This window comes from Alosa alosa, chromosome 15 (genome assembly GCF_017589495.1).
Source record: "Alosa alosa isolate M-15738 ecotype Scorff River chromosome 15, AALO_Geno_1.1, whole genome shotgun sequence".
Classification (NCBI taxonomy): domain Eukaryota; kingdom Metazoa; phylum Chordata; class Actinopteri; order Clupeiformes; family Clupeidae; genus Alosa; species Alosa alosa.
The window spans coordinates 21,207,033-21,279,121 of NC_063203.1; the positions used below are offsets into that span (position 1 = coordinate 21,207,033).

A 72,089-nucleotide genomic window follows, 5' to 3' on the forward strand; every position below is an offset into this window, starting at 1 on the left:
CTATCCAACCGATTGTGGCTGCCAAACCCTTCTGTAGTTGAGAAGTTAACTTTGTTTAAGAGTGTAATTGTTGTGAAAAACGTTGTTATCCTTGCTCGCTAAAGCTAACTGTGGTTAGCTGCCTGTCTTGTGATGCACAGCCGTAGATATATATACATCTAGTCAGTATATATATCTATGACGCACAGCTAGGAGACAGCGCGGGAGACAGTTTGTAGTTTAATGTTTTTCACTGGCAGCAGAGGCATAGTAAGTCATATTTTAACGATATAACAGATCTAAAGTCCTTACGGAGACAACATACACACTGATTTTATTAAAAGGATATCATTTTTTATGATTCCCGAAACCACATTAATTCACGCATACTGTAGAGATTTTTTCTTAGAAACCGGAATATGCAAAAATACTTGAATAAAAATCTATGAATACTTGAAAACTGTGCAGACCAATCCAATTGTCCAGGTGGGTTTATACAATGATGGACATATGAGCAATGGTGCCTATTCATTCACCTGACCTGACCTTCGATCGGTTTTGTTTAGAGCAAAAAGCTTGTGTACTTGGCCACTAGGATTCATGGTAGGCTATTTCATTGGTCTGATTGGTTAGGTCTATCCAATAGACCTTACCAATGTGAAGAGGCGTTTTCCACTCTGTATCCGTTGAAACCCGCCCCATAATCACATCCCAATGCTCACACTCCAGACTCAAATTCTGAATAGAATTTTGAGGATGGCTATGTCAGGCTATAGGGTAATGATGCAGGGAAACTTTGGAGTGTAGTGTGTGTAGCATAGTAGCACAAATTGGTCTGTTGTGCTGGCCTAATTTCTGTGAATAAAACATGGGAACGAAATCATTAAAAGAGCACATGATTTACGAAAATGAGGACAGGATTTGAGCACAGGTTTTTAGTATAAAATTAACATACGCTTTAGTAAAATGAGAGCACATTTTAGTAAATCTGTCTCTTGATATATCACAAACATTTTGCAATGACACCTCCCGGGCTCCGTAGTTAAAGGTGTACAAAAATACAAGTGTGCAAATACAATATACAACTTAATAGAAACTAAATCTTCATCTGAAAATTTGACGCTAACATTAACTACAGTAAAATATCACAAATACTATTGCCTGATTAGATAACATTGATTTACTGCCTTTCAAACTTGAATGCACAGTGGGTTTTTTCCACTTAATCCAAAAACTGCATAGTACTTAAGGACCAATACAAATTTCTCATCTCTCAATCCATATATCAGTGGGCTTAGGCAACGCGGGGCCAAGATAAAACTAATGAAATTGAAATATCGCACATTGACGAACAGTTTCAAATCAATCCTGAGAATAGCAGTCTCAACAAAAGGACAACAGAACTGAATTAAACACAACAGCAACTGCACTGCATGAAGGATCACAGTTTTGCGACCCTTAGTGGTAGATTTACTGTTCCCAGAAGCAGCTTTTTTTGCGACTTTGACTATTCTGAAGTATGTGATTACTATGACCGCTGACATCCAGAGAAAGTACAATGTCGCCACGACCGACCTCGAGTTCGCCTGCCACTTCTTTGGCAGCAGCAGCTCCACTTCACAGATCATGCTGGAAGAGAGGACGCTCGGTGGAGCCCACTCCAGGAACAGGAGGAGGACGAGGAATGGCGGGACTGCGCTCAGCCACCAGATGACGACGAGACCTACCAGCTGCGTCCGCTCGCTGGAGATGTTGGCGTGCCGTAGGGGCATGCAGATGGCCACGTAGCGCTCCAGACACATGGCAACCAGCGTCACAGGGGTGCCAAACTGGAGCCAGATCATGACCATACAGAGGATGACGCAGGGAACGCACGGTATCGTGAACTGGTAGTAGCTCTGAATCACTGCCAGGTCGGTCAGCACCATGAGGAAGGAGTCCATGAAGAGCGTCTGGGCAAAGAGCACGTAACGCGTGTCTGTTCTGAAGGCCTCCTTCTTCAGGAAGGTGAAGATCATGAGAGAGTTGACATAGAGGAAAATCCCAACCAGTACCTGCACAAGCAGAATCTTCTCATTCAAAGGCCTGGAGAATAGATTGGTTGGTTTGCTGGTGATGTTACAGCAGATCAGAGAAAGGTTTTCAACCATATCTAAAAGAAAAAGTATATATATTTGTATGTAAGCAATAGTGATGTTAGACATTTATGACGATGTTATAATAGAAATAAAAGCCATTTAATGTTGAAATATTTTCACAGAAATGGACATATCTGTTCCTTATCTGATCTGTTCCTTATCTGACTTTCGTTGCTAGCCCATTAAAAATACTGCTGTTAATCAAATGTACTAATCAAGAAGCCATAGGATAAGCAGAATTAAGACAACATATTAACAGCAGTTGCATGTCCAGTCAACTATAATTATTGTAGATAGTTTGTGTAATGAAAGTGGCAGTGAAAATAATATTTAAATCCTCAGTGTAATGCATGATCCTATCACCTGTGCTGTATCTGGGTCTTGCCTTCTAGTTGAGCAATAGGCTCCAATGAAGTATTTCCTCAAATGCCCGCCCTTATATATTGTATGTGACAGTCCATTTCTAAATATGTCACTGCCTATCTGTAAACCTAAATAGACTAAGAGAGACTATTTAATTTGATCATTTAAAATAAATAATGGACTTGAAGAAGCTACCTTATATATTTCATTCCTATTAAGGACCTTGGTTATATTTAGAGTTTGAAAGCCAAGGACTGACGGACCATGTTTGTAATGCACGGCCTTGGTATCAATTTTAAATACATACATGCACCACACAAAAAAAATAGATGAAGAAAACAAATCAGCAGATAATGAAGGGATGTCTTGTCTGACATACTACTCAGAGCCCTGTTCACTGTTTTACCTCCTGTTGGCAGTGGGCCTATGCTGTGTATATTCATGTTCCTGTGGGCAGTGGGCCTATGCTGTGTGTATTCATGTTCCTGTGGGCAGTGGGCCTATGCTGTGTATATTCCTGTTCCTGTGGGCAGTGGGCTTATGCTGTGTGTATTCATGTTCCTGTGGGCAGTGGGCCTATACTGTGTGTATTCATGTTCCTGTGGGCAGTGGCCCTATGCTGTGTGTATTCATGTTCCTGTGGGCAGTGGGCCTATGCTGTGTGTATTCATGTTCCTGTGTTGAGTTGCACTGCAGTTCACATCATGCTCAGTCCATGTATGAGCTTTGACACTACTTTCGTAGCCACTATCTACTGCAACTGATTCAACATATTTTAGTCATTAGGGTTTGATGTACAATAAATGCAGTTTCTACCACTCCAGGGTTGTTTGTGTACAATATGGTAGCAGTACTGCAATGAGGGAAAAGGTCTCCCTGCTGTTGGGAGAGACAGGGCCAGGGGCATAATGACCTGGCAGTAGAGTGAGAGGCTTATGCTTTATTAATGAGCAAGTAACTAGTCAACTTTATTTTAAAAAACATATACCTTTTTTATATATAAACAATATCATATTATAAAACCATATCAAGGAAACCCAATGAGAGATGTTCTCTCTATAGCAAGTTGTCTTTCACATGGATGGGCTTGTCAGAATTGATTCAGTTTTTTCAGTGATTCTGGTTCTATTGACAAATTATGTCATTTTATTTGAGTATTAAGTATGCTTTTGATTTCATCAAAAATAGTTTTTGATTCAAAGTCAAAGCAAGCACAAGATCAGAAATGTGAGAATAGTGTGGGTATTATATTACTCTGAACATGCATGTTGTGCTACTATATTTTCAATGTAAAAAATATACTGCAAGGAGGGAATTAATATAGAACACAATTTACAAAATCACAATTCAACGATGAACAACATAAGGATGTTTTTTTTTTATTTACAGCAAAGATATTCTAAGTACTTGACTGCTTGTGTACTTCACTGACACATGTGGTGGCCAGACATTATCATTTATGGATGAGTATGATATGTTTTGAGAAGGCAAATTATATATATCTTTTCTAACTGTATTCTTTGCCATTGCAACAGTTTGAAAAGTTCTTGTTATTGATATCTGCAAACATTTAGTAAATCAAGAATCTTAAACAGTGGTGTGGTGAAAGGCTACTACACAGTTTCCACCTTCTGTCTCTTTGTTGATCTGGTCTTCGGCTTATGCCCATTAACAGGAGCGACTCTCTTGTTACAGCCGAACAGGGCATAATATCGCAGCACCAAGGTGAAACTCTCATCCCTGAGACCGTACACCAGCGGGATGAGGCAACGGGGCGCCAGAATGAACATGATGTAGTCAAAGTATCGAACGGTTTCAAACACCTTCAGGTCAATCCTCAGCACGGCCGCCTCCACCAGTGGGCACCAGAGCTGAATGAGGGAGAGGACAAGCTGTAGAGCGTGCAGAAGCACCGTCTTCAGCCCCTTGTTCATGGACTTGCGGTCCTCTCCTGAGGCGGCGCGCGCCACCCCCATGATCTTGACGTAGCTGAAGCAGATGAGCAGCGACATGAGCAGGAAGTAGAGCTGCAGCACGGCATCACTCAGGTGCTTTTGCCAGGCGTACGCGTTCAGCATCACGAGGCTGCAGACCAGCGACGAGGAGTAAAAGCTCAGAGGCATGGCGGCGAACAAGCTCAGTAGCATGACCACCACGTGGACCGAGGCCATCGCCTGGATGACCAGGATGGCGTGGGCGGCGCGCTGCGGCGTGGACAGCTCGGCGTGGCGCAGTGGCATGCAGATGGACACGTATCGCTCCACGCTCATGGCCGTGAGCGTCAGCGGCGTGGCCAAGTTCAGGTTCACCAGCAGGGCGCAGACTACGATGCACAGGCCCGTTGGCATGATGATGCGAGCCACAGTGAGCAGCAGAAGCATGTCGGTGAAGATGAGAAAGGCGCAGTCGCAGATTAGTGTGTGCGCAAAGAGAATGTAGCGAGTGTTTGTGCGGAAGGCCTCCTTTTGGAAGAAAGTGAAGATCATTAGGAAATTCACATAGAGGAACAGAGCAATCAGCACCTGGATTAGAAGGGCTTTCTCATTCATTGGCTGTCTACCCAGAGCAGCAGGGAGAGAGATGTTACCTTGACTTGTATTTTGCATGTTAGTTTCTTCTGTGTAGACTGAAATAGAAAGACAAATAAAGTATTGGCACAATTCTTGAACTGATTTCAAACTGATTTCAAATAAACATACATAAAGTTTCTCTCAAGACAGCAAAAGTACAGTATCAAGGTATGCAGTTATTTAACTTAAACATATAAAATATGAGGAAAGCTAATGTTTCAACATCCCATGTGTCTTGATATAGTATAACGTACATTAACTCCTCTGACTGAATACATCTTATAATTCCCCTTCAGTTTTCAATAGCGAGTGTCACAAATACAGGAAACAAAATATGTAAATGCACACTGATATTTGAAGGCTACAGTACACTAAAATTCACAAACATTCTTACAAACTGTTGAAGTACATCATATCACAATAAATATCCAATATGCCTATAAGAGAGTCACATTTTTAAACATACAAAGACAAAGTCACAGCACGCAAAATCTAAAATAAAGCCTTGCAATCTGTCTCCCTGTGCAACCTCAAATAAGCACACACCATATGAATTTCCTGTATGTGCAATGAGTCAGTTCATAGCAGCTCTCAGCCCTCCATAGTGTAGAAAGGAGGAAGGTAAAGGCTTATATCAGCCTCAGTTGTGGGAATTGATCTCCAAAGATTGTGAGGTGGATACCAAACAGTGACCACTCAAATGTACACATCCAATGTCACTTCTGTATCTTCATTATATTGAATCATGCTTTTTTTGTTGAGATTGTCCCCTTGTGGCTGATGATGGGGTTTGAAACATATGGGTTTTAGGAAAGCCATCTCTTTGGCAAAATGTGGGCAAAGGGGATTCCCTTATTGTGGCAATTACTGTTGCATTAAAATTATAAATTGACTGAGCAAGTGGTAAAGATACATATTACAGACCTGCACACTTTGATTTTTAATATTTTGTGAGTATTTAACCCCCCCCCCCCCCCCCCCCCCCCTTAAACACAACACAAATGGGTACTCAGTACATTGAAAGTATAAGTATATACCTGTGTATCTTGTTTCTGCATCACAGTGCACTGATGTTGAATGACAGGAAATGTGTTTCATTGTTTCATTCATGTAGATTTTGACGGAAAAGCTACAGACTACTCTTTACGTGGCTTCACTTTTTTTTTGAACACTTTGACCTGACCTGGCCAAGACCTATACGTTTATTGATTTGAGGTGTATTTCTTATCAGCATCTTGTCTGAAAGAAAACAGGAAGGATAGGTAACACTACATAATAAGGTGCCATAATAAATAGCAAACTAGTAATTACCTAACCCTTTGTTAATATTTGTTAATTGTTACTAAAATATCTATTTGGCACAAGTTAATAGTTTTTTCATCATTAATTCAATATTAGTTGTTTGCATAAAATCTGTATGTTAATATTTTAACAAATATATTAACTAATATTGTATTAATATGTGTTAATAGTTAACTAAATGTCTTTTTGGCACTAATTAACAGTTATTTCTTACATCATATAAATGTTAACTGTTTATTTACAAACTATATACTAATATAAAAGTTAATGACATATTATTATTTATCTAGCTTTTCTGATTAGCTTTGTGGAGAATTTATGGAATTTATGGTTTATGGCTTTATGGTATTATGGGGTAGCCTGGCGGGCCATCCTATATCATTGAAATGTATAGTCTGGAATCGAACCATTCACCTCGCTTAATCCAAGGGGCGGGCAGAGAATTGTCTTTCAAACTGCCTAGGCATGCAATAGGCCAGCGCTACGACCACATCCGTATCTGGTCGGCAAAACGGCAAATACATCCTTCTTTGAAAGGAATGACTTAAATGCATTGTGTTGCTCAACTTTCAAAGAAAAGCACAAGTCCAACTCCTCCAAAGTTGACGCCAACGCCGATTCAAACAACCACTCTTCGTTCGCCATAGCCACCTTCCTTGTTGTTCACAGTCGCAGGACTGTCGTTATCCTGTTAAGCCCGCCTTAAGACTCTCTAACAAAATAGAGCGCTGTGATTGAATAACATCCACGGTGTTAGCCAATAGAAATCCCTATGGTTTGATACTAGACGTACAGGCTGAGCAAATTAATTTGCCGCCGCTAGGGTGCGTCTAGATTTCTAGGCTAATTGTGGGGTGTATAAGGCACCCTACTGCCAGTGGTTGGTTGTGTGAGAGTTTGCATATCTCTTCTTCCACTTCACCCTTATTGGATACCTTTGTGGTTGGCTGTCCTGTAATTGGTGACCCTCTGTCTAGTGTTTGAAAGTAGTGTACTCTTTGCCTTTGGAAGTACTATTTGGTTGCTGCTTGAATTTAGTGAAATTCAGGGGAGGGGTGTAACAGAGTTAGAAATATAGTTTAGTGTTTGTATGTGATTTTCGCCGTAATTAAGCAGCTTTTTTGAGATTGGTGTTTTAGAGCCCCCTTTGGAGAAACGGTATACTGCAGCTCTGCTGCGTTTTGTCCTTGCATTGTTGCCATAGCTGATCAGAAGCGGTATGCTTTGCATTGGGTAGATTGACTGTATAAAGCACTCTCCACCAGGGTAGGAATTTCACGGCGGCTACGACGGCCCTTGCGTTGGCCGTGAGGCCCCTTTGAAAATCAGAGGTTTACAGGCCACGGTGGCCTTGGTGCCCCCTTCTTTCAATATTCTGCTTTATGGCCCTACTAATAGCAATTTTATTTAGCCTGTGGCCTGTCAAAATAATCTTAGCATTTACAGCCAAATTTATTTAGTCTTTTACGAAGTGGAGAAAGTGACAGCGCAAGAAAGAAATTGCGTCCAAATTCACCCATTCTCAGTTGTTGAACACAGACATCACAAGTATCACATGAAAGAGCTTTTTCTCCTATTCATCGATAACAGAACATCTGAAAAGTAAATAATACATGAAGGTTTTACATTCTACTGTCCCATGGTCTCCCTACCCATTCATCTCGGTGGAATACTTTACGAACCCTTCTTTTAACACATGACAAACCATATATCAGAATAAACAGGAGACCTTACCGAACACAAAAGGTGTAAAGCAGGCCCCTGTACAGTTAGCCGTTCCAGAGTAATCCAGTTTTGAATTTGCAGTAAAGTTCGACATACATGGATGTCTCCAAATTTGGGCTTTAAGTTTTACAATGTGTTTAAATTGTTCCACATGATTTCATAACGGGCCAAATACAAAATAAATGTTTCAAATATCGCCTAGATATTGGTAAATCAGAGTACAGCTGACTAAGAATTTGTGAAAGTAGCCTTAATGATCACAAAATGCTAAGCATGCATCTAGGCTATTTGAGTTTCTTAAAGCTGAGCTGTGATTAAATTGTTCAATACATGATTTCATAACAGGCCAAATATAAAATAAATGTTATATATAGCCTAGATAGTCAGATGATTTACAGTTCTATGTAATATGTCATGTTTTCATTTCATGTTTTTGTAATGTTTCATACAGTGATGCAGGTCTACTGCATAGGCTAAACTTTGATCATTTTTATAGCCTACTACTGTATAGTTAACTTTGGCCTTGGTGCCCTGACATGTGGCCTTTGTGCCCCCCACCAAATATGCCCAACTGAAGGCCAAGTGGCCTTGCCCCCAGAATGGTGAAATTCCAAGCCTGCTCTCCACTTTAATTTTGTAACTGTAAAATGTTGTTTACGTTGAAAACTTTGATATACCACCTGTATTATATTACTTTACATGTATTGTTAGGATTTGGTAGCAATTCTAGCAACTTAGAGAACGTTTATTAATGTTTGCATTATGACCACGAGTTCATACACGAGTCTAACGTGACTAGCTGTAAACTCCGCTAGCAACTTTCCATGCATTCAGTGTAGTTTAGCTTAGTGCTCATGGAAAGTGCAAATCAGTCTAGCAGGAAATGAATGTGCATTATGTTTATGCATTACCTCCGTATGGTCTACGTCCGTGAGTGTTTAGAGAGTCTCAGAATATTAATAAACTCGTTCTGTGCACCTGAACATTCCATGTCCCACGTCTCCCTTGCTAGTAGGGCTGACAGTGATGGTATAGAAATCATGCATGTAATATAGCCCATTCAACTACTTCTTTTTATTTTGCTTGTGCAGATGCTGTTTTATGTATGCCAGTGCCACTGGTTAGCACTCTGGACTTGTAACCGGAGGGTTGCCGGTTCGAGCCCCGACCAGTGGGCCGCGGCTAAAGTGCCCTTGAGCAAGGCACCTAACCCCTCACTGCTCCCCGAGCGCCGCCGTTGAAGCGGGCAGCTCACTGCGCCGGGATTAGTGTGTGCTTCACCTCACTGTGTGTTCACTGTGTCCTGTTTGTGTTTCACTAATTCACCGATTGGGTTAAATGCAGAGACCAAATTTCCCTCACGGGATCAAAAAAGTATATATACTTATCAAAGTCAAAGTCAAAGTCTGCTTTATTGTCAATTTCTTCACATGTCAAGACATACAAAGAGATCGAAATGCGTTTCCTACTATCCCACGGTGGAGACAAGACATATTTTACCAATTAGGTCCACAGACAAACATAACATTCAAGTAAACAATATAAAAAGTAAAAATAAGAAGGCACATACAATGAAGAAATAAGAGCAGCAAAATTTGGTAGAAATTGTGCAATTGTGCATACAGTAGACAGTCAATATAATAGTGCAAAAGTCAGGCCAATAAATGGCTGAGGTAGTTTTGTTTGACCTAAGTATGCAAGTGGCATAGTGGTGCAAGTTAGTAAGAGCAGCAGAAGTGTGTTCAGAAGTGTTCAGGACAACAGGACAACAACAACAAGTTGCAAGTGTGCAAGTGTACAAGTGGAGTAGTGCAAGTGGGGTAGTGCAAGGCAGCCATTTTGGGTCTAAAAGTCCAGGATGTTATGTAGCTGAGGGTGGAGGGGGGAGAGAGTTCAGGATCCTAACAGCCTGGTGTATGAAGCTGTTGGTGAGTCTGGTGGTGCTTGGGAGCGAGGCTTCTGTACCTCTTCCCAGAGGGCAGTAGATCAAACAAATTGTGGCCCGGGGTGACTTGCATCACTCACAATTTTGGTAAGCCTTTGGCGGGTGAGGTGGGAGGTGTAAATGTCCTTCAGGGAGGGGAATGAAGCACCAATAATCCTTCCAGCTGTGTTCACTATGCGCTGCAGGGCTTTCCTGTTGTATTCAGTGCAGCTTCCGCCCCACACAGCGATGCAGCTGGAGAGGATGCTCTCAATGGTGCCTCGGTAGAATGTGGTCATGATGGCTGGTGGAGCACTTGCTCGCCTGAGTTTCCGCGAGGAAGTACAGGCGGCTGAGCTTTCTTAAGCCAGTGATGCAGTGTTGGTGGTCCAGGAGAGGTCTTCACTGATGTGCACCCCCAGGAATTTGGTGCTGCTCACTCTCTCCACCACAGCACCGTCGATGGTCAGTGGCAGGTGTTGGGTGTGACCTCTACGGAAGTCAACAACAATCTCCTTGGTCTTGCTGACGTTCAGCAGGAGGTTGTTGTCCCTGCACCACATGGTCAGAAGGTCGACCTCCAACCTGTATTGAGTCTCGTCGCCCTTGGTGATGAGACCCACCAGAGTTGTGTCGTCAGCAGATTTCACTATGTGGTTGTTGCTGTAGGTTGCAGTGCAGTCATGCATCAGCAGGGTGAAGAGCAGCGGACTGAGCACGCAGCCTTGGGGGGCCCCCGTGCTCAGTGTGATGCTGCTTGAGATATTGTTGCAAACACATACTACTTGAGGCCTCTGACAGAGGAAGTCCAGTAGCCAGTTGCAGAGGTAGGTACTGAGTCCCAGTTTGTCAAGTTTGCAGAAGAGTTGTTGTGGTATTATGGTGTTGAATGCAGAACTGAAGTCTATAAACAGCAATCTCACATATGAGTCTCTTTTTTCCAGGTGGGTGAGGGCTGGGTGGAGGGCAGAGCAGATTGCATCCTCTGTGGACCGTTTGGCTCGGTATGCAAACTGGAAGGGGTCCAGGGTGGGGGGGAGAATGGATTTGATGTGTGACATGACAAGCCGCTCAAAGCACTTCATGATGATGGGTGTCAGTGCCACGGGGCGGTAGTCATTGAAGCAGGATGGAGCAGTTTTCTTCGGCACAGGTATGATGGTGGCAGCTTTGAAACATGATGGGACGATGGCTTGCTTCAGGGAAGTGTTAAAGATGTCTGTGAAGACATCCTTAAGCTCCTCAGCGCAGTCCTTCAGCGCACGACCTTGGATGTTGTCTGGGCCTGCTGCCTTACGGGTGTTGATAGCAGCAAGTGTCCTCTTCACGCTGTCGGCAGAGAGGCACAGGGGCTGCTCGTGTGGAGGGGGAGGGGTCTTCTGTGGGCAAGTGCTGTTTTGTGCTTCAAAGCGAGCAATTGATGATGAAAAAACTATTAACTTGTGCCAAATAGATATGTTAGTAACAATTAACAAATATTAACAAAGGGTTAGGTAATTACTAGTTTGCTATTTATTATGGCACCTTATTATGGAGTGTTACCAAAGGATACATTTTTAAACAAAACATACATGTATCAGACATGTAGAATTGACATAGGATAACATTAGATAGATAGCTATATAGATAGATAGATATATATATATATAGATAGATAGATAGCTATATAGATAGATAGATATATAGATAGATAGATAGATAGATAGATTGATAGATAGATAGATACTTTATTGATCCCCAGGGGAAATTCATTGTAGAGAAAACAAACCATTATTCTTTTTTCCCCTCATAACAATAATCAAAACAGTGTCACCATTTGGAATGAAGTTCTACCAGATATTTATAATCCAAACTTGTTTGTATAAGTATAAGTATATATACTCTTTTGATCCCCTGAGGGAAATTTGGTCTCTGCATTTATCCCAATCTGTGAATTAGTGAAACACACACAGCACACAGTGAACACACAGTGAGGTAAAGCACACAAACATGGCGCAATGAGCTGCCTGCTACAGTGGCACGCGGGGAGCTGTGAGGGGTTAGGTGCCTTGCTCAAGGGCACTTCAGCCATGGATGTGGGCATGGGAGAGCGGTGCTCAACCACTTCCCCCATCCACATTTGTCCTACTGGTCGGGGATCGAACCGGCAACCCTTCTTTTACAATCCCGAGGCCCTAACCAGTAGGCCACGGCTGCCCCAAAATAAAAATGAACGGAAAGGCTAATTCTCACACTGTATTGCTTTAATGGACAGGACTGTGGAGACTGGAAGTGAAGTTGGATGAAGATGGGAGTGTGGGGGATTGGATCGGGAAATCACCTTAGGGGTTTAAGTGAACCCTGGTCCTTGAATGCTCTCCGCAAAATTAAATCACGCTTGTCAATTTGTCTCTATCTCCTACTCTTGCAACTTTTTATGAGTGTGTGTGTCTGTTTTTGTCTATGTGTGTTTCTGTGAGTGTGTGTGTGTGTGTGTGTGTGTGTGTGTGTGTGTGTGTGTGTGTGTGTGTGTGTGTTCGCTTGTGAGTATTTGTGGGTAATGGTATGTGTGTGTGTGTGTGTGTTTATCTGTGTGTGTGTGTGCCTGGTTGCCTGCATGTGTGTGTGTTCTTGTGTGTGTGTGTGTGTGTGCGTGTGAGTGTGTGGGTGTGTTTATGTTTGCATGAGTGAGTGTGTGTGTTTATGTGTGTGCGTGTGTGTGTGCATGCCTGTGTGTATGCCTGTGTGTGTGTGTGTGTGTGTGTGGACATGGGTTGTGTTGACAAGGACCCTGGAGACCAACATACAAAAATAATTTGGTCATCCTTGGCCCTACGGTTCTCGAGATATTCACATAAAACTGTGTCCGGCCTACGAAAACGAAAAACAATGGTTCAGTGTCATGGCCACCAAGTTTTGTGCAGCTCTGTCTTTTAGTGTCCCGGGAATTGTTGACACAAATTCTGGGGGGGTAAAAATCCAGAAGAAAAAAAGAATGCATAAGAATGCAAGCACATCTATATATTACAACCATAGACTGTAAAAAATATTTGTGTGCTTGCATTCTTACAATAAAAAGTGTAACAGACCAGCTTCGGTCCAGCTTCAGTCACCCACCGTATGTATTTTACAGTGAGCTTGAAAGTGTAAGTGTAAGAAAGTGTAACATTTGAAGACCAGCTTCGGTCCAGCTTCGGTCACACAGCTAAGGTGCATCAGTATATTCCTGGCATGGTTAGATGCTGAGATAAGGTAAAAGAAAAAATAACTGCACACACTGCCTACTTTGCTCCTAAAATGTGACCAGTGGTCGAAACGCTGTGCCATTAAATCACCTTGGAAGCAAAGAAGACAGTGTGCAGATATTTTTTCCTTTTCCCTTTCTTTTGCACTGGTCAGTATCTGGCTCCTGTTGTATGCCAGTCAACTTTCTTCCCCAACAGTCTAAAAGTACAGATGTGACCAAACCTGTAACGAGGGGGTGGGGTAACTTGAGACATTTCTGTCATAAATCAAATGGCCAAAATGACACTTACTTGGATATTTCATGCAATGCACAACTAAATAAAAATAACTATTTGTGTTTTGTCTCATTTTGTTTCAGTATTAGAAAATGAGTATACTTTTTTTTAAAATACAGTTCCATTTTTACAATACATTTACAAAACATTCATGTTTAGGAAGCTGCTTTCAGTCTATAACTGGCTGATCTGGTGTCATACAACAAGCTGTCATGTCTGGTACTGACAATACTATTTCCTGTTCTCTGGAGAATATAACAGTTAAAAACTAAAAAGTGTACAAACGAAGGTGGAAGAACAGGATGGACATGGACATTTAATCACATGACTGTACAAATTAACATTATGGTATGCTTAAATGCAACTCATGTTTCATGCATGCATGAAATATCTTTGAGGTTTACTATAGCTGTGATTTATGATTGAACCTATCAGGCAGTAACCTGACCCTAGCCAGATGAATTTCGCTCGGCCTAGCTCCACTCATCCATCTGGAACCGATCCATTGAAGTGTTGAAGTGTCAGGTTAGTCAGGCAGTGAGCATCTGAACAATTGCTTTGTAAAACACATCTAAGTCTGCAATCTCTGTGACGCTTTCCTGTGATTTTTCTTGTCTTTTGTCACAGGAGTGATTTTGTTATAGCAGCCAAAGAACGCGTAGTGTTTCAGGGCCGCCAGAAAGCTCTCGTCTCTCAGTCCATACACCAGGGGCACCAGGCACCTCGGCGCCAGTATAAACATCACATAGTCAAAATATCGGAGGTTTACAAACATGTGCAGGTCGATCTGGAGCACGGCCAACTCCACAAAGGGGCACCACAGCTGGATGAGTGAGAGCAACAGCTGGAGAGCGTGCAGCACGACCGTCCGGAGGCCCTTGTTCATGGAGCTGCGGTCGGCCCCGGAGGCGACGCGCGCCACCCCCATGATCTTGACGTAGCAGAAGCAGATGGCCAGCGACATGAGCAGGAAGTAGAACTGCGAGACGGCGTTGGTGAGGTTCTTCTGCCAGGCGTGCGTCTGCAGCATCTCCAGGCTGCACACACGACGCGAGAGGTAAAAGTCCAGCGGCATGACGACCGCCAGGCTGATCATCGTGACCAGCATGAGCACCGAGGCCATCGCCTGGACGACCAGGATGGCGTGGGCAGCGCACTGCGGCGTGGACAGCTCGGCGTGGCGCAGTGGCATGCAGATGGACACGTATCGCTCCACGCTCATGGCCGTGAGCGTCAGCGGCGTGGCCACGTTCAGGTTGACCACCACAGCACAGATCAGCATGCACAGGCTGGTCGGCATGATGATGCGGAGGTAGCTGAGCAGGAGCAGCACATCAGAGATGACGAGGAAGGTGCAGTCGCAGATCAGGGTGTGGGCGAAGAAGATGTAGCGCGTGACGGAGTGGAAGGCTTCCTTTTTGAAGAAGGTGACGATCATGAGGAGGTCAATGTAGAGGAACAGGCTTATCAGCACCTGAACGATGATCGCCTGGTCATTCAGTGGTCGCATCACCTGCACAGGAGGGAGTGAGAAGCCACCCTCACTTGTATTTTGCATTCTCTTCCCTGGTTTGTCTGAGAATCAGATATTAGAAATGTAATTCAACAAGTACTGTCAAAGACAGTCAGCAATTAGGTAAAGGACACTTAGAGTACTCAGACACTTGGAGTACTCAAAGAACAAAATAAAATTAAAAAATCAGTTGGATATATTCAACCTTTGTTCATTATCACAGAGCTTGACAAAATATGATTTCATAATTATACATGTATTCATTATGCACATTATCACTACAATCGTATTCCACTGGCCACAATATCACAATACATCATAATACAAAATAAAGTAAATTATCCTGTCAGTTACAATTGGCAAAACAACACTTATTCAGTCTTGCACCTGACCAAGGGTCCTTGGCGTGCCATCCAGTGATACCTGTCTAGAGAGGTGGCGAGAGTGCCGCTTATATAAAGTATTATAGACCATAATCAGCATGAGGGGAATTCTCCAAGGGACGAACAGAAGAGTTTTGGTTCTGACAAATTTGGAAATTTCGCCATGGTGACAGAAAAACACATTGTATTCCTTTCATATTGTGACATTCTTTTTTATTAGTTTATTTAGGGTCTATTTGGCTATTAATGCAATAATGGAATAATAAATCTCTTTACGGGTCCAACAGCTTTCAGAGCAGCTCGTTTTCCTCCATAGACAGTAAAATAAAATAAAAAAAATTGTTTGAACTCATTTGTTTCCCACAAATCACCTACAAGTTTGCTGCAAATATTTAATTTTTCTAAAGGATGGCCTCCAGCTTTTAGGTCTTCATATTGTAGCTTCAAGCCAGACTGAAGTAAATGAATGAATAATTTGATTATCAGGCGTCTACTGGAGTGAAATTATACAAGATTTATTGAGATTAAGATGAATTGTTATTTCAAGGGGGTATGATGCCATACTGTATACACACGCTCACACTGTCTGCTTTTTGAATCGTGTTGCACTGACTAGAAAAAGTTGATCCTATTGATGATCATGTTGGAGGACCAAGAAATGGTGATCCTCTGTCTATCTAGTCTGAAAATTGTAAATAAAACAGTCCAATACTTTTTTAAGCTACAAAAAATGTATTTTTGTGAAGTCTTTACTTTACATGAAAATACATGAGATACAGTAACAGAAATACAGTATGTGCATTGTGCTCTGTGCAGCAGTCTGACTCGAACAGGGTAAACAATGACAATGACTTTGTATTTTCATGTTTAAAACAGGATGAAATGCCTGAGAAATGCTGGAAAGATGAAAAGGCCTCATTATCTGGCTCCTGCCTTATATAGAGTATTAATGGCCAAAAGTACGTGCTTGGGCAAGTGCAAAGTTTTAACTCTAGCTAAAGCTAATTAAATTCTAGGCAAAGTCAATTTGCTAATTTATCACCATGGTCAGGGTCAGGTCAATGCTCCCACATGCCATACAAATGCTAGTTCATGAACACTTAGCTTTTCAAGTAAGTATATATACTCTTTTGATCCTGTGTGCATTTATCCCAATCCATGAATTAGTGAAACACACAGCACACCGTGAGGTGAAGCACAGACTAATCCCGGCGCACTGAGCTGCCTGTAACAACAGCCACGCTCGGGGAGCAGTGAGGGGTTAGGTGCCTTGCTCAAGGGCACTTCAGCCATGGCCTACTGGTCGGGGTTCGAACCGGCAACCCTCCGGTTACAAGTCCGAAGCGCTAACCAGAAGGCCACGGCTGCCCCTTTTGACAGACTTTGCCCTTTTCCTTAAATTAGGGCCTAAAAACTACAGTAAAACTACAGTACAAGTGTACTACGGCATCTCGAAGTATGTTAGGTCAGAGTACTAAACATCTGCGGGTGAATCTGTGAAGCATCACCTCTGATACAAGGGCCCTATATGTATTGTGTGGAATCCTTTCTTATCTAATAATGGATGACACATGTATAGGTAGTAGAAAGCCATAAACTTGGTAATGTGGCAACAAACACATACACAGAGCGACATCATCTTTACAGTCGTATATCATTTCAAGCTTTTGATCATTAAAGCTGACTTGTTGGTAGGATTATTTCTTTCTGTCACAGTCTTTTATTAACTTACAAATACAAACAAGACAAACTGTTGTTAATAGTTTTACATGGATGGTTGCATGGCTAAAGCCAGTTAGTTCCTGGCCTCTCTTTACCATGCTGGTATATCCAGATCACACCATGCTGTTGAACCTTAGCTTTGTAAAATCACAATAACATAAATACAGTATAATGGTTGCTACTTTCTATATTTCTGTTAATCCACTAATTTTTACTCTGTCACAACCCGACAGTTTGTAACCAAGTGTAATACGGGGTAAATGTATGTCCAAATATCAATGTTAATCAATGTTCTGAAGAACATGTCATAAGAAATTCAACTAAATCGTGGTAATACTTAGTTTTAGGCGACACATGACCTTTTTATTTTCTTGAGTAGCATCTGTCAGTGATTCTCTGTGATTTTTTAACTTTTTAACTGAAGTTATTTTACTTCAGAGGACTGATGTCCACAATTAGCCTAAGCAAAAGCATTTGGAAGAAATGACCCTTGAACCTGGCAGTGTTATTGTCATGCTTTGGCAAACACTTGCCCATGTAGGTTAAGGAGGTGCTTGTGAGGTGACATTGCTCCTTAGATGTTAATTAGGCCTTTGGAGAGTAATTATCCAGCTTGCCGTTCCATAATTATCTCTCATCACCTCAAAGACTAATTAGTGGTACCAATTCTGTTTGTTTGCAAACCCATAGATGGATGGGAAAACATCACAGAGGATGTTTTCCTACACGCAGAACTCACGCAATATGTTTGTTGACTGACCTGTATCTCTAAAGGATAAACGTTGCAAATGATGTCCATTTTAATAATCACAATGGGTTGTTGTGGAAAACAACAGACTGTTATTCTATTCTTAACAATGGCGACACCTTTTCAAGATGTCTGCTTGTAAAACATGTATCATGCACAAACTAAGGCCCAATGCATGAGGCCCTACTTATTATCTTATGTGAGAATTGAAGAAAATGTACTATTGCAATTCATGTCTGTACAGTCATACATAAAATAATACTATAGCCAATAATACAAAGTTGTAGTATTTTTGTGTTCACAGACTGTTCGTGTCACTGTCTATTTATGTTAAAAATTCTTTGATTGGATTTCTCAATGATTTGATGGCCAGTTGAAGTGGGCTAAGAAACTCAATTCCAATTGCCACTGTTGTGGCCTTAGGCAAGGAGCACCTCCTAAGGGACTGTCCCTACAATGTAAGGCGGTTTGGACAAAAGTGTCAGCTAAATCCATGAATACATGATTCATGTTTCTAACATACTACTTCAATGACTAGGCAAAAATGATCAAAGAACAATCAATACCAAGCCTCAGATTCATTTTACACATTGTTTTCACTCATCCACACACCACTGACAACTCTAAAACTCTTTGCGCATATGAGTTCATGAGAGTGCATTGCATTACTCTATGCAAGAACACACCACACATACACAGGCACACAGACACAGACAAACACCATACATGCATGCGAACACATACACACACACACACACACACACACACACACACACACACACACACACATACACATACATACACATTTACCAGTTTGTTTGTTAATCTTGGATACATATGTATTTACCATGTACTATATTCCAAGCATTCTCTATGTAAAAAGTTCTGCTTTGGCAATGCAACACTATTTGTCATGCTAATAAAGCTCACTTGAATTGAATTGAGTTGAGTGAGGTTCATATCTAAAGTGATGTTACTGTGTGATTTACAAGAAGCCTAAGGTCTGATGCCAGTGTCTGTGTTAGTTTGAGTGTCTCTCTAAGGTCCATTGCCAGGGCAGAGGAGGACATCCCGACTTCTCAGGTAGATCAGATAAGTAGTGATATCACCTGTGTTAAGTGCACAGGTAGGTTTCTGGAACCGGGATGTCCGACTCTGTGCCAGGGCTTATGCTGGCATAGTGTGTTAATTGTGGTTTGTGGGCTATTTGCACGTTATCTTATGTCTACTTCCACTTACCAAATCATATTACTGTAATATGAGGCCTGCATCCATGCTCCCACAGGTGTGGAATTGCATCATCTTTAGGTAGGCCTACATGCCACACAGCTTGTCAATATTTCCTAGAAAACAAGCAACATTAAAACAAAGAATATCATTAACTAAAAAAGCCAACATGGTGCTTTTGCAAACAGTCATTAGCTCATAGTGTGAATAATTTATTAACTTGTTAATGAGGAAAACATGGATGAATTTGACAACAAACATTCTGTACACTAATTAAACATGTAATTAGCAGAACATATTGCACTTGTGTCCCCCGTGTCCTAGCAAGAGCCCCTGAACAACAGAACACAAACACAGATTTCGTCAGAGACACAAAGGAATTCTTATTGAGTCTGAAAAGCACAGTCAGAGGTCAGGGTCACAGAAGATACCAGCCTGAATAATTAGTGGACAAGTACATAGGCCCGAAATCAATGACATGAAACAAGAGGTAATGACAATTATGATGATAATGATTATGATAATGATGAATGATGATGATGAGGATGATATACTCCTCCAGGTGTTCTTAACCCAAAGTGCCCTAAGTAATGAAATGTGACATTTCAATTAGTGTTCTGGAGAACAGGTAGTGCATTGATCTAGATCATAAGTGCACAAAAAGTTCCTAAGTGTTTAAACCTCTATCATTATGAACATCAGCTAAATTCTCTCCAATGCAATTGTATAGTTCATACAGAAACCATGATCACCAACGTAGGCTATGGACAAATTCATTCAGATTTACCAGCATGGTAGAGAGGCAAAAGAAAGTGGCCAAACCGTTGTTGTGGCCTTACCGTTGGTGGCCAAAAAGTCCAAATATGTGTCCATTTTCTGATTATTCAATTTCATAGCATTTCCCATCTTTCCATCAAAGTTTTGTGTTGAAGGAATTATTGGCATGGCTCATATCGACGCCTGTCCCAAATATAAGCAGGTTGAGTTGAAGCACATAAAGACCCAGGCTATAAAACTCTTCATGATAAACAGTTCTAGATGTGTGTGTGTTCGCTTGTGTGTGTTTGTGTGTGGGTAATGGTGTGTGTGTGTGTGTGTGTGTGTGTGTTTGCTTGTGAGTGTTTTTGTGTGGGTAATGGTGTGTGTTTATCTGTGTGTGTGTGTGTGTGTGTGTGAAGCTACTTTCATATCTTAATTTAAAGTGACACAATGTAAATTCACATTTTTATAAATTTTCTTTGTTGCTCCAGAAAGACATTTGTTCTCTGACAGTTTTCTGAAATTGATTGATCAGGAACAATCAGGAACGCCTCACACACAGAGGGCCAAAAAGTTAGCCGAAGTCTTGAAAGATTTTTATATTTTTATAGACATCCTAGGCAAAGTACAGAAGTGCAGAAGAAAAAAATCTTTGCACTGTGGAGTCAGGGATTGACTGAAAAATAGATAAACCTTTCGAAACTTTTTGTCCCTCTGTATTCGAGCCCTTTCTAGACTGTCGCACCAGAAGAGCCAATGGACTAAAAACAAGGCACAGTTCAACCCTGTGTACCATTGACCTGAAATTGATTGATGACATGAAAGGTCAGTGGTACAATGAATACTTTACAATGTAACTTTACTATGTAAAGACCTTGGGCAGTTCTTGTGTATGATTCCCTCACCATACAAAATGTCAAACAGGGAATATACAGAATATTGTCTTGTCTTATTGTATCCATGAAGAAAAGATCATTGATGGTCAACTGGAAGCAAAGGAATGAACATACAGTACATAGACTGCTGTGTATGACCTACTCTAGAACTAATTCAACAAGTTGACAAAATCATTTTGCTAATTTAATGCCAACACAGGAGGATCCCACTGTGTGCAAACACAGATGGGTCAGTGCAAGGCTCCCCCACTCCATACAACTTAAATTCATATACGATGCAGTTTGCTTCTTGCCCATCAATGAAACTAGGTGAGCCCTCATGACATACAGTATTAACTCAGCACTCCCCTATCAGGTGTTGCTGTAGCAACTATTACGAAACAACTTTTTGAGATGCACCCAACTATAAATATATGACAGACATTGCACAGAATATTTTTTTATGGTTATATGATTTAGCAGATGCTTTTGTCCAAGGCAATGTTTTAACGTTGTAGAGTGGGACACATCTATTCTAATAAGACTTGGTTTAAATGATCTAACAATTGTGATTGTTTTTTGTGTCTTAAATTATTTAGCTTGTCTTCTTGTTTTTACGCGTGCTACTGTAATTTATATAATAATTGAGAATGATGTTAATTGATATTCATATGTTTAAGGCTTTGAGATGATATACTATGTGTAGCAGGTAACAGGTATACCACAGATAACTCAAAAGTCTTTTAAACCTTTTTGCTACGATGCAAAATTACATGAGCAGCAACACAACTGCCATTGGTTATCTGTCCAGGCCTTTGAATGAGAAGATTCTGCTTGTACAGGTACTGGTTGGGATTTTCCTCTATGTCAACTTTCTCATGATTTTCACCTTCCTGAAGAAGGAGGCCTTCAGAACAGACACGCGTTACGTGCTCTTCGCCCAGACGCTGTTCATGGACTCCTTCCTCATGCTGCTGACCGACTTGGCGCTCACCGGAAACTACTTCCAGTTTCCAATCCCCTGGATCCCCTGCTGTGCTTTGTGCTTTCTGATGAGCTGGCTTAGCATCGGTACCCCTCTGACGCTTGTTGCCATGTGTCTGGAGCGCTATGTGGCCATCTGCATGCCCCTACGCCACGCCGACATTTCGAGCCCTAGGAATCAACGCAGAGGCCTCGTGGTCATATGGGTGGTCAGCACGCTGATACCGATGTTCACGCTTGTGTCGTTCCTCTCTCTGGTGCCGCCCGCCTTTCTGCTCACATACGTGGTGTGCAGCGTGGAACAGATGCAGGTGCAGACCTGGGTGAACGAGGTGCGCAAAGCCCTCTTACTGATGTACTTTGTACTCATGTTTTCTGTCATTGTATTTACCTACATTGCTATCCTGAAGGCAGCACGGACTGCATCTTCTGACAACAAGAAATCCACACACAAGGGTCTGAGGACAGTGATTTTGCACACTTTCCAGCTGCTGCTGTGTCTGACTCAGTTTGTGTGTCCCTTTGTGGAGATGGCCATGCTGAAGATTGATTTTATGTTGTTTATTAATGTCAGATACTCCAATTTTATTGTGTTTTTTATTGCCCCCCGCTGTCTCAGCCCACTCATATATGGCCTGAGAGATGAGAAGTTTTATGTTGTGCTTAGACGATATGCTTCTTTTGGTCTCGATGCAGTCGTTTTCACCCTTCCAACCGCAGAAAAAAAGAAATTAAGGTGTCAAGCCAGAACAACGCCCCTTTAGACTAGGTCCATACATATGCCAGATCACAGTGTATTATATGCATCATGATAACTGAACTACAGATGTAATAATCACAATTGATTTGAATAATGAGCATTGGGAATTTTAAATTGTTATCTAATGTTGGGAGACAACATCAAATCCATCATATTGTATAAGACTTCACTTAGAACAAAATGTCATTGACTGACTGAAGACTGAAGAATGTCATAAACATATATAAACATGTTATTGCAGAATCAATACACATCATGACAGCCGATCCAATGATTTGACAATGTTTTTCATGTCTGTCATCTTTATCCAGTTATTTTTCCGGGTCCAACTGGGCCCAGAGCGCTTGTTATTTTCCCATAGACAGTAAAAGAAAATTGTATGTTTACGAAAAGCTATTCAGAACAGCCTAGACAATTGTCATTCTACAACTCACTCGCTCACTCACTCAACCAAATCCTATTTTTCACGGAGGCCTGGACATTACCCCATACTATATCATCTAACTGCACAGCTACACTAATTACTCTGTTAAGAGTCAAATGATTTGTTTTAACCCTTACTAAAATGGAGGTGATGGTGACAAGGTTTACAGGTTATAAAAACAGGCTAGTTGCGCTAGTAAACGTTTTTGGACGAAGGAGCTGTTGGGCCCGGAAATGGTGTGACGTCAGACTTACTGTAACCGCTCATCATGCCGTCACGTCATGAGGGCTGTCCAAATTTAATGTTATAATAAGTTCATGTGACATGTTATTAAGATATCAAAGCATCTTACAGTTAATTACTTATTGACAATGACCTATTGAGATTGGCCGTTTCATTTTCCGTGGACAGTGACAACTATTCATGACACGACTTCTGAGATGGTTTTACACTGCAAATCAGTAGTATGCTAGTTGTACCATGAGTCACGTTGCCACGGAGAAATGAGAACACTGCTGGATACATTATGATATATCTGAAGGACACAAGCAAGTGAGCAAAAGACTTTTAAAAGGCTGTGTGTTTATTTTGATCATTAATTTTAATGATCAATAATTGAATAAACTAAATGGTCTCCTACTATTTTGTCATGATACTGATGTAGCCTGCAGCAGGAGCTGTTTGTTGATTTGGGGAGGGGGGCTTTTACTTTGACAGAGTGATTGACGGGACGAATAAAGTCTTGTGTCCGTGGCAAAGTATCGTTTGATCTCGTTTGTCGTTCATGAACAAAAGGCAACATGTGCTTTTGCCGAGTCGTCGCTGGTAGAATACTTGTCCTCAGTTCAGCAACGAAGCATAGCATCTCGTATAGGACGACTACTGTGGTGGTTTAGAGCTTTCACACAGGTATGCTATTTATGTTTGAGCAGACATAGAAATGTATTGTAGCTGTGGTAGTCAAGTCCCAGCTAACAAGTTATGGTTCCCAGAACGTTCTGGGAACCATAGTTTTTGGTTTCGGGTACGTTGGTTTTTGGTTCTCAAACATTCCCCGAAGGTTAGTTTTTGAGCAAGTTTTGGTTCCCAAGTTTGCTGAATGTTCCGGGAACGTTAGTTCTTGGTTATAGAAAACTTCCCTGAACGTTCCCCTAACGTTATCTAAAGGTTGTAACCTTCCCTTACCAAAAAATCCTATAGGATTCTGATAGGACTAATCCTAAAGGATTTCTATCATATTTTGGAACAAAAAAATCCTACAGGAATCCTATTGGATTTTTTTAAAAGCACAGAACTTGATATATCCTATTGGATTTTATTCCTATAGGATTTCTATTCCTATAGGACTTATTCCAATAGGATTTATTCCTTTTGGAATTTCACTTCTATTTCCCTAATGGATTTATGCACATCCATAGACATTATGCAAAAGAAATGAAGCACAGTACAAATGAAATGGATGGTCATAAGTAAATAACATTTATTATATCAATACATTTGTAAAACAATCAGATGTGAGTGTCTGTGAGTGAGTGTGTGTATGTGTATGTGAGTGAGCATGTGTGTGTGTGTGTTGCACGCTGTTCACTTGGAGCGCCTTCTGGCCAACTTTGCTTAGTCAGCTTATTTCTGTGAAATGGCTTGCTTGACCAGGGCAGGGTCCACCCCAAATTTGTTGGTGATATAGTCTGAAAAACATATAGGAGAGAAGAGCAACACATGAACAGATTAATACACTGTAAATCTTTAGAAGATACAGTGATACACTGGCCGGAGCAGACACAAGGCAAACATGGATACTATAGCTTGTTTCCCCTTGTGATTTGTCGTTTAGACCAGTTATTTCTTTGAAATTGAGCTCTTCAATTAAGCAATCTTACATGAGATGCCGTTCTTGAATGTCATTATTGGCATGGACGGATTATGAACTTTCAGGCCCCTGGGCCCAGATGTATTAAGAGCCCCCACTAATTCTCGCGATATGTGTGTGTGTTTTTTTTTTTTTTATTTGTTTGTTTGATTTCCTGTATTCTGGTGCATTTTGGGGATGGCCAATACTTTAATTCAATCAGATTCATAGTCTACATCCCGATGTGTTGATATTGATGATCAATGATTCCATGCAATGGCTTGGGCTTCAGGGCCCCCTGACCCCTTGGGCCCCTGGGCCTGGGCCCGGTAGGCCCATGCAGTAATCCATCCCTGATTATTGGTACGCAAAGTACAGCCACAGGAACGAAGCACTTGCGCAGAGTTCCGTAGTGCTGTACTTCAAGTACCAATAATGACATTCAAGAACGCCATTGAGCGTAAGATTGCGATTCAATAACACAAACGATATGAAATCTGACATGTTGTTGCTAATATAATGCTGCTGGCAGCTGGTTCATGCAGGTCACAGTTTCTGGTGTGAACACCACACACACGCACTGTGAACACACATTAACTGCTATGCACTGATTGCAGTCTAAAATAGGCCTTATAAGGAGTGAAATGGTTAGTGTGAGCACTGCATTGTACTGGAAACTATGGGAACACAAACAAGATACTCACTTAGTATGTCCGACGTCTTTGCAGAATTGAGCTGGGGCTTGGGCTGTCTTCCCAGAAAGGCATTAGACAGCTTCCCGTATATGAATGTGTGGCCAGGACCTGCCTCCCAAACACTGCCATCAACAAGTCCTTGGTGGCCTTTCTAGGTCCTCCACTTGATGTGGGCATACTGGTGGTGGCCGTGATCTTCACTGTAGGGCCTATGTGAATCTAAAATGACCAAAATACAGAAAGAGAATAATGTCAGTAAGCACTATGTGTAAATGATCAAGCTGCAAAAAGCATGATGCTTTTTTCTTTTCTTTGAATGGCTTCTGGGAACACAAGTGACTTTCACCTGGACTGGTGAGGGTGAGGGTGGTGATGTTGATGATGTTGTTCTTGAGGGTGGTGATGTTGATGATGTTGTTCTTGAGGGTGGTGATGAGGATGATGATGATGGTAATAAGGGTGATGATCTTGATAATGTGGATGACGCTGGCTGAGTAATTTGATCTGTATAAAAAGCAAACAAAAAAAACAGTAACAATTCAGGAGCTATGTAATACTTTTGGGCTAAAAAATCCTGACTTCGAGACAGGAACAGAATAGAAACAACAGCATTGACATTTTGTGTATCTATGTTCAGAATACAGAAACACATACCTCTCACAGTACGCTCCAGGTTGATTATTTTCTCCCGCATCTCTAAAAGCAGACATCGCATCTCATTAAGTTAAATTTAGAGAACCTTCCCCTAACGTTCCCTAACCGTTGCAACCTTTAGAAACCTTCCCCTAACGTTCCCTAACCGTTGCAACCAGGCTTGGAATTTCACCATTTTGGGGCAAGGCCACTTGGCCTTCAGTTGGGCATATTTGGTGGAGGGCACAAAGGCCACATGTCAGGGCACCAAAGCCAAAGTTAACTATACAGTAGTATGCTATAAAAATGATCAAAGTTGTATTCACTGCTAGACCTGCATCACTGTAGCCTATGAAACATTACAAAAACATAAAACATGACATATTACATATAACTGTAAATCATCTGATCATCTAATATTTTCAGATATCTAGGCTATATTTAACATTTATTTTATATTTGGCCTGTTATGAAATCATGTATTGAACAATTTAGGCACAGCTCAGCTTTAAGAAACTCAAATAGCCTGCTTAGCATTTTGTGATCATTAAGGCTACTTTCACAAACTCTTATAGTCAGCTGTCCTCTGATTTACAGATATCTAGGCGACATTTGTAATATTTATTTTGTATTTGGCCCGTTATGAAATAATGTGGAACAATTTTAAACACAGTGTAAAACTTAAATCCCAAATTTGGAGACATCCATGTATGTTGAAATTTAATGCAAATTCAAAACGGGATTAAGTTACCTAAAGATCAGGATTTACTAGTGGGACCCCTGGAATCTTCAATATTAAAAGACTATCTGTTTAAAAGAATGGGGCAAAATCACACCTGAATACTACAACTGATTAGTTTAATCATACAGGAAATGCGTTGAAGCTCTCATTACAAATATTGGCTTTTCCACAAAGTATTTAAGAAATTTCAGTAGGCGTGTTCAATACTTTTTACCTGTGGTGTTCCACTTTTTTACTCATAACTCTACTTATGGACATTAATGTTTGGATTTTTGTGTGTGTGGATTATCTAAGTTAATACTAATGTCTGGAGAAAATTTCATGAGAATAGCCACACTGGAAGTATACTTACTGAAAAAATGTTGGCGTGTTTATTTTGACAGGCCATAGGCTAAATATATAGCGCTATTAGTAGGACGCAGAGCAGAATATTTAAAGAAGGGGGCACCAAGGCCACCGTGGCCTGTAAACCTCTGATTTTCAAAGGGGCGTCACGGCCAACCCAAGGGGCTACGACGGCCATGGCCGTCGTGAAATTCCTACCCTGGTTGCAACATTTAGGGAACGTTCCCCTAACATTGCAACCTTTGCATACCAATTTTATTATTACTTTAAACTACTTTAAACTGCATGAGCAGGAATGCATTATTATATATTTGCAGAAATTAATAAACAGGCAAAATGGATGAGATTTATAACTTTAATATAAAATAATCAAAATACAAAAAAATATAAAAGGTCTAAAAATTGTCTAAAAATATATATAAACATCAGACGCCATGTTACCCAAGTATACGAACACAAGGAATTTGACTTTGGTAGGTGCTCTATATATTCAACAAATAGACAGACACACTGTACAATAGAGACAACAATATACATTGTGGCAGATACCAACACAATAAAACAACTATAGAAAAAAGACATAATACCAATATAAGTACACATGGAGTGTGATGTAGAGTGCAAAGTAATAGTGCAAATGTAGTGTGCAAGACACATATTGGAATGATAAAGTATGTAATGTGCAGGTGAATGGTCAAAGTGGGGATGACCCCACTTATCTGCAGTTCAGGAGAGTGACGGCAGTGGGAAAAGAGTTGTTTTTGTGTCTGGTTGTTTTTGTGTGCAGGGATCTGTAGCGCCTGCCAGAGGGAAGGAAGTTATAGAGTGTGTGTGCAGAATATGTGGAGTCTTTGGTGATGGTCTCTGCCCGCTTAGGTCCCAGAGTACAAGTCCTGGAGGGAGGGCATTTTGTTCCTCCTCTCCTGCAGCTCAGTGACTGCAATATGTCATCGACTGGAGCAGAGGGAGGTGACTGGGAGCTCCTTAAGAGCATGAGCAGCTCATCCATCTTCTCCTAAAAAATGCGTCCATTCGCATTGCCATGCGGTAATGGTTGTCCTTATTGCTATGGAAAAATGGATGGTGTTAGTTTTAGTTGTTAAATACAATATATACTTGAATATGTGAACAAATTAAGTGAGTCTTCTTACCTCTTATTTCCGTCTCCATGGCCAAGCCACCTCCCTCTGTGTGATGAGTCACTTGTGCTGTTTACAACAAAAGTAAAGTTAGTTACTCTCAAGTTCCTTGTCATGAAATTGTATTTACTTGGAAATGGAAAATTCAAAGACACTGTACCTTCAACTGGGTCCCAAGATGAAGTGGCAGGCGTTATAATAGACCCACCCAGCTCTGGGCAATGAGCTGGTTGCCTGTGTGGTGTTGACTCATCTAAAAAGAAAGTAAATATGAATATTGGTCAGTTCATTTATGGTAGGTTTCTTGCACATGACATTTGCAAAAGATAAACCTTTGCTGTTACATTAAACAATCGCTAAAAAGAAAAACTCACTTGCAGGTGGTGGAGGCAGTGACCAGTGGCGGAGCTAGACTTTTACCCTTGGGGTGGCCAGAGGGTGGCCAAAGCTATTTCAGGGGGTCCACAGACTACAACAATGAATGTTCAAGAAACACAATCAATTGCAATCAAAATCTGTAAATGTTGAAATGTTTTCATGAAGTACATCTTAAGCACACAGGAGATTTGTGTATAAAATCTACAGTTTATTAACAATGTTAATACAAAACGTACAATATGTAAATAATAATAATGATAATAAAAAACAAATTCAAAACAATTTGACCTCATTTTGACATGAACTGATATGACATGATTTTTTAACCATGACCAGAGGAACAGTCTGATTACCAAACTAAACTTGTAGAACAGTGTAGGCCCTAGTCATGACAGTAATTAAGTCCCAGATGTGATTCTTTTCAGGATTCTGTCACATAGTGTTTGCTTCTTAAATTGTGCACTTCAACTTAGACAGACAGACAGACAGACACACACACACACACACACACAAAGCTGGGCACACTAGGAAGAATCACTAAATGAACCATACTCACACCTAGGAGAAAGCCATGGGCCCCAACTCAAGATGCAGTGTGAAAAAAAGACACCCACATAGCACCCCAAAACTAACACAGAAACACACACAGACAGACAGACACTCACACAGCACCCCAAAACTAACAAAGACACAAGTGATTACTTTCTCCTCACTGAGTCAGAAGTGTAGACCACTTGTCAGTCCAACGGCAATCTGAGCAGAGAAAGAGACAAAGAAATCAGAGCATTGTTCAAGGTACTTTCCAAATTCCAGCAACAAGTGTGAGAACTTCACAATTTCCAAATATTAGGTCCAATGAAAGCTGATATGGTTGCCCGTCAGATCTGGTTGGAATTTAGAACTTGGTTTGGGAGGAAACACCCCTGTTCTCTGCTGTACTATTTTATGCACGGATATAAGTTTAATGACATATTAAATGCTTTCATTTTTGAGATACTTCATCAGTTACAGTTTTGTAAATGCATGTATGTAAATAAATAATAATAATAATAAAAAAAACATCATTTCTAAACAATCTGACCCCATTTTGACATGAACTGACATGACATGAAGTCGTGCAGTTTGTTTTAACCATGACCAGAGGAACAATCTGATTACCAAACTAAACTTGTAGAACAGTGTGTAGGGCCTAGTCATGGCAGTAATTAAGTGACAAACTATCTTAACACAAGTTCAGAAGAGGTTAGCTGCAAAGATTATGCAGACTGTTATGATTAAATGACACAAGCGCACGCATTATCAGAATCATATGCCAGACGCTTTAGGCCAGCGATCCTCACTATTTTTTTCACAAGAGCCACATTGGCAGTGCAAGATCAAAAGGAGAGCCACTTTTATGACAACATACTAAGTCACCTTTGCAAATGTGCATTTCTACATATAAATTGGACATCCCACAAAAAAGAAATAACACAGCCATACATTTTCATTTAAGACCAGATTTACTTTAACACTGGGATGAGAGGAAGCTGACATGCATGTCCTTGACTTTCTTCATGTTGTATTTGTAGTATTAGTAGTAGCAGGTTTAACAACACCCCCTTTAGGAAACACCATTAAGGCTTAATAACTTCCTTTCACCTCCATTATTTAGGTGAAGAGAGAAGTATAATTCAGATCTTTGCGTTTTTGTAGTGCAGTATTGTATGTTTATGAAGCACATTTGAAAAAATGCATTGGCTGTGTTGCCACATAGCCTACAGTGGGTCCCATTTAGAAGTGGCCACTTCATCCGCACTTTCAGTGATTCACGCAGCTGCGTTAAATGTATTAGGCTACAACTTATCGCCACGAAGTGGCAGTTTAAGTCCGCTGTAGCATTGCCAGTAAACGGCAGCAGATTTCATTCAAAGGCGTTGCAAGTGGCAGTGAGATACTGTAAGTAGAACGAAACTAAAGATCACCTCGTTGAAGTCATACAGTAGACTAGTCTGTCTGTTCTTTGGTCTTGGATTTTGAGAAAGAAGTTTCTAAATAGATGCGACTCATACTCCTTATAGTCCGGAAAACACGGTATGTATATGACTATGCTACATAACAATCTGATGTGAAATGCATGTTGGCTGATACTAACAGTTAGCTGCTACAGGCGACATGAGATGTAGCTAGGCTACTAACGTAATGTTAACGTTACCTTGATAGGCTACTCGTGGCTTGTAGGGGAACATATCACAGAAAAATTAAACTACAGAAAAGGTTCTCCTAACTTAACATAAAAGTGACTTTAAACAATGATTATTTACAAAAGAAAACTTACCTTAGAACGTGTATTTCACTGTCCGTCAAGTAGGCTGCTGCTGTCCTGTGCAAAAAATCCTCCCTGTCGCAATATTCTCTGTGAGCGTTTGACTCTCTTCTTCTCGTTCTCTGTATAATGCTTGCTGGTGGACAGTGTGAATGACAACTCTTTGTAATACATAGCGCCAGCTACTGCACAGGAGGGATATAGCAGTCAACCGATTACAAAATGCAACAGGCTCTTTTCAACAAGACGTGCGGTGCCGGTGCCGTGATATGTCAATCATCTGGGGTGGCACCTGGGGGGTCCAATCAGATTTCAGAGGGGTCCAGTGCCCCCCCGGCCACCCCTTTGGCTCCGCCCCTGGCAATCTGCTGACCTAAAAAAAGGCAGGAAGAGACAAATACATCAGAACAGCCACATGATATGCACCAGGTTAATAAACATGAATGTCAGTAGTTCCATGGTAGGAAATATGACTCAACTGGTTTCTTAAATACATGTATAAATGTTAACTTACAGACAGGGCTTCCAGGCACACGCACCATCCTTGCTTGCTTTTGACACCTGCAGGGGGCGCTACTCGCCAACACTGCCACACCTTCTTCCCTGAGGAGCAACACGTTCACCACCCCACAAATGGACCAGAGAACAGATATAGAAACAAAGAATGCTTTTATTAAGAGTTAATTACAAAAAAAGGAGATGGGGAGAGGCATAATTGTTCCAAACGGCCACCAGCCGAATACAGCAGGGGGGGGGCAGTGCCTCCTGATGGTTCTATAGGCACTGGGGGTATGGGGGGGGTGGCTGCAAGAGCGGGGGCCACTACTGTAGTGGAACGGGGCGTCGATGGGTAGCACGGCAACGGGACAGGCCGCTGGGGCAGGGGAGATGGCACACTGGGCTTAACGGGGCAGGGCCGGTAGGGGCGTGGAAGATGGTGTACAGGTCTCTGCTGGGCGGGGCGGCGGCAGGGCGGCGGCAGTGGTAGAAAGACGGCTCACAGGGCTTCGCTGAGCGGGCGGTGTCTCTATAGGCACTGGGGGTATGGGGGGTGTGGCTGCAAGAGCGGGGGCCACTACATAATTTTTTGAAAGATTATGTTAAGAAAGACCGGAAGTAGAATCATAGTCATAATATACATGTATAGAGTGGTGAAGTCCCGCCCCTTCTACTTCCGGTCCATGGGACCTATCTTTCAAAAAATTATGAACGGGAGTTAATGGAGAGATAACAATTATTTTTTGGTCCAGTTTGAATTGTGCCACAAATTTCACATATGATGTGTGTGAATTTAAAAGATAATTTTTCACGTCAAGAAAGTACTGTTGTTCGATAGACTTCAAAAGTTATGTTGGTTTTGTGCGAATCCACTCTCGTCTCGAACGATGTACGTCACCAACGTAATGAAACGATAAGAGCTGTTATGCTAGTTAACGGTTGCATCTTGCTGCCTGCTATGTCACTTAACAGTATGTATTGTACAGTCTATGGACGAATACAACTTACCTGATGTGTTTAATCCTCTGACTCATGGTATTTTCTTCGGCAAGGACAGCCCAATTAAGACCTGTTGCTGGTATGTTTGTACAATCTAGTGTGGCTGTGAATGAGCTAACATCACTAGCGCGACTGATGGGGTTTGTAGTCGTTGGAATTACGATCTTTCACAATGTTGTCATTCAATAGTTACGAAACAAACTGCAAATGTCTTTACATGAAAAATTGTCTTTAAAATTGACAAACATCATATGGGTAATTCAAGGCACCAGTCAACCGGGACCAGAAAATAATTATAGACTGCCGTTCAATTTTTTTTGAAAGATAGGTCCCATGGAGGCAAACAGAAGGGGCGGGATTTCACCACTCTATATTATGTCTATGAGTAGAATGGGCGGGACTTCACCGCTCCACAGAGCCCGCTTACGGAAGTCAGGACAAGACTTCAATCGATCACCTGAAGGCAGAGGCGCTGTCTTTCCCCTACTGGCGTGGGGGTAGGCCTACGTGTAAGGGAGAGCCTGTCTGATTGAACTGAAGTGAAATGTGAAATGAAAGAAGTGAATTTTCTTAGTTGTGAAAAGTGTTCTATTGATAGATTCTTGTTTAAAGTTCATTCACCTAATACGGTAAAAAAAGCACAAGTCGGTGAGAGGGTTCAAGAGCATCCCGTCTGTGGAATTTTCTAAATTTTCTCTCATTTGCGATGCTACTTCAGAAGCCGTCCCAGGCGCATGCTTTGAGTATTATTGAGTATTTTTCACGCTGAAGTGTCAACCTGGTAGGTCAAATACCTGGCAGATGAGGTTCAACTAAATTAAACCTATACATATGATATCACACATCAGGTGAACGTGCGGAATCTAAGCTTTCCGATGATATTAGCGCCAAGTTGCTGTCATAAATGGTTCGCGAGAAAATTAACATTGAACCGACGTGCAATTTAGGCTAATCGTATTTGCATTTTGCACACAGTGCACACCCATTACTCTCGGCTTAATATTTCACTAACCCTTCACACAACAACCCTTCACGTGGCAAACCCAATATCACAATAAACAGCTAACCGTACCGAATACGAGGATATAAAGCATGCCTCTGTGCAATATCCGGTTTTGAAATTGCAACACATTTCTACATAGCCTCATTGGGGCGAAATTATAATGTATTCTAATGTAAACTATTTGTCAGTAGGCCTACATACATTTTTGTAAATTGCTCAGCCATAGATTATCCCACTATCATGGTTCTTATATTGTCAGGTTCCAGCCAATCCCATTACAGATAAACGAATATATTTATATCGGCATGCTTCCTAGTGACTAATGCAAAAATATGAAGAAAATCAAATAACGAGACACAAATATTAATATAAAGCCTGACATAAGCCATATGCAAACATTCACATCATGCAGATATGGGTACATCCTGAAAAAGGAATAGCATGTAGGCTATAGGCTATGGCCATTACAATGACCAATATATTATCTTAAATAAACTAGCTGAATAACACAGGTGACCACTTCTGCATAATTTCATGGAGTGCTGAAATGTACACACATTTTTGAACATTTCTGAACTGTGAAATGTAGCATATGTTTTTGTGGTTGTGAACTTATTGCAATATCACCATAACTATTCCTGTGTGTGCATGGTTATAATTCTGAAGTGCAAAATAGCTTAGGCTACAGCACAAATATTTCCATAAAAATAAGCAAGTCTGACCTCTGAATTTATTTTGAAAGTGCACCTGATTGATGCATTTAAAAGTTAAAATATACAAACATTTCTTAAATTCTTACAAAAACCCCCCCCCCCCCCCCCACACACACACACACACACACTTTTGCCGTGCGAAATACCAGTGCTGTTTTCAGCATCTGTTTAGTGCTTCATTGTCATTTTCATTGGATTCTCCCATTTGTGCGTAAATCGCTCATAATTTTTTTTTTTTGTTACACGCATTCTCCCATTCCTCTTCTGTCACACACACAGTGACAAGTGCCAAATCCCCCGCAGTGTTGAAGAGATCAGTCATCCCCCTCACTTTTGATAAGGTAAAAAGCCTTATAGGTACGCCAAATAAATAATAACCTATAGGTTTTACGCTAGGCTATGTAAAACTCCCCATTAACAGCATCCGTCACTAACCACAGCTAAGACTGCACAATCTCTATTCACTCTGTTGGATATCTGAAGCCAGTTTGTCTACTTAGATACTGTAAATCCTCAAATTATGGCGGGGTCGACAAAGTACAGGCCTTTAGGGGCAGGATTGTATTCGAGACAGCCCTTTATTTCTTATATGAAGTTTTATTTTGAGACATGCGTTTCTTGGAGCGGCATACTGGTAGGCCTTCAAAAAGCATGACATTTTCGGTTTAGTTTGATATTTAAATTACTTTTGGACTGTTTGATTATATTGTTAAATGTTGGGACTGATGGGCACTGAAATCTGGGGAGGTATTTGATGATCACTATTACGTTCCATGTAGTTGAAAGAGTGTCGGGATTTCAAACAAACCATCCGCTTTCATCGTTCATTGAACGTCCGTGGTGCTGTAATGGAAACCTTATTGCGTAGCCAAGTAGCCCTATTGAGTTATTTTTAAATTATGCATGATTTACTTTTATTAATTTCGTAGGCTGGCTTTATTTTGTTATATAGAAGTATCTAAATAACCTGTTAAAATGTACCAGAATTCAGGAAATTGCATCTAGTCCAAAAAAAATTTTCTGGGGGAGGACCGCCATACCCCCCCTCTGAAATGTCCCACCCACTTTCACAATGCCTCTGACGCCCATGGTCCTAGTAGTAGGCTAGATCCTTTTGATACCAATGTTCATTTAACTCTGGGACCCTGGTCCCAGGGATGGATTACTGCTGCGGCCTTCTGGGCCCAGACCCAGGGGCCCAAGGTGTCAGGGTGCCCTGAAGCCCAAGCCTTTGCATGGAATCATTGCCTCAATATCAACACATCAGGATGTAGGCTATGAATCTGATTGAATTTAGTATTGGCCATCCCCAAAATGCTAGCCTGACGAGCCAGACCCACATTAAAATGTAGGGTCTGGGCACTCACCGTTCGCAGTGCTCAGTTCGAGGGGTGGGATAATCGGTTGTCTTTCAAATTCCCTCTGCACGCAATAGGACAGCACTGAGTCCCATGCGTTTTCCCACCAGCGGAGCTAGTTGGCTAGTTCAAACTTTTGCCATCTCAAAACAAGCGTAACTCGTGTCACACTGTTAGCCAACAGCAATATCCATCTTCTTTTTTTCAAGTAGCAGGGAATTTAAGCCAAACCGTTGCAACTCTGCCATCAATCATTATGTTATGCCCCCCTAATGACTCTATAGACGATTTGATTGGCCTGATAGAAGTTTAATTTTTCGAGCTCACAAGCCAATGGAGAGTTGCTAGACTAGCCCTGGAAGCAAATGTAATTTGCTGCTGCTAGGGTGTGTCTAGATTTCTAAGCTACCAAAATGCACCAGAATACAGGAAATCACATCAAACAAATGAAGAAAATTCTGGGGGAGGACCCAAACCCCCCTTCCACATGTGCGACAATTAGTGGGGAGCCCTTAATACATGTGGGCCCAGGGGCCCGAAAGTTCATAATCCATCCATGCCTGGTCCCTACACCTGTGAACCACTGATGTACGTTTTTTTTTTACTGTACGGTATAATGCAAAACAAAAATTTCCGCAGCAAAATTTTGGTTGGCCCCACCAAATCTCACTCCAAGGTTTTTTGAAAAGTCGGCAGCCCTGCTTTAGGGAACCATAAACTAACGTTCCCGAACGTTCCCTTAACGTTTTGTGTTAGTGGGGGGGGTTTTAACCTAACGAATGCTTTTAGACTGGGCGCATAGTAACTTTGATGGACAAGGGATATGCCAAACAAACACTGGAAGTTCCGTACCCTTGCTGTGTCCATTATTAGGTATGACCTCCCGTTTTGTTCTAAATGCACTAACTAACATCAGTTCAGTCGTAACAACTGCTACTTTTTAACAACTGTTACAGTGCAAGCTGCATCCACACGGAGGTTGGACTGCTTTACGCAGGGGTTCGGGAATTTATGTCAACAGCATTGCCATGACGGAGCAGGTACAAACATTTGAAGTTTACACCTACTGCATTCATAGCGCATTGTTGTAGTTTACTAACTATGGTTGTATCTGTTTTAGGAACGACTGTGTTGGTATTGATAATAGCCACTGTTTTGTCTTGGTTTATTTTCGTTCTGTTTGTTTCTGTTTCAAAATCAGTGAGTGCCACACTGATTTTGTCCATACTGGTGTTTGAAGGCCTATGTTTGGCCCGTTGCAAGGGATTGCGCTGTAGCTGTAGATGTAAAATCATAGATAAGTACCATACTACCATAAGTATTTCCATACGGGAGACTGTTACTCTGGAGGCATAGGGGTCTATTCTTCCGGCGGTATAAGTTCATAGAGTTACTGACGGCTATTTCCTGACTTAGCACATACACACGATACATGCATACGGGAGACTGTTGTGTCTATGCTTCCGGCAGTATTAGTTCATAGAGTTACTGATGGCTGCTTAGTGTATTCACACGGTATTTCCATACGGGAGACTGTTACTCCGGGGTCATAGGGTCTATATGCTCCCGGCGGTATTAGTTCATAGATTTACAACGGGTTTACCCATTGACTTAGCGCATCCATACTGGAAACTGGTACTCCTGAGCCATAGGGTTCTATGACTCGTTGTATAGGTTGAATTAGATTTGCTATAACTCTGTGCTTAGTACACTTACACTGTGAACAATTAGCAGACTCTTAAAGTATCTGTGATACCCTCAGACCTAAGCTTTAAGTGCTACATTAATCCCCAGAAGGTAATAATCTTAAACAGGGCTCCTCACTCCTAAGTGTTTGCTGTGGTCACCCTTGTTTGCTCAGCTTGTAGTGCACCTTACCTTGGCCCAGGCCATTTTGCTGTGCTGTAAATCGTACATTTCCTTTTCTTTTGTTTTCTTTTGTGTCCTGTGTGCCACTATTTATTGTGAGGAGACCCCGTCCTGGTTGATCTTTGTGGAGGCTCTTTGTAAACTTGAAGCCTATGTTGAGTGCCCTACCAAACTGTCATCATTGCTTTTTAAAGACGTATACAGAACTTTTAGGATATTGAATTAATACATTTTGCATGTTTTTATTAGTCTCGTTCTAGAGACTGCTGGTGACACTTGACAATTTGGAAAATAAATATATTTTTGTATCAGTCTCAACTCGTTACCTGTGTGCTTTGGTAATTCTTAGCTGTAGGTCACACTTATCATGTAAGCCAGTTTGTCTTGTCCTTGATTATTGGTTACATGTTCATATTTTAGTATAAAGTTTTCCTGGCAAACATGAGGCCTGTGTGACACCTGCAGAGGATTCTGGGTATTAGGAAAGATTGTCTGAGACTTTGCATCATCATCTAAATGAACACACTGCTAATCACCTCTCACTATTCCCCAAATGCAGTACAGGCATGATCTTAATTACAGACAATACAGTACATAACAAAGAGGCAATAATTAGACTTGTGGATAATTGATCAGCCTTTTGATGACAAAACAAAGCTTGTTCTTGTTGTTCAACTAATTGGAGCTTGATAACAAATAGATATATTTTTGTATTTGTCCCTGTGTCTTAACAATAGCACCTAGCACCTGGGCACAGAGGATATTCATACACAGAAACACACATACACACACACACACCTCTGTATTTCAGCAGATATGTGGGGCCTGGTGAGGAGTGTGAAGGTCAAGGTCAGTGAGGGCCGCCTTCTCTCATGTCTCTGTAAGGTGACTGTGATACTGACCCACTGTACCTGTCTAGCCAGTTGGACACTTAAGGTTAATAAGGGCAGTGAATGGGTAGCACCATTTCATTCATTATACCACTGCTTGGTTGAATTTCCTATTGTGATGCAGTGTTTATAACATCAATTATTTTTTTGTTAATTGCACACTGAAGTAGCTCCAGTTTTTTGGCCGTTATCACACTATATTAATTCGCCGAACTCATTGTAAAGTTTAAATGAACTGTCACGTTGCATCAGAGCTATAAAATAGCGATCTGACGGACGTTTAGAACATAGCAACATTGCAGCATATGACTGAGGTGACCTTTATCTTATTTATATGGCAGTAGGCTACATAAAATAGCGATTTTATTAAGATTTATCAGAATCCTGGGATATGTCCGCTTGAAAACGAGAGACGGAACTAAAGACTGGCCTTTAGTCATAGCAACCATCCATTTAGAACCAGTAACGGCAGTTTGTCCTGCAAGTTGAGAAATGAGTTGATATGTGGTGGAATGAAGTAGATCTGTTTCGACCTCACTCTGACCGTCACTACGGTCTAAAAAAGGAATGATCACCTTCGTTCTGCCTATCACCGAGACCATATGTCAACAAAGTCATGCCCATGACCTCCGGAAGCAGAAACGATTTCGAGCTTGTAAATAGCGGAGATTTCTCCTGGTTCAGTCTCTCACCTTGATCGCCTCATCTGAGACCTGTGATACGTGAGTACGTACTTTCACTGCTTTCTTGCTTTGACTGTGTTTGTTAGTCTGCATGTGGCAGTAACCTGTGTTTTTTTCAGGAAACTTCGTTTAACTTTGTTTAACTTGTTGACGCCTTTTCTGAGTTCACCCATACCGCACGGCGGAGGAGGGGCTAGTGTGAGCCTGCTGCCTGTGTTCAGCGCGACTGCTGCGGGCTGCCGTTTCAGTGTTATTTTCCTTTTGTGTGTGCCAGGTTTCCGGGTTGTTGTTTGTTAACTACTGTGTACCTTATCTGGCTGTTCGCGGCTAGTTGGGCTTGGTGTGAGCCTGCTGGGTGCGTTTGCGCACCGGCGTGGGCCACCGTTATTATTTCTGTTTACTGCTCTGGCAGCCGGAACCTGTGTGGGCCTGATCAGCGGTGTGTGTGCTTTCGGCCGGCAGGGGCCTAATGTTACTGTGTGCTTCTTGTTAGTTTTGTTGTTGTGTGCTAGGCTACTTGCAAAAGGTAAGTTTAGCTGTTTGTGTCTGCTAGGTGCAGTCTTGCACGAGGCGGGCTGCTGTGTGTCTTTTCTCCAGTTGTCCACTGGTGTATCGCCGCGGCGTCACAAGACTGGTGGCCGCCTTGCCCGGAGGACCATGATGCAAGGGCCCTGGTGGATGCCGCACTGTCAGCCCACTCCCAGCTGACGCGTGATGTGGGGAGTCCTACAGTTTCGACGGCGGCCCCCTACGTTTTCAGGGGTCAAGATGACGTCTGTGAAAGACCCCCTTTTAAATTCGCGGCTTGTCAAGGAGGTCCAGGAGTTGCTTCTGAAAGGGGCCATCTCAGAAGTACCGCTGCACGCACGGCACACTGGGTTTTATTCCAAATATTTTATTGTGCCCAAAAAAGACGGAGGTTACCGGCCGGTCCTCGACCTCAGGCCCTTGAACCAGTACCTCAAGGTGCTGCCATTCAAAATGGTCCACGTTGGAATAGTGATTCGTTCCATCCAGGAAGGGGAGTGGTTTACGTCTCTGGATCTAAAAGACGCGTACTTCCACGTCCCTATCTGCCCAGCACACAGGTCCTTCCTCCGCTTCGCCTTCCAAGGCAGGGTGTTCCAGTTTCAGGTCCTCCCATTTGGCCTTTCACTGGCCCCCAGAATTTGTACTCGCGTGGTGGCACTAGCCCCTCTGCAGGTCCAGGGCCTAAAGATCCTACCGTACCTGGACGACTGGCTAATTTGTGCCCCATCTCAGGTGCAGGTGGTGCACGACACCAACACGGTTCTGACCCATATCCAGGCCCTGGGTTTCACGGTCAACTGGAAAAAGAGCAACTTGCAGCCCCGCCAGCAGGCGGATTTCCTTGGTGTCCTCCTCGACTCGGTCAGCATGACGGCGTCTCTCACTCCACGGAGGGCAGACAGCTTGACCGAGGCTCTGACAGGCTTTCGGCTGGGCAGACTGGTCACCGCCCACAAAGTCTAGAGGCTGTTGGGCTTAATGGCCGCGGCAGCTGCGGTACTGCCATTGGGCCTGCTGAAGGCACGCCCCCTGCAGTGTTGGTTCAATGCCTTTCAGCTCCACCCGAGAGACGACAGGCATGTGAAGTTGCGGGTGTCTCCTGCTTGCATCCGAGCCCTGCGTCCTTGGACGGACAGGAGGTTCTTACTCCAGGGTGTTCCACTGGGGGGCCTTCCTCACAAGAGGCAAGTCATCTCGACAGACGCTTCTCTGACAGGCGGCGGAGCTGTCTGGGAAGGGCTGTCAGCGAGGGGCGTGTGGCCTCCCTCCTGGACGTCAGAGCACATCAACGTCCTCGAGCTGAAGGCCATCCATCTCGCCCTGCAGAGGTTCCTGCCAGGGTTGCGAAGCCACCATGTTCTGGTGAGGTCAGACAGCACCTCGGCGGTGTATCATGTCAATCACCAAGGCGGCACGAGGTCCTGGCGGTGCCTCCAGGTGGCGGAGGAGTTGCTGTCATGGGCATGGCCGCGTCTGGCTTCAGTGAGGGCAGTACATGTTCCAAGTGTGGAGAACAGGGCGGCCGACATTCTCTCCAGGACGGGCCACTCGGGGAATGGAGATTGAACCCAGAGGTGGTCAGCCAGGTCTGGGCTCAGTATGGGACTGCACAAGTGGACCTGTTTGCGTCGGCAGAAACGACTCACTGCCCAGAGTGGTACTCTCTCGTGGGACAGGGAGGCAGTTTGGGCCTGGATGCTCTGTCACAAGACTGGCCGACAGGCTTGTTGTACGCTTTTCCTCCATCCCCTCTTGTACCTCAGGTCCTGCGGAGGATCAGGGAGGGCCAACACACAGTTCTGCTGGTTGCTCCACGGTGGCCGGCGAGGCCTTGGTTTCCAGACCTTCTCCGGCTCCTGCGGGGTCAGCCATGGCAGTTACCCTGCCGGGCGGATCTTCTGTCACGAACAGACGGGCAGATCTGGCATCCGAACCCAGGTGCCCTGCGCCTGTGGGTTTGGCCCCTGCAGAGTTTGCATTGAACAGCTAGCTGAGTCTGTGCAGGAGACTCTGAACAACGCCAGGGCTCCTTCTACTAGAGCTTGCTATGCACTCAGGTGGAGGATCTTTTCGGATTGGTGTGCCAGCTTGGGTCTTGAGCCAGCGGTTTGCCCTGTGCCACAAGTTTTGCGCTTCTTGCAGTCCTATTTGGATCAAGGCAAGGCGGTCAGTACTGTGAAGGTTTATGCCTCGGCCATTTCAGCCTTTCACCAGGGTGCGGATAACAGGCCCTTGGGTAGGCATCCACTGATTGGTCAGTTTTTAAAAGGGGCCTGCCGGTTGCGTCCAGTTCGCACTTTGCGGGCACCAAACTGGGATTTGCCCACCGTTTTAATGTCTCTTACTGAAGGCCCGTATGAGCCCATTATTATTTTCAACACATTTGTTTTAAGAGTGCAGCTGACCCTTGAACCCTCTAGTTTTGCAATATTTTTCACATTAGATCATGTGGCCTACTTCTCAACCTTTTCATAACCCCCCAGAATATGCTGCATGCTCCCTGCACTTTTCTACCCACAGACATAATATGAAATACAATTTTAGCTTTACTGCTGTGCTTTTAGATTAGATTCAGATTGGAGTCTTGAGTTGGAATAATGTTACTTCTCCATCTCCAGCCATAGGCCTCTGAGACCAATGGTGAAAAAAAGAGACGGGCATGTCCAAAATCTCAGTAGGAATAAGCTTTTGGTTGTGATGATTATAGACTTTCCGTCAGGTTTTGGGTCACGAAGATAGGGCCCTTAAATTGTTAATTCTAATGTTTTTGTAATGTTTATTGATTTAATTGTAAGTTGCTTTGAACATAGGGGTCTGCTTTGAACTTTGAACATAAACAAATGTATACTGTCCAATTATACAAATATTTAGCAAAATATATACACAAATATTTGCAAAGAATATGAGTTTCTAAGATAAAATGTTAATCCATCCAGTAAATGTGTAAATGTGTTTTGCAGGTGATAATAATTAAAAAAGGCTGTGTAAACTGAATGTGAAGTTCTTCATTCCAAGATCGTAAAGAACACAGCACCAATCTAAGACTGTGCATTTTATTTATATATATATATATATATATATATATATATATATATATATATATATATATAAATATATAAAAATGTTCCTGTCAATGACATGAACAGTCTTGAGATCAGCTGATCAATACCATGGGATCCCCTCAAAGAACTTAAAAAGGGATGACTTTCCACGGCTATACGCGAGTGGGTCCTGGATCAACAACAGAACAGCTACCTGACAAAGTGTAAAGGACTGATAACATTTCATGCCTGTACCTTCAGTATTCTTCTCATATTGTAATGAATGAATATGATGAGATGTTTGTCAATGCTTATTGTAATTTTTCAATTGTTATGCATTCAGCTTTGCATATGCATACCTGACCTGCTATGTAAGGGAGAGGGACGTCAGAGGCATTCACAGTGCCACAATTTCATCAGCTGGTTTAATCACTTTGGTGATTGTGGAACAAGTGAGTGATCTGTTATGTCTGTGAAGATAAAGAAAATTGCTTGTGAACTCACCTGTTAATTTCTGGTGAATATCATCCATGTTGCATATTGTATGTTTCTAAAATGTTGGAAAATGCACTTAAAAGACCTGTCAAGGCCTGACAAAGCCTAAAACCTATTTACATCATTTAAAATGACAGCTCTTGCTTATTCTGTAAAGCTATCTGGATGATAAAAAGTGTTATGTAAATGTAACATGTTTGTTTGTTTGTTTGTTTGTTTGTTGGTTGGTTTGTTGGTTTATCTCATTTAATTTCTCATGCTGTCTTCACAGTAGGTGGCAAGAGATGAACAGCAGCAGCAATGCCCAGCTGCTGAAGAGCAATGACCAGACGTATCTGAACATCACCATGTCCTTGGTACAAGTGCTGGTGTGGCCCTTCATCTCCATCAACCTCTTCATGTACTTCACCTTCCGGGCCAAGCAGACCCTCCGGGTAGAGCCGCGCTACCTGCTCTTCGCCCAGACGCTTCTGGCTGACTCGGCACTCTTCCTCATGACCAACTTCTCTGTAATCACCATCAACCAGTACCGGCTGCTGCCCATCGGCTTCTGCATCCCGTTCCTCATAGTCATGTACACTTTCAACCAAGTGTCACCCAACGTCATCGTGGCCATGTGCCTGGAGCGGTATGTGGCCATTTGCATGCCACTACGGCACGTCAACATCTTCTCCCCAAACCGGACTCTGATTGTCATAGCCATTGTGTGGTTAGTGAGCTTCATAAAGCCTTTCATTGATTTCCTCATCCTCCTCTCTGTGGTTTCCCAAGGGTACTTCAAAAGACTCAACTTCTGCTATTATGAAATTATGCTGTTGGCAAAGTGGCACATGATGCTGAGAGGCAACCTCAACATAATGAATTATCTGGCCATTTTAGTGGTCTTGCTGTTCTGCTATGGGTCAATCTTCCGTGTTGCCCGACGGGCGTCAGGTAAAGATAAGAATGCGGCAGCAAAGGGGCACCGGACACTGCTGCTTCACCTGTTGCAGCTGTTCCTGTGCACTTTAGAGATCATCTGCCCCTATGTGGAGGCAAGGGTCATGGAAGTTGATGTAGAGATATATCTTATCCTGCGCTACTTTAACTTTTTGGCATTTACCATTCTCTCCCGGGCAATTATTCCCTTGATCTATGGGTTCCGAGATGAGAAGTTTTATGCTGCAATGAAAACCTATGCCTGTAAGCGGAATCATGTTTCATCTCGTAAATTAAATTTGACACAATGTGCCAAATGAAAAAAAAGAGCCTAAGAAGAGACAGAGAAGTCTGGGAAAATTCCCTTTGTGTAATGTGCTTTTGAACAAAACACAAAAATTATGGAATACTGAATATTGATGGAAAAAACAAGCAAACAAACTGTATTCTGTAATCATCACATCTTTCAATAAATTTGTTTTCCTTTTTAAAATTAAAAAGGGTCCCATATATAGCCATTTTCTAAAATCGTTTTATTAAATGAACCACAAAATGTAATACATGTCTTATATGTCGGTATGCACATAGGTCTTGCCACTAACACTTGTTTATCTGAATACTGTTTTAATGTAGCTTAAGAATGACCCTGGCCAACCATATGACTTCCTAAAGTAGCTATTAAACCTTTTAGCCACGTGAGGTAGATGAAGAGTTCTCTCGACACACATTCCAGAGAAGCACACACTGTGAGTAGAACAGAACAAGACAGGACCCTTACAATGCCACGCAGCATCTGGTGTACATGAGGTATTAGGTCTATCTGTCAGATGTCCTCCTGCTCCCTATGCTTCTCTCTTAGTGCTTGAGCCAGTACAGACCCCCTAATTTTGGTCAGTCGGTACCATTCAAAGGGAATAAGTCTCATAGTGATTTTTGACAAGGTATACCACCCTAGAATTAACAAATATGTGATAGCATTGCATTTGGGTAGCTGCTTGTGTTTAATCAGCCTTTTTATGTCCATTGTATGTGGATGGATATCTTTCTGGTTAATAGGCTAAACATTTAAATAAATATATAGTCCATAAAATTTTTATAAATAGCCCCACAAAACATCCACAGCTGCTTATTTACATAAAGTCAATATTTGTATTGCAACTTAACTGAAATGTTATGTATAAGTATGTAAATGAGCCATTATCTACTGAAATATGTAATAATTTGCATACATTTTAAGCACAGAAACCTTAACACTGGAAGTCAGGTTCAAAATTCTTATTTTTGGGGGCCAAGCAGCGAAGCTGCCAGGACCTCATTGTGTTTCTACATTTTCCTATTATTATTATTATTGCAATGGGAGTCTATGGCAGCCTATAGAACCGTATGGTAAAAAGTTGGGAAATTTGGCACACTAATTGGGGACGGTCCCATGATTCATGTCACCCAAGTTTCATGTCGGCAACTCGAACCCTCTAGTGCCACCAACAGGCCAAAGTTGGACGTGCGTTCATGCACGTAACTTTTGACCTGTTGGTCCGATTTTCAAAAGTCAGGTATTGTTGGAATCCTTGGACCAAGCCGAGTTCAACGCACCCTATGACGTCATGATGGATTTCCGCCATGATGGATTTCCGCCATGATGGATTTTCCGCCATTTTGGATTTCATCAAAAACACTTAAAATGTATCAGGGGTCACATAATTTCTCTGATTCCCACCAAATTTGACCCAGATCCTCTTCAGACCAAGCCTCACAAAAGTTATCACTTTTTGTCTTCGGAAGTATTACCGTTCGCCCGTAAAAGCCAATCAAAATTTCTTGTGAAGCCAAACAGGAAGTGAGCTCATATCTCAGCAACCCTTGCATGTAACTTGGTACATTGACTCATGACCCCATCAGGAGGACCCTCAAGAAATTTGGTGACCTTTGACCTCTAGGGGGCGCTGTAATTCACAAACATGCCTTTTGGCCTGTAGCTGCTGCTGTGCTTAGAATTAAATTGTACTAGTGGTGTCTGGTAATACTGTGAAAGGTCCTTAGGTCAACTGAGGGCAACTTGTCACATCAATATAATTTATTCGGCCGCCATAGGTCACAAATTTCATCTGATCTTCACCAAAATTGGCACAGACCATCTTCAGACCATGCCTTGTCACTTCATTTATTTCTGTAACAATTGATAGAAGCGTTCGCCCGTCACATCCAATCGAAAGTTGTGGCGAAGCCGCCAAACAGGAAGTGAGCTCATATCTCAGCAATCGTTGCATGTATCAAAACCAAACTTGGTACATGGACTCATGACCCCATCAGGTGAATGCCGAAGAAATTTTGTGACCTTTGACCTCTAGGGTCACTGCAATTAGCAAAAATGCATTTTGCCTTGTAACTTCTGACGTGCTAGATGTGAAACTTGCTTTGACAGCTTATGGTCATATGTCTGATTGCAGCATTGAGCTAACAGCATTTTGTTGCCATGGTTACTCCGGCCTATCTGCTTGGCCCCCTCATTGCTGCTTGCAGCTATATTTATTTTTCATTTTGGACACATTAGAGAGAAATGTTATTACGGTGGGTGTTTTGAATTTGGGTATTTTGAATAGATCAAAATACTTCCAACAGCCATTAAATAAAAAATGTATTATCACCATTTTCACAACTCTGAACCAGACATCTCCACTTAAGTTGTACTTACAAATACTAACGTTTCCAGTAATACTCCTATGCTGGAGGATTTTATAGAGGAGGTTGGTTTATACTGTATATCAGTTGTAACCTGAAGTATGAAAGGTTCTGGACACATATAACATTGTTTTTCAGCAAATATATGAAGACATTCTCAAAAATACAGCATTTTAGGAATAACGTTTCACTCTAATATGTCAAAATGAAAAACAAAAAGAAGAACCTTTTGAACCTGACTTTATCCAATGTTAAGACTTATAAGATTTTCCTTGAAATGTATGCAAATTAGTGCATATTTCATTAGATAATGATACATTTACATAAACGTATAATAGACATAAACAGGGTGATAACACACAAAAAGCTACTACTGTATCAATGCAATGCTATCACTTATTTTCTAACTCTAGGGTGGTATAGGCCTACCTTGCCAAAAATCACTATTAGAGTTGTTCCCCTCAGATAGTACCGACCAACCCCTCTAGCTCAAGGGCTAGTCTTTATTCATTAAGTGCTATACAGTGTATATGTATATACAACAACATATAGTATTAGGCTATACAGTGTATATGGTGTACAACAACAATACATTTGTTTGTAGGAAATCTAAACTCTGCATCTGCATGATAGTAAAATCTGCATGATAGGTATGGGTTCTAAGTTGTAAGTAAGTTATACATGTGACATTGTCTATCAAAAACAGAAGGGCATACTTTAAAACAGCAAAATAAACTTGATATACAAAGTATGAGATTCAACTACCCATTGTCTAACTGCCACACGTTGCTGTTCTCCACATACCCCGCCCCTACCCCAAACACAAACACACACACACACACACACACAAAAAAGGAAAAAATCTATCCAAGATGGACATGCATACGTGTGTTATTATGGCCTGAAGTCCACCTCTACATACATATAATAAGGGAGGCCTTTCCTCCGGGTGTCTGAGTCAGGATATTACAGACGGTAAAGAACAGGTGGCTCAGATCCAGAGACGCACAAAGCAGCTCTTTCTGCTTTCTGTGTTTAAATGAAAGCTTTTAGACTTTCATTTAGATCTTTACTTTATATTCATTAACAAAAGCTGTTGATTACTGTTTTAATGTTCTGGAATCTCTTCTGATGCATTCATTGTCATTAAGCTGCTTTGTTTTTGTAGATCATAGGTTACTCATATATTAAACATTCATGCTGAGTTAATGGCTCAAGTATGTTTTAAAATGGTCATCCATTTTAGGATAATGTGTCTTTATTTTATAATGCTTTATGGTTTAAGATTTCAGAGACATGTCTGAAAACAGCAGTGAACAGAAGATCCTGAAAGGAAATGACCCGATTCGGCTCAACGTGACCACAGCCCTGGTGCAGATCCTGGTGTGGCCCTTCATCTACATCAACCTCTTTATGTACTACACCTTCCGCAGAAAGCCGACTCTCCGGGCAGAACCGCGCTTCATGTTCTTCGCCCAGACGCTGCTCGCCGACTCGGCCCTTTTCCTAATGACTGATTTTGTGGTTGTCACCATACATGTTCACCTCCTGCTGCCGCTGGGATTTTGCTTCCCATTCGTCGTCATTCTTCACACACTCTCCCACGTTTCGCCCACCTTCATCACAGCTATGTGTCTGGAGCGCTACGTGGCCATCTGCTTCCCTCTGCGGCACGTCGATGTCTTCACCTCGACAAGGACCCTGTTTATTTCAGTCGTTTTGTGGTTCCTGTGTTTTCTGCGTCCATTTGTCGACCTGTGCATATTTTCATCAGCTGTTTCCAAAAGCTACTTAAACGGATGGAATTTTTGCTATTATGAAATTATCCTGGTGAAAAAGGGGCACATGGAACTAAGGGGCAATTTGGTTATTTTGAACTACCTAGTGCTTCTGGTCATTCTGTTCCTGTGTTACGTGGCCATTATTCGTGTTGCTCGGCGTGCCTCCGGTAAGGACAAGCAGGCGGCCGCCAAGGCCCAGAGGACCCTGCTGCTGCACCTCCTGCAGTTCTTCTTGTGCACGCTGGAGGTTGCGGGTCCTTACATTGAGGCCAAGGTCGTACAGATTGATGTGAACATATTTCTGATTGTACGCTATTTCAATTTCTTGGCATTCACTATTCTGGGCAGGGCTGTGGTTCCACTTATCTATGGCTTCAGAGATGAGAAATTTTACTCTGCTATGAAAAGTGTTGGAAAATGTAATAAGAGCAAAATTAATTTTGTTAAATAAAAATATGCTACATGACGTGACTTATGAGAAATAAGGTGGTGAGTTAGCCTAAATAAAGATTTTATCTTTTAAATTATTATAAGCATTATTAGCAAAGCTGCTAAAAAAGTAGGAAACAAACGCATAGGTTCATAAAATTCACTCATAACACAGTAGGTTGTTGTTTTAGGAATGCGCTATAGTATAATGTCTGAGCTCTCAACTTCTGTAAAATCAAAGCTTTAATGTTTTCACTACATTGTTAATTGTTCTCTTACAGTATGTACATATTTCCTGGATGCGGTTATAAGTTAAGTCTGTGGTGTAAGTCAACAAAGGCCATGCACATCCAAACAAAAGTTTAAGTAAGTAAGTATATATACTCTTTTGATCCTGTGAGGGAAATTTGGTCTCTGCATTTATCCCAATCCGTGAAACACACTCAGCAGACAGTGAGGTGAAGCACACACTAATCCCGATGCAGTGAACTGCCTGCTACAACAGCGGCGCTTGGGGAGCAGTGAGGGGTTAGGTGCCTTGCTCAAGGGCACTTCAGCCGTGGCCCACTGGTCGGGGCTCGAACCGGCAACCCTCCGGTTACAAGTCCAGAGTGTGACCCATGTTATTTGACTGAGGGGCCCCATTCAGATTTCAGGAGTGAATAACATCCCTCATATATGTATATGATTGAAGGGCCCTATTAAGACATAGGGCAATTCCATGCAATGGTCATCCTTACCATGGAAACTGTTGTTAAAATGTTCATTTAGGTCTATATTTTATTGTTTGTAACTGATCTGATTGAATTTGATGGAGAATTACACTCTTTTTAAATCATAAATATGGTGTGCAACCATACAGAAACATTTTTCACATGGTAATATTATGCATATTTAAAAAGTGGATAAATGGACTTAAGGTTCAAACACATTGTATCATTTGACAAATTCCAAATTGACAAGGGAATGGTAGAGCAATGTGTATACTCAGCATGCCTTTAAGAGCACAGCTCCTGACATTTGTAAGGCTTTTGTTTTTAAGTCAGCAAGTTCCATGGCCATGTCACATCCATAATGTTTTACAGGAAAAGTTTATGCTACACATACAGTGTTGATGCGACAATGTCCATAGTGTCTGTGCAAAGCTGATTTATATCAATGTAAAGTGTGATGAACAAATTGTGCCCCTTTCTTACTTTTAAAACCTTTAATGGTGCGTTATGGATGTGACGTTATGGATGCTACATAATGTGAATTTACGAGACTGGAGACTTTATTTTACCTCAAAGCCTATAAACGTCTGTTCTGGTGGCATGTCAGTTTCAACTCATTTCACCTTAGTGTTTACAATTGACATTTCAAAGATTATTAGGCTGATCAAAACCACAGGGAGGCCTCGCCTAAGCATTAGCAAAACAAACATAATATTAAAATACCTCCAGTGATTAGCCTAGCCATAGCCTATTTTCAAGTGGCCCAATAACGAAAATCTGAGCGATTATCTTCCCGTAACTGTCATATTGTTGTTGTACAGTAACTGGATTATCGTGTTAGCTGGTGAAAATGGCTGACTTTGCAGTTAGCATAGCAACCTCCTTCTGTTGCAGATCTGTTCAGCCTCCCGTTCACGTCTCCTTAACACAGTTTAATTAAGTGTGCTTGCTGAAAGCAGCACACTTATTGTTCTTCTTAAAGGGACATTCCACCAGTGGAGACATGAATATGTATTGAAAGTGGGTCATATATGTAGTAGAATAGTAGCATACATTTCTAATTTGGTGCCTTCTTGACCGAGAAAAGGCAGAAAATTACTTTTTAGTGCTTGTGGATTGCAGACAACAATCCCCATAGTGCATTGCAATGCTCAGCTCCGCAGGCCACTCCCACTGTCGAACTCAATTGTTCAACTCCGCCCATAATCTGTCAACCAAGGCTCGACCGTTGAGCTCCACTCTACGCTACCTGGAAATCATTTCAAACAATTTCTAGTGAAGACTTAGTTTGTGAACTCATTAGTGAATTACTCCTCGTTTGTGTTTCGAAATGGTGTGCACTTGCATGTTACCGGGATGTTCAGCCAGCACAAGGAAAATACACGGAAGTAAATTTTTATAGATTACCCAAAGAGTTGGAGTTGTGCAAAAAGTGGCTACGGGCTATCAATAACCTGAAGTTCGGAGAGGACACAGCCATTGAAGCACTAAAACATCTGACGGTGTGCAGTCTACATTTCAAGGCAGAAGAACCCCTTAAGAGTGAAGAGACCCGCGCTTGTGAAAACCGCAATTCCGTCAATATTTACCTTGCCAGATGATGTCGACGAACAGCCAGGAACTTCTGGAACTAGCAGTGCTAGCTGCGCTAAACGCATTTGCCTGGAGGTAAGGTTTTTCTGACTCGACTCTACTTCTCGACTGAACACACTGATATAGTCGTCTGCTGTAAAGCAGCACATCTCATATGATTTGGCTGTTTATAAAGTAAATATCTTGTATGTTTTGCCTCGCTAACTCCACTCGTCAGCAACGAGGAAGCAAAGTTCGCAATGTATACGTTAGACAGTTATGAATATCGTGTCCATTGTGTGTTAGCTGCATAAGTTTGCTATTAGCGATGTAAATCCACCATCTTTTACTGTGTTAGTATGACGTTATTCAAATGTTTTTAACGTTATTGAACTTACAAGAACAGTTTGTAAGTAGCCTAAATAATATGATCTCTAATCATGGCTGCAGTGGAGGCTAATCGCAAGAAAACACAGTTTATCCACCACTGAATTTCAGAAATAGTTTATCCACCACTCAATACATTCAATGCACTTCCTAATAGTGTGTATGCACTCAGGGAACTATCTACTACTAGTAGCCATACCACTTGTAAACAGTAATCTTCACCATTATCATATATTCTGAATGTCTTATGTATTAAAAAAACAAACAAACAAAAAAAAACATCCAGTAGCACTTTTCCTTACTGCAGTTTAGCCTACCCACCTCTTATTTCACCACTACACCTATCTTTAGTATATCTAAGACTACTGTCTGATTTAAATTAGTGGAATATAGTTTGAAAAGAATCCTCTTGTTTGTTTTATAGTCACCATGCCCAAGTACATCTGGCCTTGATACCAGTGCCAGCACCCTTGAAGTTGGTGAAACGGGTGAAAGGCACTACAAAACAGGTGGAAGTGCATTCCACACCATGTGGTCAATGAACATCGATGGACTGACACGGATGGAAAGCGGCATCACTGTGACCATGCTCCTCTAACAGCTGAGGAGCAGAAGAAGAGGATGTGGCCGGTGGCATATCAGGACCTGACGTCACTCGTCTTTGATAAAAGGCTTTTGAAAGATCTTCAGAAGATGGCCCTCTTCAAACATACTGGTAAGAACTGACACCCTTTATACCCACATGTTTTGAACATATCCTATTGAACATGTTTAATTAGTACTATATATTCTCCTTTTCACACAGGGCCACTGGAGATCTTTCACAGAGCTCTCCTGAAGTACCTCCCTAAATGCCAGGCCTTCTCCTACGAGGGAGAGGGCCTACCTCGCCATCATGGAACATAATGAGAACATTGTGGCACGAGAACAAGCCACCACGGCAACAGGTGTGTTTTCATGTACTCTAAATACTAAAATAACCATAAGTAGCATGTTCACAGCTAACTCAAAATGCATACTTTGCTGAAAAGTTCATTCTATTCCTGTGGAGAGACGTCTACTAGTCAAATCTTTATTCAGGCATCTGTGTAATCATTATAATCCGTGTCATTTATAGGAGAACCACGCGTCAAGCAGGTCTTCTGCAAAAAGTCAAAGCAATGGATAGTCAAGAAAATCTATAAGCCACACACCACCAAGTTCATCCAGACACTAATTGAGAAGGTCATAGAAAACAGACGCAACCCAAACATAACATTCAAGGACTCAACCGCTTCACTCACCCAACCACAACCTCCTTTGCCACCTAACATTGCCCCTGTCCCAAAGCCGTCAAAGAAAGCTGCAACATCATCATTCAAGAGCCGCTTCTGAGACGTCAGCTCTACATTAACCCATTCCTCACAAATATTTTGTAATATTACCATGTCTTATGTCTTTGTCTTATAATATGGTCTTTTGACCTTATCCTTGCACTACCTTTACCTGTTTGCACTGCCATTGAGCACCTTACTATACATACTCAATCACAGGGTCAATACCTCTTTTTTTATAGTGTGGATCATTTTGTTTGTGTGTTTTGATGTTCATGACACAATTCTTTCTTTGTGAATAAAAAACAAAATGTCACTCGTGCTCTCCTGTCTGCCTTCAACAAAGTTTAGCATCATAAACTTGGAAGGAGGTAACTGATATGCAACAAGCTTATAATGCAATGTATACTTGTAATACTTAATAATTTATAGAAATTATAGGTATGACCACCATTCTGTTGTCATCTGAGGCAACAGTAAGTAGCTAGGTAGTTCCAGTTTTGAAATGTTGGTCGTTCAATAACTCGAATACACTTGGAGCAACACTACTAAGAAAGAACTACAACAACGTACATTTTAAGCATTTAATTAAATAACTATATACAAACAATACAACTGTTGAATGACTATATACAAACAATGAAACTATAGCTCCTCGAAAGGTCCCCCTCCGCTTCTTGGTGCCCGCAGTACTGGCCGTCTGGAGCTGGGTATTTCTGGCGGATAGCCAGCACGACACAAGCAGGTAACACGACATGACGACCTCTGCCCAATCTCTCTCCTTGTAGGACCCACTCAAGAAAGTGCCGGTAGGCTGTTAGAAGAAATTGCCTCGTCCGCGGCAGGCAGGTCGTCTGACTAGTGTTAATTTTGTCACCTATTTTTAATTTAGTCCTAGTCTTAGTCTTGTGACGAAATGTCATTTTTAGTCTTTGTCATATTTAGTCATTAAAATATAATTTTTGTTAGTCAAGTTTTAGTCGACTAAAAGTCTCGTCATTTTAGTCTAGTTTTAGTCAAAAGAAAACTAAAGGTATCTTAGTCTTAGTCAGTTTTAGTCAACACATTTTAGTCTTTTTTTATAACAAATTATTTCTGATTACCATTTGAGTCAAATAGTGTTTCACACATCTCAATTTTCCAACAATATTGTGTGTCCACAGGGCTACTCGTCTGTTATAATTACTCATTCTGATTTTTTGTCAGTCAGTATGTTTACATGCACAGGTAAGTCGAGCTACAGTTATAGCTCGGCTGGGATTTGACCATAGATGTAAAAGATTTGAATGGACCACTGTCATATTCGTAGACCAGTGTTTCTCAAAGTGTGGTCCGGGAATCACTGGTGGTCCGCAAGCTATCCCAAGTGGTCCGCGAGCAGACGTGGTAAAATATAATATAGATGAGTTGTTTGCAATATTGAACCAACTTGTATGTAAAAACAGTTCTGCAACACTGTCTATGTAAGATATGCCAGTTTAAATCATACAGTATGAATCCACACAATAACCAAAGTGGTTCAGTGAGTAGGCCTATAGTGTAGACTATTTATAGGCTACTGTTGAAGAAGGTATAATCTTTTTTTTTTTTAGCTAGGGTTAGTTAAGTGGTCCTGAAACTGAAAAAGTTTGAGAAACACTGTCGTAGACCAAAGTATTAATGTTTTACTCCACCGCTTAGATGCTTATATGTGCCCAAACACAACACATTCCCCAAACAGACTCTCCATCTTAGCCATAGCTAACTTGCTAGCGAACTTTCCATATTAGCTTACTTGCTAGCAAACTTTGCATCATCAGTCTAACTAAACATCATCAGTCTAATTTAGGTTTTACTGTGTTGTTTTGTTGTAAAGACATGCAAGGCATTCTGGGCCATGTAATGAACAGTGGTCGGCAGCACACCATACGTATTAATATGAATAGGTGTTTCTGTAAACCTAGGGACAATAAACAGCTATCTCTGTTACAAAAACGAGCTGGTAATCGCTCATTGAAGAGGGAACTATGATAAAAAGATTGTTTTCCTAAAAGCATGGAGTTGACGAAAGAATAAGCAGGAAATGTCACGTTAATGTTAAATAGCCTACATCTGAACGCTAGGTGGCAACGTTGTATAACATTTCACTAAATACGATGTGAGCTTCACAAGTAAGGAAGGTGCAAATATTATGTAATTTATCATGGGAAATTATTGGAAATGTTATTTCTTGTTTATTGTAATTGCAAACCACACACATCCATTCATAATCACACGTAGGCAAAGAGCAAAGATTCTAGAACAGAGCTTCAGAGAGACACGTTTCGAGTTTGTGGCCAAGTACCTAAAATATCGGTTTCCATGTGTATGTGCTGGATGGCGTGCGTCCTTTATGAAAGTGTTTTATAGAGTTACAGACAGAGTCATGTTGTAGTGGTCAACATAAATGTGCCCCTTCTGTTATTAGAATGCTAAGCGGAGAAGCATGCTAAGCAGAGATTTAGTATCATTAATTTCTTGTGTGGCTAGCTATAGGGAGGAGATGTATGTTGCTAATTGGGATTTACGTTGTTTAGCGTAATGCCATGGTCATTTGATATGAGATGCTTGCACTCGTAACTTCGTCATTTGTAACTTTAGGACTGCTATTTAGCACTTTAGCCCTAAAAGTAGCACCTAAGTCTGTGACAGCTTAAAAGAAGTGGCGAGGACTCTTAACTGCTAACGCAATGTTTTGAAATGCGTCTACATTGTCTACAGGAGCTTCTAATCGCGAGGGAACTTGCATTGTACAGTGGGCAGTGCTTCGACTTGGCCAGCTTCCCTCGCGGTCCGCGCGTGGGATCACGCGGTATCACGCGACTTTAATTTGTATTTTTCCAGTGACGCTGCAACGATGCTGCAACAACCCAAACAACCGGCAGATGTCTCAAGTGAGCAGGGTGTCTTGTAAAAAGAAATGGAGCCTGGAACCCCCTACACAGACTTAACTGCAGACTTTAGCAGACTGGTTTAGAAATAATTTAATAGCCAGAAAAATGCCTGCCCAGCCCTAATAAAGAAATATTTGGTTAACTGCGAGTGAATCCCGTTTGCAGCCGTAGAAGAAACGCAGGACAAATTAAACATTCTGGTTTTCTCCGAGTGCAACGATGATAGACAGACATCATTTGGACAAAATATAGAGCATATTAACCTCCATTGCTCAGCCAAATGCCTTCCTGTTACGTCCTGTTATCACGGAGTTACAGGCGATAAACGATTTTTGATGGTCACAAGTTAGCAGTTAAATTCATTAGCGGTTTATTTTTTTGATTATTAAAGAGTGTTTTTCATTTAAAGGTTTGACTTTGTGCTTATTCAGTAGAGCATTTAGTGCTCTCCCCAATCCCAGACGTTCACATTGCATGTTTGTTTGTAATGGATGCAACCGCGAGATACGCGTTTGACGGCAATGAGTTGTTAACAGACATGAACCAAGACATATACAGTAGCCCAGCAGTAATCTAGGGACTGTTCGTTATTTATTGAAGGGGCCACCGGAGGAATTTTGAGTGCTTCAGTCAAAAGTTGCATGACCCTCCCTTGCCTGCTAGAAATTGTTCAATGACCCTCCGACAGAATTGTCAAAAAAGACATGACCCACCCCTGCCAATTGTCGCTGTCTTCTGCCCGCGCTGCTTTGCGCCACGAAGACACACTGTGATAACGTTCTTAAATCAATCTTTCCTGGGAGCTTGCATGCTTAGGGTGACCAGACGTCCTCTTTTGCCCGGACACGTCCTCTTTTTGAAACCTAAAAATGTGTCCGGGCGGAATTTCAAAGTCGTCCGGGATTTTATTATTCTAGCCTCAAACATGTTTACAGCGAATTTGCATTGCTCTCTCTTTCATTCATGGATATATCTATGTCTTTTGTTCACATACTAGTCACAGCCTCCCCCTACAGTGAGTGGAAAGTGTAGGGTGTAGAGCCTGACCTTAGCTACCGTCATTGGTCGATAGTAATCTCAAACATTTAATTGGTCAGTCAGTCACCTCAATAGTGCAAACTTCCTTGTTTAGTGTAAGTTCACTGACGAATTAAAATGTAAATTTCCATGTTTTTGTCTCGGTCGATATCAACATGAAGCTGAGTGCCGGACCTGCAAAGCAGGCACTTACGCGTCGGTCGCAAATAAAGGTGCCGCAGGTAGGCTACACAATGTTCAGCAAAGCATCGAACGGCAGCGAGGGGTGAGAGCTCATCAGCTAAAGTGACAGAGTTTTTCGACCTTAACATTACGTCTCCAAAATCATTTTGATGGCACATAACCTCATAACCATAGACTGTAAATATAACATGACTGAACGGCACTTCTGCCATTGTCTGAGCTATTTATTTAGCTGATCCTTTAAACTGCCTTTAAGGGATAGCCTGCACACTGACAACAGCAGATGTCAATAATCCTCTATCTACTGCAGCCTATATTCAGGTGAATTAAATATGTTGGCATAACATGAGGGATAGATGTAGGCCTATTTCTTTACAAAAGAAATATCTAATAATAATGGATTGAAAAGAGGTAGGCCTAATAATAGACCAGACATGATTAAATAGATATAAGAAAATGGACAACATATCCACATCAGTCCCCATCAACACAACTGTTTTCATAGGTCAGGACTATTAAGCTCTAAAACAGATTGTTCAAAATTATAGAGCTACTGTAAAAGATTCATGTATTTTCAGAAACACCTTGGATCAAATTTAGAGATAGGCTATGCAACATTAAAGATGGGTCGCCATCCAAATGTATCTTGCGAGTATAGAGCTCAACAGCCCCGCTGTTATTGTAATTATTGTTTACGCTGAAGTGTCCTCTTCTTCACAAACCCAAATCTGGTCACCCTATGCATGCTACCAGTAGGCATAACTAAGGGATGCAATAACACCACCAACAACCAAAACTAGCCTACTCATTGTCAACATGTACATTAAATGTAACGTTTCATGTGAATCAAATTAAAATGTTTTCTTTGCAAACGTAGGCATAGGCATATGGTGATAGATTAATTTAATAATGCTGCTGTGTGAATCACGGTAAGCGCAAATGAAGTGGCCACTTCTTAATGGGACCCACTGTATGGAAGTGGGCTAAGTAAAATAGAGATGTTTCAAATAAGATAAGGTTAATCAGAATTGTACGATATGCCCGCTTGACAACGGCAGAGATAGAACTGGCCTTTGGCCATAGCAACCATCCATTTAGAACGATTGGCCTTCATAGCAACCAAAGATCTGAGCTGTGTTGCAATGTGAGGCAAAGTATAGAAAGGTGATGAAATATACAGAGACAGGTCAAGAAATATAGTGCAATGTAGACAGTATATGTGTACAGTAGTTGATTTACATACGGTGGTTTAGAGTAATATGAAGTATTCCTTTATTCTGAGATACATCTGAGATAGGCTACATCAATAGGCTCTCAAAACAACCCCAGGCTCACAAAACAATCCCAAACAGACATAAGGTCTTTATAGAGCAAATCCATATAGATTATTTGTCAAATAAACCAGTAAAACATAATTTGTCGGATGGAATATATAACATTCACACTCATAGCTCATATTTTTTTAAATAAATCAGTGAAAAAGTATCCTGACAAACAAGCAGCTTTTTAATGCCTTGGTCATATTTCATAATTTCAATTCCTCTGTAGGTTACCTGATAGCCCAGTTTGAGAGGCGCAAGACGCGTGACATTATTTATTTTTGCAGCCAATCACTGCTGTCATTTTATTTTATTGATTTGATCTCAGTCATAGAAGCTAAATTCGAAGGCAGGCCAAAGGTAAAATCCAACGAACCGCATTCAACCCGCAAGCCAGTAGCTGAATAGCCCTCTCCTAGAGCTTTTGAGATATTGCCACTGCTCCAACACTGAAAGGCACTGTTACAATGCCTGGATCAAGCCAGGTTCAGCATAGCGTATGCCACTGTCTGCTCACGTTGGTGACCGGACCAGGGCAAGCACACTTTCGCAGTTCCCGCCGGAAATGCAGTCTAGTTTTAAATGTGACTCTATATACCAGCATTTGAAGTGTCAGGTCCTCTGTAGCTAATACCCACAGAGTAACATAAGTAACACCAGCAATAAACTAGATGACCGCCTCTCAGTCCTGCATATTCTCTTCGCAAAAATAAATCATGTTTGTCAATTTGTCTCCATCTCCTACTCCTGCAACTCATGTTCATGTAAATGAGTGTGTGCATACGTGAGTTTGATTTTGTTTATAAGAGTGTGTGTGTGTCTGTGTGTGTGTGTGTCTGTGTTTGTGCATATGCGTGCCTGTGCGTGTGTGTTTGTGTGTGTGTGTTTGCATGCGCACATGCGTATGCGTGCCTGTATGTGTGTGCATTCGTGTGGGTGGGTGTTTGTGCATGTGTGTGCTTGCCTGTCTGTATGTGTTTATGTGTGTGTGCTTGCCCGTCTGTATGTGTAGGTGTGTGTGTGTGTGTGCACGCGCACATGCGTATGTGTGTGTTTATGTGTGTGCATTTGTGTGGGTGGGTGTTTGTGCATGTGTGTGTGTGCTTGCCTGTCTTTACGTGTTTATGTGTGTGTGCTTGCCTGTCTGTATGTGTGCGTGTGTGTGCGTGTGTGTGTGCATGTGCATGCACGTGCATGTTCTTTATGTGTGCAAATCACGAATGAGTGGGTATGGGCTAGGTTGATGCTGGCTCTTGAGACTAACATACCATAAATATTTTGTCATCTTGGGTGCAATGGTTCAGGTAGGGTTAGTCATTTAACTTAGCGCTGTGGGGGAGTGGCCACCAAGTTTCATGTTCCCTGGTGTTTCAGTAACCCGGGAATCACTGACCAAAATTGATGACGGTAAAAGAAAAAAATACATTTCTTTTTCATATTTTAAATGACTTGCTGTCCTGATTCTTCCTGTGGATCTTAGTGGCCACTGAGGAAACAATCATTTCATCGTTTTTCATAATTACTATTTCAATTGTTTCATATCAAAATTCACTACTTAATTATGTGTTTTATGTAGTTTGTGGAGGACTGATTCAGATCCGTCACATCCATAACGTGAAACCGTCACATCCATAACGCCAGCTTTTCCTACATAATGTATTACAAAAATGACGCATAGTTTCAAAAACACACTTTTTGTGTTCATTCAAGTCTCCTTCATGCTACATATATCATAGTTTCGGCAGTTTCCTTCAAAATTGTCAAAAACAGTTTGTAGAAAACCTGTAATCTCCCACAAAAGTGTGTCTATTTCATGTCACATCCATAATGCTGATAAAATGCCTTGTATTCTTAGGATGAAAATGATTATATGAATATTGATGATTTCTCAGTATTCAGAGGACAGAGATTACATTAAAAGTTATGCAAATCAATTCACTGATACTAATTTTGCCCTTACTCTAAGGCATTTTGTTTACCAATATGAGTCCAATTGTCACATCCATAACGCTGGAACTGCCCCATATCACATAACATAACCTGTGTTATTTGACTGAGGGGCCTTGTTCAGTTATCCGGGGTGGAGAACGTAGTAGTGACTTCATGCAGAGGCTTGAGCTTCAGGGCCCCCTGAGCCCTTGGGCCTGGGCCCGGTAGGCCCTTTCAGTAATCCATCCCTGTTTGCAGTGCATATTTTAGACCTAGTGTGCCGTTACCTAACCGTATCACCCGGAGAGAAGAAATACTCTTTTCTGATTGGCTGGCGGGGTGGCTTTTAATTCTGAATAACGGGACAACTATGAAGTAGATCTGGTAAAAAAAGTTTAATCGCCGTTCCATATCAATGCTTATGAATGGTAACTATAACAACGATAGTAGGACGACGGTTGAGCCTGGAGGCAGGCTCAATGGAACAATGGAATCAACTGCAAACAAGATAACTGTCCATGCTATCGCTGTTATAAGGCCAACGAAAGTTGTACAACAAGCTGAACTAGTGAGCTTCTTTTTAAACGGAACTACATGTTTCCTTTGCTTTACAGGGGCAACCGGGTGATAAGCGGGATAACGGCCTTCGAGGTGTGTCCAGTTATACGGAATTAATGGACTTGGGCGGAGGCAACTCCGCTGCGCGTCGGGGAGTTCTTTGCCCCTCGCCCTTGTCCATTAATTCCATATAACAGGACAGCTCGGCGGCCATTATCCCTTACATATCTCCCTTGTCCTCTTTCCTGAGTTCAGTCTTAATTCATAGTGTTTAATTTTTCAGTCATCCCATTATACAACAATAACAAATAAAACTAATTTAAAAAGTGCATTGGATTTTATTGTATTGGCTTGTGAGTTTTAAATAATTTCACATTTCACATTAACTTGTTTCACAGAATTGTACAAAACAGCTCTCCATTCAAAACTTAGAATGTTTTCAAAATTCCACATGCTATGTTGTCTTCAGTGACCCAGCAACACAAAGAAACCACTAGGGACACCCATTAGCACTACTGTCTGATCAATACTGCTCTAGGTCGTGTCAACTATAATAAGGGAAAGCTGAGGATGTCTGAGGGCATTTCAGTCTTGATCAGGAAATTACAGCAGGTAAACAATGGTGGGCTAATATCCAGAGAGAAACCAAATAGTTTTTTTTTAAGCAGTGTCCGCTGAAATTAAGCTTTTAATCTGCATCTGAACTTTTCTATGTGGAATCATCAACAAATGCTGTTAATTGTAGTTGTAATGTTTGAAATGATTATAAATGTTTACATCAGTTAGTTTCAGGCCTATTCTGTGAACCCTTCTGATGCATTCATTGCCATTCAACTGCATATATGTTGTATATTTTGAGTGTTTTTTAATGCAAACATCTCTTCATTTCATCATGAATCATATGTATATGTACAATCATTCTGTTGTAATATTTTTATTTTTTAAATGAAATGAAATGAAATAAGTGTACTGCATATTGTCACTGATTCCTTCTTCCCTTGAGCAGATTTCAGAGACATGTCTGAAAACGGCAGTGAACAGAAGATCCTGAAAGGAAATGACCCGATTCGGCTCAACGTGACCACAGCCCTGGTGCAGATCCTGGTGTGGCCCTTCATCTACATCAACCTCTTTATGTACTACACCTTCCGCAGAAAGCCGGCTCTCCGGGCAGAACCGCGCTTCATGTTCTTCGCCCAGACACTGCTCGCCGACTCGGCCCTTTTCCTAATGACTGATTTTGTGGTTGTCACCATGCATGTTCACCTCCTACTGCCGCTGGGATTTTGCATCCCATTTGTCGTCATTCTTCACGCAATCACCCACGTTTCGCCCACCTTCATCACAGCCATGTGTCTGGAGCGCTATGTGGCCATCTGCTTCCCTCTGCAACACGTCAACGTCTTCACCCCGACCAGGACCCTGGTCATTTTAGTTGTGGTGTGGTTCCTGAGCTTTCCCTGCGTCCATTTGTCGACCTATGCATCTTATTTTCATCAGCTGTTTCCAAGAGCTATTTAAAAGGAATTAACTTTTGCTATTATGAAATTATTCTTGTGAAAAAAATGACACATGGAACTGAGGGGCAATTTATTTATTTTGAACTACTTAGTCCTTTTGGCCATTCTGTTCTTTTGTTACGGGGCAATTATCGTGTTGCTCGGCGGGCATCATCATGAAGGCCCAGGGGACCCTGCTGCGACAAGCAGGAGGACATTGAGGCCAGGGGCCAGAGAACCCTGCTGCTGCACCTCCTGCAGCTCTTCTTGTGCACACTGGAGGTCTTCTGCCCTTATGTGGAGGCCCAGTTAATGAGATTCAGTGTGAACACATTCATAGTGGTGCGCTATTTCAATTTCCTGGCTTTCACTATTCTGTCCAGGGCAATTACTCCACTTATTTATGGATTTAGAGACGAGAAGTTTTATACTGCTATGAAAAGTGTTAGTCTATGGAAAAAGAGCAAAGTTCATTTTGGCAAGTAAAATAATTACGTTCATTATGTCACAAGGTAAATTATATGACATCATATGAGGAAGGCAAATAAAGATTTTATAAAGGAAATTCCTGTAAGCGCAGCTGCTAAAATACAAATTAGTTATGGATGATCTGCCTCTGATCTGGGGGTTTTGCCTACAATGTCCAAAATATGTTAGCCCTCTGTATTAACGTTACATTGCCTCAGGGGCGCAGGAGATGTTTTGAAAGTGAGGGGGACCAAATTGTGAACACAAACCCATAGTGACATCAGATTTCCGGATCAGATCCCCACCAGTGGCTCACTTTCAGCCATCATATTTTAAACTTGCCACTAGGATTTCCAAAATATTTTTTGATAAAAATGGTCAAAACTGTGAGATGAGCACAACGCCAGATCTGCCCTCAGACCAGCTTCTTGCTATGTGCAATTCTACTTTTATTTATTTTTTTAGATTTATTTCACACTACTTGGGCCAATGGTAGAATACTCTAAAAGTAACATGGGATGTTAGGGTATTTTATGAAGCCATGAATGAACAAAAGTTCATCATGCCTATGATCCAAACATGATCAAATAGTTAGGCTTACTTAAATTGTCTGGTATAAACCAAATCAACTCTCCACTATGTATAAGTAAATATACTCTTTTGATCCCATGAGGGAAATTTGGTCTCTGCATTTATCCAAATCCATGAATTAGTGAAACACACTCAGCACACAGTGAGGTGAAGAACACACTAATCCTGGCGCAGTGAGCTGCCTGCTTCAACAGCGGCGCTTGGGGAGCAGTGCCTTGCTCAAGGGCACTTCAGCTGTTCCTACTGGTCGGGGTTCCGGCAACCCTGCGGTTACAAGTCCGAAGTGCTAACCAGTAGGCCACGGCTGCCCCACTATGTGTTTGCAGTTAACATTTGTTGATGCAACGTTAGAACATGTTGGCTTAACAAGTCACCAGTCCACAACACTGGACATTGGCTGGGGATGAATAAAATGTAGCCTATGTCAACTTACTACGTTTGCCTTCTGAAAAAAAGATGTGATGCATTTTTTGTTTTTTCATTTATTTCACACTTCTTGGGCCAATGGTAGAATACTCCATCTGACTCCAAACCATCTGATATTGCAAATTATTTTAATGATTTTTTCATAGATAAGGTCTATGCTCTAAGGCAGAATATGGACAATACTGATTCTAATTATCTAAAGCTCATAAAAAATAATGTGATGTTAGACAAGAGTTGCACTTTCCAGTTTAATAGTGTGGAGGAGCGGGAAGTAAGGAAGTTGTTGAAGTCCCTGCCCGAACACAGCTCAGTGGGTATTGACATGCTGGACAGTATAGTACTTGGCCTGGCAGCTGACTATGTTTACGGTCCGGTATGTCATATAGTAAATGCATGCTTAATGAAAGGTGTTTTTCCCATTATCTGGAAAGAAGCTAAAATTATTCCCATACCTAGAGATGGCAGACTAGCACTCACTGGGAAGAACAGTAGACCTATCACTATTCTCCCACTTCTTAGTAAACTGATGGAGAGAATAGTCCACTCACAAATACAGGAATACTTTGACTGTAACAGCTTGAACACAGATTTCCAACATGCTTATAGGCATAACCATTCAACTTGTTCCGCCCTTACAGTTATGACAGATTTCTGGCTCAAGGCAATGGATAATTCAAAGATGACTGGTGCAGTATTACTTGATTTTAGTGCGGCATTCGATGTCATAGATCACAATCTACTCATCGGTAAACTAGAATGCTATGGATTTAGTCCTACCGCCATCCAATTTATGAAGAGTTATCTCACAGGCAGGATGCAACAGGTTTATTATGCTGGTAGCTGGTCCCACTCTAAGGTCTTGGACTGTGGAGTCCCACAAGGGAGCTGCCTCGGGCCACTCTTATACGCCATCTTCACAAACGATTTACCATCAGTTTTGTGTAAAGCAACTGTACAAATGTATGCTGATGAATCCACATTGTATTATGCTGCAGAAACTATCAGTGAATTGGACAATGTTTTATCAGATGAGTTAAATATGGTTTTTGATTGGATAAAGCGAAATAAGTTGGTACTGAACATCTCAAAAACCAAATAATTTTTCTTGGGATCGAGTCATAAACTGTCAACCACACCAAAGATGAGTATGAACTTGTCTGGGGAACCTATAGAACAGGTAGATAAAGTAAAATTACTGGGTACAATAATAGATAGCCAGCTCTCATGGGCAGAACACATCGATACCATAGTGAAGAAGATGGGTTGTGGTATCTCCATGGTGAGGAAATGTCTTTCTTATGTCCCTACACACATCGTGGGACAGGTGGCTAAATCTTTAATTTTAAGTCACCTGGATTATTGTGCACCTGTATGGTCATCTGCATCTAAAGGTCAACTAAAGAAATTACAAACTGCACAGAACAGAGCAGCCAGGTTAGTATTGCATTGTCCCATAAGAACGAACTTAAGTAGTATGCACCGTCGACTCTCTTGGTTAATGGTAGAGAATAGGCTGGATTTCAACACCGCCGACTCTCTTGGTTAATGGTAGAGAATAGGCTGGACTATCTTGGTTAATGGTGGAGAATAGGCTGGACTTTCTTGGTTAATGGTAGAGAACAGGCTGGATTTCAATACAACTAAATATTTCAGAAACATTGTCTTTTCTTCTCAACCTGTTTTCTTATACGACCAAATTGTTGGGTGTGATCAAGCTCATTCTCATTTGACTAGGTCCGCTGATGATGGCCAGTTGATGTTACCACGACCAAAATCAAATGCTTTAAAGAAAACAGTTATTTATCGTGCTATCAATCATTGGAATAATTGTCCACTGAACATACGTAAAATTAATGGCAAAGTATCTTTTAAATACCATCTGAGAATACATTATCTAAATTTGTGAGTAGGGATTAGACATTGATTGGATTTACTGTATGAATGTAATAATGAATGAAATACTGTAATTTATTTTGAATATTTCTTGATGGTGTCTATAATGATGTCTACAATGTTTTACTGCTTTTGAATTCTCAGTCTTACAGTAGTTGATCCTTTCTTGTTGCGGACCCCAGGAAGACTAGCTTGTCCCTTTTTTGGACAGCTAATGGGGATTCTTTTAACAATAAACAATGAACAATAAACTCTAAAAGTAACATGAGATGTTGATATTTTATGAAGCGATGAATGAACAAAAGTTCATCATGCCTATGATCCAAACATACATGATCAAATAGTTAGGCCTACTTAAATTGTCTGGTATAAACCAAATCAACTCTCCACTATGTGTTTGCAGTTAACATTTGTTGATGCAACGTTAGAACATGTTGGCTTAACAAGTCACCAGTCCACAACACACAGAAAATTGCAACAGAAAGTTGCCTTGGGGAAATTACTTTTCCATTACACATTGGCTGGGGATGAATAAAATGTAGCCTATGTCAACTTACTACGTTTGCCTTCTGAAAAAAAGATGTGATGCATTTTTTGTTTTTTGTTGGATTCATTGCGATTCTCCTTACCCCAAGCTTCAAAGAACTCCTCACATCTGTGACAGGCAGATGTAACACCGCAAAATTCTCAGCTTGTTTAGGACCCCACGCTGAATGTGTAAGAACGCTAGTAGGCCAGGGGTGTGGTAGCCTACTCTCTGGGTTTTATGCACTAAGGTAACTGTAACGGTAACCGTCCCACCGGCAGGACACTGAGGACTAACTGGTACTGTTGGCAAAGAAAAGTCGTTCTCCTACACCATGGGTCTCCAACACTCACTCTCAAGCTCATTTGCTTGCCGCCCCCTTCGAGCCTATGAAGCATACTACATTTAAACACAATTGTTGCCGCGACTCAAGGCATTCTATCCTACAAATTTAATTAAAAGTAAATCATGCATAATTAAACAATAACTCAATTTAGGCTACTTGGCTACGCAAAAAGGTTTCCATTACAGCACAGGCACAGCCCCTGTTGAATGAATGGCTGCCTTGTCTCGCAATAAACAGCAGGTTTCAGTGCCCATCAGTCCCAGCATTCAGCAATATAATCAAACAGTCCAAAAGTAAATTAAATCCCAAACCAAAATGAAAATGTTATGCTTTTGATAGCCTACCGGTATGCCACTCCAAACAAAACGCATGTCTAAACACAGGTTAGAAATAAAAAAAAGCCTGCCTCGAATACCAGCCTGCCCCAAATAAAGGTGCTGTGCTTTGCGCAGCCTAAGTAAACTAGATGTACCGCATAGTGGTACAAAATATGACCGCTGCTCAGTCCTGTACATCCGTTCCGCGAACATAAATTTGTTCAAATAATCAATTGTATCCATCTTCTACTCCACCCCCACTCTTAAAACTGTTGTGTATGCTTGTTTGGCATGCCTGTGTGTGTGTGTGCGGGCCGCACAGCCTACTGGTGCTGCAAAGGTGAATAGATTTGTAGCACTAGCCAAAAAATTTGTAGCATTGTTATAAAACCTTTAAAATCTCTAAACAATCACAAGTAGGGCAGTTCATCACAGTTCATCCATTGCAACTGGACTGATGAAAGGTCATGTACACCTAGGCTACATTGTATTTTTTTTCCCCCGTCATCTACTTCCTGAATTTTTGGTCAACGATACCCGGGACACATGAAATTTGGTGGGTATGTAGCCCCCCTAGACTTTTACGGAAACATTTTGTTTGGTCACAACCCCCGTAAAAGGTCTCAAGGGCCCACATCAACCTAGCCCATAATCACTCATTTGTGATTTGCAGCCCCCCCCCGGTAAAAAATTAAAATGCAATATCATTCTGCTTTAATCGCCCCTCTCTTCAGTTAAGATGTTCAGAACTGCACCAAATGTGTATTATTATGTTCGTTTATGTGTATGATTAACCTGACATTCTCTGGGGGTATGCCAAGTTTCGTACAATTTCATCCATGGGGGGGTCTAAAAAAAATGAAGTTATGTGTACATTTAGTGACTGTACACTCATTGGCCTGTAGATGGTGGTGCACACACATACACACGCACACACACACAGGCACGCACATACTATCGGTATCGGCAATTAGAACGGCCAATACATAATTACAAATTCAGTAGAATTAAAGGAAAAACAAATATTCATCATCATTTGGCAGCATTTCCAGTATTGGCGCTACGTTGTTTGTCCACCAGATGGCGCATCGTTGCAGTGAGACGTAATTTTGTTGGAAGTTAACCCTTAGAACCCGATTGACGCAAAGTGCGTCAAAAAAGACACCCTTTCTTCTCTGTTACATTGCTCCGGAACTGTTCATCGTAGCGAGATGAAACCTTTATTGCATGACAGAGCAGAAGTGGGGCTTTCCAAAGAGACTACACACTTGTCTGTACGATCAAGTATGAAAATAAAAATCATGAAATTAAATCAAATTGCATCATATACAGTCTATACTTCTCTGCGTTCACCTGCACACCCATTACTCTCGTTTGAATTACTCGCGAACCCGTGATCGCATCGATATGGCAGATGAAAGAGGGGACACAGGGCTATCCATTGGTACCATGTTTATCGATCCTTCTGGCTTATAAAAACAGACGAAGTGACTGCAAAATAATAACGGATACACAAACCAAGCTGCACACCCAGCTTTGAATTACTCGCTGACCCGTGATCGGATAGACATGCCACGCATGTCAGATGAAAGAGGAGACTCAGAGCTATCATTTGAAACCAAGTACATCCTTCTGGGTTATAAAACAGACGAAGTGACAGCAAAATAATAACTTCATATAGCTGGACTTACCCCACGTTTTTGTCTGTTCTTGTGGTAAAGCATTTTTATAATCCAACGCTATCGTGTGTTTCTCTATGGCAGAGCATGTTCATAATCCGGTTTTGAAATCCTAGCAAATTTCTGCATGGCATCCAATTCAAGGCTCACATTGCATCCCAATTTGTTCAACAAAGAAACACCTTTTTTGCCTTTACTTTGTTCATGGCAATGCAGTAAAAAGTTGAGAATCATTATGAGTGCATTCACCATAGGCACGCAGCAAATAACACGCAACATCGGGTCAAATCAGGTCAGATCAGTTCGTGTCTCAGATATGGAGCGCAGAAAGGTAATTTTTCATCACTAAATTAAAAAATGGCATTTATTTCCGTAAATTACACACCACATATTTCTGTAAATTGCTCAGCCCCTGAGTATCCCTCCAACATGGCAATTATGTTGCCCGATTCAGGACAGTCTGCCCTATACACACATGAAATGCATGTACCGCTAGAACTTTGGGAAATCCCATTCAAGTCAATGGAGCGTTCTACTAACATTGTGAAGAAGACATTGTGAATAACCGTATAAAGTAGCCTAAGGGATAATGTAGAACACCGGTCATTATTGGGAAAAATAAGTCCCAACAGGCGAACCGGACGGAAGGGACTTATTTTCCCAATAATGACCGGTGTTCTATTCACCCCTTGCAAGTGACGTCACGTTTTGTTCGCGCCACAGCAAAATAGCCTAGTGGACGGCAAGAACACGAATCAAATCAATGGGTTGTAATGGGACATATCGCACAGCTAGGAGATTATAGTGAGATTTAACCGTAGTAATGCCCTTCCACGACTGTTGGCTTATTGTTTGGAATACAACAACATCCCATGTTCTTGCATAGATATATTTTGGTTTGTTTTCTTTGTGTTTCAGGAGTATTTCAACCACAATTGCATGCTTATCTCCTCAGTGTATGAAGCACAGCAGCGGTTGCTATAGCAGCCATAGACTCTGAACAGGACGGCAGATAGCACTTAGGCAAAGTCTTTGGCAAGATCTGAATGTAAACAGATAATACCGTTCAAGTTTTTTTTTAATTTCCTATTTCTTTCAATTCTTTAACTTAAGACATGTAAGAAGTAAGTTTATTAAGCTGGGCAACATTACAAACTGACGAGTTACATTAGCCCTAGCACTATGAGCTACGATAAACGTTAGCTAGAATAGCTAGCTTCTAAGTGTGGCAGCTAGTTATTATTTCATGTTCTGATATGACATTCTTAACGTTTTGACTATGTTACAACTGATAAAAGCAAGACAAATAAAGTAACCAAATCGCTTTGCAATATTTTAGTCCAGAAATACTTATGGGTGTTCATTTACCATAATGTTAATTACAGTAGCCTAATGTAACGTTATCTCCCCTTGCTGTTACCACCAGTTTTAATAACTTTACATTTGCGATCATGACCCATTTCATCTAACAACACCACTGGCATCTTTGACTATCAGACCCCAAACAGCAATACATTGAACTACAAAGATGTTATAGTAATGGTGTTCAGTTCATCATAATCTGTATGACATAATGTAATTTGCCGTCCGTCTCCCATCTTTTTGCCGTCCAGCATGGAGCAGTCACGTGACTTAAGTCACGTGTCTGCAAGGGGTGAATACATTATCCCGCTTATTACACGGCTACTTGCCAAAACGAAACTATAAACTCCCCATGATGTGACTCTTTAGCCTACATAGCCTAGGCCAGGGGTCGGCAACCTGCTGCTCCGGAGCCGCATGCGGCTCTTTGATCCCTCTGATGCGGCTCAGCTTTTGAAAATAATGAGTAGGCCTAGTCTATTTAATTAAAATGCATTTTATTTCAGTTCGTTCATTTTCAAAATGTAATATTTTGTCTATTTAGCCTATATAACTTTCCACCTTACTTGACTCCGTAACCGTATCCTGCACATTACATTCGCGGTTCGTTGCCATGTCAATATCAAACACCGATTTCCCTCCATTTCAGTCAACGAAAACACTTTGATTGTTATTGTTGATGTGTGCGCTTGCTGTAGGCTAAATAAGGAAACGTCAGCGACCACAGTTTGCGAGCGCGAACACTAGCCGACTGAAATGGGAAAGTTTCCATCCGAAGACTAATTCTGAAAACGCGAAATGAACCCCGTTATATATCGCACACTGCAACGAGTTAGTATTGCTGTGTTAACCCTGTTCGGTTCGGTCTTTCTCACATATGAAAAATATAAAGACAAACCTGCGCTCACGTTTAAGGGCAATTTCGCGCAAAACTGTCACATCCATAACGCCAACACAATGCCATGGTATTTAGTTGGCGTTATGGATATAGTTTTGGATGGAATAGGCCTTAAATGGTGACAGCCTCAATTCTTGCATGAAACTTCCCCTCACTGAATATGAGCCAGCCAGACTCCAAGACCATCACCAAATCTAATCTCTGGTAGGCCTAATATTCAATGTTGCCAATGACATGTCAACGAAAATGGAGTGTTGTGTTGTTAACTATGATGTTACTTTGCATACCAAAGGACACCGGAAAAATAGGGAAAAATATACTTCTGTCATTCCACTTTACATTTCAAGTTACTTGCACATTAGGTCTACTTTTAAAACTAGTAGAAAGTGTATTTAAAAATCCTCTGTTAAATGAAAGTAACTGTAAGTTAAATATCCAAACTTTTTCTTGTAACCGTCTTTATGTGGCTCTTCTGAGATAAAAAAAAAATACATTTGGTAAAAGTGGCTCTCCAGGCAAAAAAGGTTGCCGACCCCTGGCCTAGGCTATAGCCTATTTGTTACCGTTTCATCGTGGCTTTTGGTGAGAAACAAATAGTTTGCAACAGCACACGCTGAACTTGAATCAAACATTCTTTAGAGCACAGCTGATCAACCGTCTGCTTTCACTTTTGAATGAAGTTCCAGTCCTTGCGCAGTAATATGAAAGACGTAAATTAGAAGCACAAAGCCCATTTTCCTTGCTGTGCATCGGGGAGTTCTTTGCCCCTCGTCCTTGTCCATTAATTCCATATAACAGGACACCTCGGCGGCCATTATCCCTTACATATCTCCCTTGTCCTCTTTCCTGAGTTCAGTCTTAATTCATAGTGTTTAATTTTTCAGGCATCCCATTATACAACAATAACAAATAAAACTAATTTAAAAAGTGCATTGGGTTTTATTGTATAGGCTTGTGAGATTTAAATAATTGCACATTTCACATTAACTTGTTTCACAGAATTGTACAAAACAACTCTCCTTTCAAAACTTATGTTTTCAAAATTCCACATGCTATGTTGTCTACAGTAACCCAGCAACACCACTAGGGACACCCATTAGCACTACTGTCTGATCAATACTGCTCTAGGTCGTGTCAACTATAATAAGGGAAAGCTGAGGATGTCTGAGGGCATTTCAGTCTTGATCAGGAAATTACAGCAGGTAAACAATGGTGGGCTAATATCCAGAGAGAAACCAAATAGTTTTTTTTTAAGCAGTGTCCGCTGAAATTAAGCTTTTAATCTGCATCT

The 72,089-nt window shown here is 41.4% G+C and overlaps 6 protein-coding genes and 2 long non-coding RNA genes across 9 annotated transcripts; 4 read left to right on the top strand and 4 right to left on the bottom strand.

The window, feature by feature from the left end:
- Positions 1 to 1,169: 1,169 nt before the first annotated feature.
- On the bottom strand, positions 1,170 to 2,129 carry LOC125307883 (odorant receptor 131-2-like). The gene has a single exon (XM_048264016.1). It carries the CDS (start codon positions 2,127 to 2,129, stop codon positions 1,170 to 1,172), a length of 960 nt encoding a protein of 319 aa, XP_048119973.1.
- A 1,855-nt stretch (positions 2,130 to 3,984) lies between these two features.
- On the bottom strand, positions 3,985 to 5,029 carry LOC125308589 (odorant receptor 131-2-like). The gene has a single exon (XM_048265147.1). It carries the CDS (start codon positions 5,027 to 5,029, stop codon positions 4,094 to 4,096), a length of 936 nt encoding a protein of 311 aa, XP_048121104.1. The 3' UTR covers positions 3,985 to 4,093.
- Positions 5,030 to 14,072: 9,043 nt separating this feature from the next.
- Positions 14,073 to 15,011, bottom strand: LOC125307884 (odorant receptor 131-2-like). The gene has a single exon (XM_048264017.1). The coding sequence runs from the start codon at positions 15,009 to 15,011 to the stop codon at positions 14,073 to 14,075; it is 939 nt and encodes a 312-aa protein (XP_048119974.1).
- A 6,478-nt stretch (positions 15,012 to 21,489) lies between these two features.
- LOC125307885 (odorant receptor 131-2-like) lies at positions 21,490 to 22,476 on the top strand. Its single transcript, XM_048264018.1, has one exon. It carries the CDS (start codon positions 21,490 to 21,492, stop codon positions 22,474 to 22,476), a length of 987 nt encoding a protein of 328 aa, XP_048119975.1.
- A 5,625-nt stretch (positions 22,477 to 28,101) lies between these two features.
- LOC125308446 lies at positions 28,102 to 31,679 on the bottom strand. Its single transcript, XR_007195882.1, has 6 exons — positions 30,995 to 31,679; positions 29,391 to 29,430; positions 28,674 to 28,768; positions 28,460 to 28,552; positions 28,312 to 28,368; positions 28,102 to 28,226 (listed from the first exon to the last, which is right to left on the bottom strand). It is a non-coding gene; the product is annotated as an uncharacterized LOC125308446 (long non-coding RNA).
- Positions 31,680 to 42,869: 11,190 nt separating this feature from the next.
- Positions 42,870 to 48,162, top strand: LOC125308745 (odorant receptor 131-2-like). Of its 2 annotated transcripts, XM_048265323.1 has the most exons (3): positions 42,870 to 43,019; positions 43,334 to 43,690; positions 47,945 to 48,162. In XM_048265323.1, the coding sequence occupies exons 2-3, from the start codon at positions 43,347 to 43,349 to the stop codon at positions 47,961 to 47,963; spliced, it is 363 nt and encodes a 120-aa protein (XP_048121280.1). In that variant the 5' UTR covers positions 42,870 to 43,019; positions 43,334 to 43,346; the 3' UTR covers positions 47,964 to 48,162. The 2 variants fall into 2 exon arrangements, with proteins under 2 accessions (XP_048121280.1, XP_048121279.1); XM_048265322.1 differs by lacking the exon at positions 47,945 to 48,162 and having other exon boundaries at positions 43,334 to 44,412.
- On the top strand, positions 48,073 to 49,180 carry LOC125307887 (odorant receptor 131-2-like). The gene is made up of 2 exons (XM_048264019.1): positions 48,073 to 48,747; positions 49,151 to 49,180. Exons 1-2 carry the CDS (start codon positions 48,073 to 48,075, stop codon positions 49,178 to 49,180), a joined length of 705 nt encoding a protein of 234 aa, XP_048119976.1.
- Positions 49,181 to 50,633: 1,453 nt separating this feature from the next.
- On the top strand, positions 50,634 to 53,126 carry LOC125308622. Its single transcript, XR_007195929.1, has 4 exons — positions 50,634 to 51,250; positions 51,966 to 52,256; positions 52,347 to 52,488; positions 52,659 to 53,126. It is a non-coding gene; the product is annotated as an uncharacterized LOC125308622 (long non-coding RNA).
- The last annotated feature ends 18,963 nt before the right edge of the window (positions 53,127 to 72,089 follow it).

Excerpts from the sequence above, each read along its gene's own strand:
- LOC125307883 (XM_048264016.1), bottom strand. The coding sequence starts at position 2,129 with ATGGTTGAAAACCTTTCTCTGATCTGCTGTAACATCACCAGCAAACCA.
- LOC125308589 (XM_048265147.1), bottom strand. The coding sequence starts at position 5,029 with ATGAATGAGAAAGCCCTTCTAATCCAGGTGCTGATTGCTCTGTTCCTC.
- LOC125307884 (XM_048264017.1), bottom strand. The coding sequence starts at position 15,011 with ATGCGACCACTGAATGACCAGGCGATCATCGTTCAGGTGCTGATAAGC.
- LOC125307885 (XM_048264018.1), top strand. The coding sequence starts at position 21,490 with ATGCAAAATTACATGAGCAGCAACACAACTGCCATTGGTTATCTGTCC.
- LOC125308745 (XM_048265322.1), top strand. The coding sequence starts at position 43,347 with ATGAACAGCAGCAGCAATGCCCAGCTGCTGAAGAGCAATGACCAGACG.
- LOC125307887 (XM_048264019.1), top strand. The coding sequence starts at position 48,073 with ATGTACTACACCTTCCGCAGAAAGCCGACTCTCCGGGCAGAACCGCGC. Across the intron at positions 48,748-49,150 it reads ATGTGAACATATTTCTGATT|TATGTACATATTTCCTGGAT; the intron begins GTACGCTATTTC and ends GTTCTCTTACAG.